At 47.1% G+C, this 69,015-nt stretch overlaps 2 protein-coding genes across 2 annotated transcripts; both read left to right on the top strand.

The window, feature by feature from the left end:
- Positions 1-9,287: 9,287 nt before the first annotated feature.
- gal (galanin/GMAP prepropeptide) lies at positions 9,288-17,752 on the top strand (the record flags this gene model as incomplete). The annotated part of the gene is made up of 6 exons (XM_080505488.1): positions 9,288-9,368; positions 11,756-11,810; positions 12,377-12,448; positions 15,906-15,992; positions 16,081-16,152; positions 17,616-17,752. The coding sequence occupies 6 exons, from the start codon at positions 9,288-9,290 to the stop codon at positions 17,675-17,677; spliced, it is 429 nt and encodes a 142-aa protein (XP_080361614.1). The 3' UTR covers positions 17,678-17,752.
- Positions 17,753-27,944: 10,192 nt separating this feature from the next.
- LOC308136363 (NLR family CARD domain-containing protein 3-like) lies at positions 27,945-46,172 on the top strand. Its single transcript, XM_080504689.1, is given in 8 exon segments — positions 27,945-28,073; positions 36,514-36,592; positions 36,903-37,101; positions 37,473-37,623; positions 37,625-39,277; positions 39,358-39,510; positions 44,740-44,913; positions 45,217-46,172. Coding segments are annotated over 7 exon segments (2,340 nt in total). The 5' UTR covers positions 27,945-28,073; positions 36,514-36,589; the 3' UTR covers positions 45,224-46,172.
- Positions 46,173-69,015: the final 22,843 nt, after the last annotated feature.

Raw genomic sequence — 69,015 nt, 5'->3', positions numbered from 1 at the left:
CGTGGGTCCTCAGCACCCCTCCTCGCTGTGCAGCTCTCCCTGCTGTGCTCTCTGCTCCTCACCCCGTGCCTCCTCAGCACCCCTCCTCGCTGTGCAGCTCTCCGTGCTGTGCTCCTCATGTGCTCTCTGCTCCTCACCCCGTGCCTCGCTCAGCACCCCTCCTCGCTGTGCAGCTCTCCCTGCTGTGCTCTCTGCGTACTGAGTACTCGTGGGTCCTCAGCACCCCTCCTCGCTGTGCAGCTCTCCCTGCTGTGCTCTGCTCTCTGCTCCTCACCCCGTGCCTCCTCAGCACCCCTCCTCGCTGTGCAGCTCTCCCTGCTGTGCTCCTCATGTGCTCTCTGCTCCTCACCCCGTGCCTCCTCAGCACCCCTCCTCACTGTGCAGCTCTCCCTGCTGTGCTCTCTGCTCCTCACCCCGTGGGTCCTCAGCACCCCTCCTCGCTGTGCAGCTCTCCCTGCTGTGCTCTCTGCTCCTCACCCCGTGCCTCCTCAGCACCCCTCCTCGCTGTGCAGCTCTCCCTGCTGTGCTCCTCATGTGCTCTCTGCTCCTCACCCCGTGCCTCCTCAGCACCCCTCCTCGCTGTGCAGCTCTCCCTGCTGTGCTCTCTGCTCCTCACCCTGTGCCTCCTCAGCACCCCTCCTCGCTGTGCAGCTCTCCCTGCTGTGCTCTCTGCTCCTCACCCCGTGGGTCCTCAGCACCCCTCCTCGCTGTGCAGCTCTCCCTGCTGTGCTCCTCATGTGCTCTCTGCTCCTCACCCCGTGCCTCCTCAGCACCCCTCCTCGCTGTGCAGCTCTCCCTGCTGTGCTCCTTGCTCCTCACCCCATGCCTCCTCAGCACCCCTCCTCGCTGTGCAGCTCTCCCTGCTGTGCTCCTCATGTGCTCTCTGCTCCTCACCCCGTGCCTCCTCAGCACCCCTCCTCGCTGTGCAGCTCTCCCTGCTGTGCTCTCTGCTCACCTCACCCCGTGGGTCCTCAGCACCCCTCCTCGCTGTGCAGCTCTCCCTGCTGTGCTCCTCATGTGCTCTCTGCTCCTCACCCCGTGCCTCCTCAGCACCCCTCCTTGCTGTGCAGCTCTCCCTGCTGTGCTCCTCATCTGCTCTCTGCTCCTCACCCCGTGCCTCCTCAGCACCCCTCCTCGCTGTGCAGCTCTCCCTGCTGTGCTCTCTGCTCCTCACCCCATGCCTCCTCAGCACCCCTCCTCGCTGTGCAGCTCTCCCTGCTGTGCTCTCTGCTCCTCACCCCATGCCTCCTCAGCACCCCTCCTCGCTGTGCAGCTCTCCCTGCTGTGCTCCTCATGTGCTCTCTGCTCCTCACCCCGTGCCTCCTCAGCACCCCTCCTCGCTGTGCAGCTCTCCCTGCTGTGCTCTCTGCTCCTCACCCCATGCCTCCTCAGCACCCCTCCTCGCTGTGCAGCTCTCCCTGCTGTGCTCCTCATGTGCTCTCTGCTCCTCACCCCGTGCCTCCTCAGCACCCCTCCTCGCTGTGCAGCTCTCCCTGCTGTGCTCTCTGCTCCTCACCCCATGCCTCCTCAGCACCCCTCCTCGCTGTGCAGCTCTCCCTGCTGTGCTCCTCATGTGCTCTCTGCTCCTCACCCCGTGGGTCCTCAGCACCCCTCCTCGCTGTGCAGCTCTCCCTGCTGTGCTCTCTGCTCCTCACCCCATGCCTCCTCAGCACCCCTCCTCGCTGTGCAGCTCTCCCTGCTGTGCTCCTCATGTGCTCTCTGCTCCTCACCCCGTGGGTCCTCAGCACCCCTCCTCGCTGTGCAGCTCTCCCTGCTGTGCTCTCTGCTCCTCACCCCGTGCCTCCTCAGCACCCCTCCTCGCTGTGCAGCCCTCCCTGCTGTGCTCCTCATGTGCTCTCTGCTCCTCACCCCGTGCCTCCTCAGCACCCCTCCTCGCTGTGCAGCTCTCCCTGCTGTGCTCCTCATGTGCTCTCTGCTCCTCACCCCGTGCCTCCTCAGCACCCCTCCTCGCTGTGCAGCTCTCCCTGCTGTGCTCCTCATGTGCTCTCTGCTCCTCACCCCGTGCCTCCTCAGCACCCCTCCTCGCTGTGCAGCTCTCCCTGCTGTGCTCCTCATGTGCTCTCTGCTCCTCACCCCGTGCCTCCTCAGCACCCCTCCTCGCTGTGCAGCTCTCCCTGCTGTGCTCTCTGCTCCTCACCCCGTGGGTCCTCAGCACCCCTCCTCGCTGTGCAGCTCTCCCTGCTGTGCTCCTCATGTGCTCTCTGCTCCTCACCCCGTGCCTCCTCAGCACCCCTCCTCGCTGTGCAGCTCTCCCTGCTGTGCTCCTTGCTCCTCACCCCATGCCTCCTCAGCACCCCTCCTCGCTGTGCAGCTCTCCCTGCTGTGCTCCTCATGTGCTCTCTGCTCCTCACCCCGTGCCTCCTCAGCACCCCTCCTCGCTGTGCAGCTCTCCCTGCTGTGCTCTCTGCTCCTCACCCCATGCCTCCTCAGCACCCCTCCTCGTTGTGCAGCTCTCCCTGCTGTGCTCCTCATGTGCTCTCTGCTCCTCACCCCGTGGGTCCTCAGCACCCCTCCTCGCTGTGCAGCTCTCCCTGCTGTGCTCCTCATGTGCTCTCTGCTCCTCACCCCGTGCCTCCTCAGCACCCCTCCTCGCTGTGCAGCTCTCCCTGCTGTGCTCCTTGCTCCTCACCCCATGCCTCCTCAGCACCCCTCCTCGCTGTGCAGCTCTCCCTGCTGTGCTCCTCATGTGCTCTCTGCTCCTCACCCCGTGCCTCCTCAGCACCCCTCCTCGCTGTGCAGCTCTCCCTGCTGTGCTCTCTGCTCCTCACCCCATGCCTCCTCAGCACCCCTCCTCGCTGTGCAGCTCTCCCTGCTGTGCTCCTCATGTGCTCTCTGCTCCTCACCCCGTGCCTCCTCAGCACCCCTCCTCGCTGTGCAGCTCTCCCTGCTGTGCTCCTTGCTCCTCACCCCATGCCTCCTCAGCACCCCTCCTCGCTGTGCAGCTCTCCCTGCTGTGCTCCTCATGTGCTCTCTGCTCCTCACCCCGTGCCTCCTCAGCACCCCTCCTCGCTGTGCAGCTCTCCCTGCTGTGCTCTCTGCTCCTCACCCCATGCCTCCTCAGCACCCCTCCTCGCTGTGCAGCTCTCCCTGCTGTGCTCCTCATGTGCTCTCTGCTCCTCACCCCGTGGGTCCTCAGCACCCCTCCTCGCTGTGCAGCTCTCCCTGCTGTGCTCCTCATGTGCTCTCTGCTCCTCACCCCGTGCCTCCTCAGCACCCCTCCTCGCTGTGCAGCTCTCCCTGCTGTGCTCTCTGCTCCTCACCCCGTGCCTCCTCAGCACCCCTCCTCGCTGTGCAGCTCTCCCTGCTGTGCTCTCTGCTCCTCACCCCGTGGGTCCTCAGCACCCCTCCTCGCTGTGCAGCTCTCCCTGCTGTGCTCTCTGCTCATCACCCCGTGGGTCCTCAGCACCCCTCCTCGCTGTGCAGCTCTCCCTGCTGCGGTCCTCTCGCCTGCACACTCTACATCCCAGAGTCTCCATTCCCTCGTCTTCTAGGTCTTGCAATCTCAGTAAAATCATTGCTAATTGCACCTGCTCTGCTTCCTGATCTGCGTCTGGGTTTCAGAACTCCACACACCGGCTCTCAGCTGTAACACTGTCATTGTCAACATCTACATGAATATTAAAGTGTCCCACTATGATGACTTTATCTGAGCTCAGTACTAAAGTAGAGAGAAAGTCAGGGTTCAGACAGAAATTCAGAGTTTGGTCCAGGAGGACGTCCACTATGACAAGTAGAACTGGCTGCTGGGTTTTTCAGTCACAATGCAGAAGATTTAGAGTGAGACGTTAAAGATTCCTGGTTGGTTTTAGGTCTGGGATGGATAAGAAGACTAGAGCTATAAATAGATGCTCCTCCTCCTCGTCCAGTTTCTCCAGGAAGATGGTGATGAACATGATGGGAGGAGTTTCTTCATTGAGGCTGAGATATTCATCTCTTTTTAACCAGGTTTCAGTGAGGGGCAATAAATCACATGTGTGATCTGTTATTAAATCACTGACAAGTAAAGATTTAGACGATAGTGAAGGAATATTTAACAGTTCACATTTGGTTGTTGTGGGATTTTGTATTGATTTTTATCAGATTTTTTAACTCCTCTCCTGTGGGATTCCTCTTGTCTTTGGTAAAATTGTTGTGGAACAGAAACAGTCTTCACATGAAATATTTGGATATTAGAGGGTGAGGAGACGGCAGGAAGAGAGTTAAGTTTTGTATTTATTGCATTCATCCATTTTTAGCTATATTTTTTTATAGTGGCTCTTCATTGAATTTTCTTATTTTGGTTTATGTTAGTGACTGCTTTTTATAAGGTTTTATTAAGTTTTTGTATTGTACTTTCTCTTCTATCTTTTATCTTATCTTAATTATTAATTCTATTCAATTCAACTTTATTTATATAGCACCAAATACAACACAGTCATTCCAAGGTGTTTTTAACAGAGAAAATAGAAAAGCCCAACATCCACATGAGCAGCAGGTGAGTTTGTGACTGTGGAAATAAAAACTCCTCTAACAGGGAGAAACTTTGTAGAAACCAGAGTCAGAGGTGGAGGAGAGGAGATGAGAGGAGAGGAGAGGAGAGGAGAGGAGAGGAGAGGATAGAGGAGAGGAGAGGAGAGGAGAGGAGAGGAGAGGAGAGGATAGAGGAGAGGAGAGGAGTGGAGAGGAGAGGAGAGGAGAGGAGAGGAGAGGAGAGGAGAGGAGAGGAGAGGAGAGGAGAGGAGAGGAGTGGAGAGGAGAGGAGAGGAGAGGGAGAGGAGATGAGAGGAGAGGAGAGGATAGAGGAGAGGAGAGGAGTGGAGAGGAGAGGAGAGGAGAGGAGAGGAGAGGAGAGGATAGAGGAGAGGAGTGGAGAGGAGAGGAGAGGAGAGGAGAGGAGAGGAGAGGAGAGGAGAGGAGAGGAGAGGAGAGGAGAGGAGAGGAGAGGAGAGGATAGAGGAGAGGAGAGGAGAGGAGAGGAGAGGAGAGGATAGAGGAAAGGAGAGGAGTGGAGAGGAGAGGAGAGGAGAGGAGAGGAGAGGAGTGGAGAGGAGAGGAGAGGAGATGAGAGGAGAGGAGAGGATAGAGGAGAGAGTGGAGAGGAGAGGAGAGGAGAGGAGATGAGAGGAGAGGAGAGGAGAGGAGAGGATAGAGGAGAGGAGAGGAGAGGAGAGGAGAGGAGAGGAGAGGATAGAGGAGAGGAGAGGAGTGGAGAGGAGAGGAGAGGAGAGGAGAGGAGAGGAGAGGAGAGGAGTGGAGAGGAGAGGAGAGGAGAGGAGAGGAGAGGAGAGGAGAGGAGAGGATAGAGGAGAGGAGTGGAGAGGAGAGGAGAGGAGAGCAGAGGAGAGGAGAGGAGAGGAGAGGAGAGGAGAGCAGAGGAGAGGAGAGGAGAGGAGAGGAGAGGAGAGCAGAGGAGAGGAGAGGAGAGGAGAGGAGAGGAGAGAAGAGGAGAGGAGAGGAAAGACAGAGATAGACTTGGTGGGGAGAAACATACAATACCCTTGTTAGTGCTACATACATTTAAAAAAAAATGCAGTTATCACACTGATCCAAATATTTTCCAACTGCCATGAGATTAAACAAGCCTGAGCAGTTCTATCTAGACAGTAACATGATTTTCTAGATTAAACAAGCCCGAGCAGTTCTATCTAGACAGTAACATGATTTTCTAGATTAAACAAGCCCGAGCAGTTCTATCTAGACAGGAACATGATTTTCTAGATTAAACAAGCCCGAGCAGTTCTATCTAGACAGTAACATGATTTTCTAGATTAAACCAGCCCGAGCAGTTCTATCTAGACAGTAACATGATTTTCTAGATTAAACAAGCCCGAGCAGTTCTATCTAGACAGTAACATGATTTTCTAGATTAAACAAGCCTGAGCAGTTCCATCTAGACAGTAACATGATTTTCTAGATTAAACAAGCCTGAGCAGTTCTATCTAGACAGTAACATGATTTTCTAGATTAAACAAGCCTGAGCGGCTCTATCTAGACAGAAACATGATTTTCTAGATTAAACAAGCCTGAGCAGTTCTATCTAGACAGAAACATGATTTTCTAGATTAAACAAGCCTGAGCAGTTCTATCTAGACAGTAACATGATTTTCTAGATTAAACCAGCCTGAGCAGCTCTATCTAGACAGTAACATGATTTTCTAGATTAAACCAGCCTGAGCAGCTCTATCTAGACAGTAACATGATTTTCTCGCAAGAGTATAAATTAGCAGGTAGGAAAAAAAACAAAAAGCAAAAACAACAACAATAATAACAAAAGCAAAAACAAAACGACACAAAACAAAGAACAAAAACAACAACAATGATAATAAAAGCAAAAACAAAACGACACAAAACAAACAATAGACAAGAACAAAAACATGATTTTGATCATTGAAAGAATAGCAGACAACAAGAAAACAACAACAAATCTAATCGAAGAGGAGTGGAAGTGTGTGTGTGTGTGTGTGTGGTTGGAACTGTTGTGGGGGGCCTGCAGTACCACCCCGGGGCCCGAGGCCACCAGGACCAGATGCCGCACTCCGGGACCCGGTGCCCCTGGACCTGGGGAGGCCCCGACAAACCACCTCAGAGAGCCACGCCCCAATCCGGAAGGCACCGGATGGAGAGTGTGGAGAGGACAGGGAGCCCCCCCGATCCCATCAGCAAAGCCCACCACATCCCCAGGGGCCGGCCCCCACACCACCACCCTCCCAGCCCGGCCGGACAGAGAAGGCCCCAGCCGCCGAGCCCCGGACCAGCCCCCCCCCCCCCCCCGGACCAGGAAGAGTGAAGGCCCAGCCGGGCCTGACTGGAGGACAGCCACCCTCCAACCCTCAGGAGCCCCAATAACCCCCAGGATGCCCCCCACCCCCCAGGCCACCACCCAGGCCCCCACCAGGCCATGACAAGATCTCATCCTCCACCAATCCAACTGTGACTAGGGAGGGAGAACCATTACCCAGCCCCCCCGGGAGTGCCACACCTGAGCTAGCGTGCCCCCCGCAGTCCAGTCGCACTCACCCTGGAAAACGGTGGGGCCACTGTGGGAGGTGCTGGGGGGAGCCCCCACCCCCACCCTGTGGGGTGTTGGATGCATGTAGAGGTGTGTATTAGTGTTTTGAAGAGGTGGTGTAATGTGTGTGTCTAAGGTGCGGTTTAAAGTTGAGGGGTAGTGGGGGGGGTTCTACCACTGCCAAGCGGTGGAACCTCGAAAGCCAGCTGATCCCCTCAAGACCTGTGTGACTCAGTGTAGTTAACACTGTGGGCGGTGCAACAAACTCACCTCCTGCCTGTTCGGGCAAAGGCTCTGCACCCCAAGTCCGATACAACGAGTCCAGAGAATCAGATCAATCCAGAAAAATCTGATGAATCCAGAAAAAATACACTCTTGTCTGTTTCTAAGATAAATTTGCAATGAGAAGATTTTTGTGTAAGAAAGATCAACGCAAAGAAAACCGCATTTGTTTGCTGCTGCTCTGCTGTCCGTTGACAAACCGGAACCGGAACTGGAGATCCGATCAGGTAGAACATTGAGCTCTTGACCACTCGACCAATTGTTATTATTAGTATCATCTGTTTGCTTGGTTTATTGTGTGTCTTTATTTGTTATGACGTGCCAAGCAATCACAGAACCTGTGAAACAAGTTTACCTACAGGTACTAATAAAGTAACCTTGAACCACTGATGAAAATGTCAAAATATTAACAAAAAACCCCACATATACTACTGAAAAAGACTCCAGTCTCAATATTAAGTCGATTTTAATGAAACCTTCTGATGTAAAATGCAATGCATATGTTGCTAAAACTTCTATAGCTGTTGCATTATGGGTGTTTTTACAAACTCACTCTGACAGCATGGATTTGAGGCTAATGCTAGTTTGCTATTTTTCATGGCAGCATCACTGACATCTCTGCTCGGGTCTCAGTGTTTTGTTTTTTCCACAAGAATTTGTTCAAAAATCCATATTTTCTTTCAGATGTTGACTATTTGCATGGTGATTTGGCTGATTGGAGCCTCTTGCAGGCCACTTTTGGCCCATGGGCCTTGTGTTTGACCCCCCTGCTATCAATAAACATACTTAAAGGAAAAAAAAGAGATTCGTTTTAAACTAGAAGTTGTGAAATGCAAAGTAATTCTGAGCAGTTTTACACTTTCCAACATAGTTTTATAGTATATTAACATGCCAAGTTTTCTTTATCAGACTGCCTTTGTAAAGTCAAACATAATCCCAGCAACACCTAAAGGTGGAATCAACCATTTCTATATATTTTAATCACTGTCTTCACAGTAAAACATGTCATACAAAAAGTTTATTTCTAACAATTTGTTGTTGCAACAAAAAGTGAAAAACAAGTGAAAACCAAAAGCTCCAACAGTAATTCTTTATTTTGAACAAGAAAAAGGCTTCCACTTCATATCTCATTTTTTGTTAACACCGAATGGAAGAATGATAAAATTGGTTTATTTCCTCTGGTTGCTTTTAATTAAAACTCTAAAGTTTTAACTCGATTAGTGGCTGACATTAGAAGTTACATTTTGTTTGATACTGGATCATATCATGAACAGAATAAACTATAGCCTTGAAATGACCAAGAAAGTCTCAGAGTGGAGCAGCTTTCACAGCAACCTCATGACTTCTTTGTGTAAAATCGCTTGGACTCTTCCTGGTCAGCTGAAGGACACAGGTCCAGTCAGACCATCAGCAGAGGATGGGATGAGGAAACCACTGGCCCCAAGTCCTTTTAGTGTACATCCTCCTCAGATATTCTTTAAAATCAGCACTAAACGCAACAAGGAGAAGAAATGAAGGTTATGATCACAAATCATGCGAAATGAAATTGGTGATCATTGGCATTTAGGATGTACTATCGACATGAGGTCCTTCAGAGACGCATGCCATAATCATGTTACAGTCACATATCAGATTAGGACCTAGAAGCTATTTTTCTTCTTTTTAAATTCAATCCCAGGTCTCCAAGGGTGACAAAGAAAAATGTGATGACGGCACTATGTGATATTATTGAGTTTCTTTCTGGCTGTGCTGGGGATGTGGCCGTCGTGTCTGCAGGAGGGGCTGCTGACGCCAGCTGCCAGCAGCAGGGTCGGCCGCAGGGGCAATAAAAGCTGGATGGAGTCCTGGATTCATCCCATCGTTGCTGCAGACCCAGAGCGCACAGGACGCACGCCACAGAGCCAAGGTGAGTCCCGCTCCGAGGAAACACCACAATATGCAACCCACACTTCATAGAGATAAGAAACACATTCTCCTTGATGTGGCTTGTTTTCAGATGCACCGGTGCTTTGGGATTTTTTGCGTGTCGCTCATCATTTGCGCAACTCTGTCGGAGAGCATCGGGCTGGTGATTGCGGTAAGGAGAGTTAAAGGAGTGTAACAGGGAGAAACGGCTTCTCTTTATGGAACATGCAATTAGTGGAACTGCTCAATGAAAAAAGTACATCAGTGTCTATATGAATTCATTAATAATATATGTCTGATTTATATCAACTGATTTCACTTTACGATTAATGTTAAGTGATCTTACATGGTCTTTTCAGCATTCTTGTTACCTAAAACTAATAATTATATCTTGATAAAATGACAAAACATGTCATTATGAGGAAAACATTATTGTGCAACATGATAGGAGATTATTAAAACATATTTAAAGACAGACTGATAATTTATTCCAATCTGAGATTTTCTTTATAAGTTGTGATATAGGCTACTTTGTCATTTTGGTTTGTTTAGCAATTTCCCTAAATATGTTCATTAAATTGATTTCGGATAAAATTGTATAAAAAAAACTTCAACATGTTTTTTTATTTGTTAACACTAAATTTCAAAGAAGAATTCTCAATAAATTGATCAAGTTTTGCATTTAACACGTAGACTAAACGTTATTACAGTTTCACCTATATCATGAATGAATGTTGACTGCAGAGATTCTTTTCCAAGTTCAGGCTGATAAATCCTGGTCATCCTTTGCTTGTGGCCCACCAGAGTCTAATCCAGGTTCAGACGAACTGACAAAGAAATCAGTGACTGACCCTTTTTTTTTTTTTATAGCAGAAACATTTCTAATTGCTTTAATGGGTAAAGAAAGCAACTTTCGTTCCTAGAAAGTTGATTACTCAATCATGAAGTTTAACAGCGGGAGAGTGAATTTATAAAACATGCTGAGACCCAATGGAGGACTTTTTTTTTTTTTAAACGTTGTTATATTCTATATGAGGCACATCACATGTGTTATAACAGCACACATTGTCTTTAAAGTCTTTAGAATGTTCAGATTTTGTAAAACGATTTCAAAGTAAATGTAAGCACCCTCATACTATGTTTGTGTGTGGAACATTTGTAGAGGTCTAAAAATCCATTTTCAAAGGTTTTTCTATGAAACAATCTTACTAGTCTGGGTAGTTACAAGTGGCTGTACGTGGAAACCTGAACTTAGAGAACTTTGACTACCATTTCTATATATTTCACAACAAAATATGTTGATATAAAAGTTCATAAAGTCCAGTATTCCACTAAAGATGGACTACTGTGAGTTTACAACACATTCATTTGATGCGTGTTGTTTGGTCTGTTAGTGAAGTCACTGTAATGTTCATGAGAATTGAAGAGATTTAGACATTTAGCCTCTTTCCTTTTGGTTTTAACTTTTATACAGACATATATATCTTATATCTCACGTAACTTTTTGCTCCAATATCCATTTTCTCTCACGTTGATAAATTAATCTTTTAAGGAGAGAGTAGCCTCACGTTGAAAATTTGCTCAAGATTGAAGTTCTGAATTAGAAAAATGCCTGAAAACTATATGGCTCCCACAGCATTTTATAAATTCTGGAATTCGGTTCGTCCACATTTAAAAGAAAAGTTCACTTTGTGTCAAATTTGTGCTCCATTATTTTCAGAGGCATTTCTAATATTCTGCTTCAATGTTAATGATACATCATGGTTCAGAATGAAGGAGTACATAAACACTGTAATGTGTAAAATGAGTGTGTGTATATATTGATTTATTACACGCAGACTTTAAAATCACAGAGTTGAATTATGATGATATGCAATGATTATCAGATGATATTCTCCCACTCAAACCATTAAGTGCGTTGAAGGTGTTCATAGTGTGATGGACTGATGGAAGCACAAACTCAACGCTGCAGCTCTCAGGGACTTTTGACATGATGACAGTGATTGTCTCTGTAAAGCAACATTTTGAACGTGACACTCGCCGCAAATGTAGTGCTTTGTTTGACACATTCATCATTTAGCGGTATATATTGTTATCTGAAAATGTCCCTGGAGCTTTAAATCTGTGGTTTTTTCAGAAGCGGATTGATGATGTTAATGTCCAGCTCGTTTGCTTTGTTTTGGGAAAGTCTCAGGGGAGATAAAACACGTTTGTCTTTTAAAGCTGTAGTAGAGGGAAATAAACTGAATCTATCCGTAATCACAGAATTATGTGACTTTAAATCTGAACTCTATCAATGTACAGTGAACAAGACACACTGATGTGGAAAAGAGATTAAAAAAATGGTCTCATCACATATAATTGTATATCATAAAATGAGAAAAAGCAAAGTGAGATATGTCAACTTTATCCTTACTGAACTCAGCTTGCACTTGTTAAATCTGCTTTAAAAAAAAGAAAGAAAAAAAAAGCTGTGTGCACGTCACGTTAGTCTGAAGCGACTGTGGTGAGGAGAGTTTGTCTGTCGTCAGCGTGACGGTTCTGTTCTGCTTCCTGCAGGCCAAGGAGAAACGAGGCTGGACTCTGAATAGTGCTGGATACCTGCTGGGTCCTCGTAAGTACTGGCAAGGCACACACACACACACACACACACACACACACACACACACACACACACACACACACACGTTGGGACCCAGTCTGCACTTAATGTCTCCTCTGAAGGTAATGAGGCAATTTAGAATTTAGAAAAAGACACGCTAGCGGAAACAGTGGAGATGCTGGAGTGGAACAAAGAAACCCAACAGCAGACTCTCACACGAGATGAGCTCTGTGGCCTGTTTTCTCACACACACTCCATTTTCAGCTAGCATTTATAAAGAAAACTGCTCTTGTGTGTGTGTGTGTGTGCGTGTGTGTGTGTGTGCGTGTGCGTATGCGTGTGTGCGTGTGTGCGCTTGTGCATGCGTGTACGTGTGTGTGTGTGTGTGTGTGTGTTTTCAACAGTTTGTGGGGGTCCAATTTAGTTAGGGAACAGGAAACCAAAAAGTTTTGTCCATCTGTGTTTGTGTGTGTGTGTGTGTGTGTGTGTGTGTGTGTGTGTGTGTGTGTGTGTGTGTGTGTGTGTGTGTGTGTGAGAAGCTCAGGTAAAGGTTGCTCCTGCCTCATCCTGTGTTTCAGGTCGTATTGATCACCTAATTCAGATAAAGGATTCTCCCAGTGCCAGAGGCAGAGACGAGCTGGTCACTCAATGTAAGATAGAAACATCTGGCCGCTGCAGGGCCTTGGCTTCAGGCCAGGAATTGCTCCGTCCCAACGCTATACGTTCGTCTGCTTCTGCCACTCATCATAGGTGGACATCTTTCATCCCGCTGCTCACTGTTCGTCCCGCTGCATTTCTGCCTGAATCTGGAGCCTAGTCATTGGTGTCATTGAGAGAAGCAGGTGTAGGTCAGAGGAACATGACTGGAGATGGAGAGCAGCCACAGTGGGACCAGTAGGCAGCGTGCAGCCACAGTGGGACCAGTAGACAGCGTGCAGCCACAGTGGGACCAGTAGACAGCGTGCAGCCACAGTGGGACCAGTAGGCAGCGTGCAGCCACAGTGGGACCAGTAGACAGCGTGCAGCCACAGTGGGACCAGTAGGCAGCGTGCAGCCACAGTGGGACCAGTAGACAGCGTGCAGCCACAGTGGGACCAGTAGGCAGCGTGCAGCCACAGTGGGACCAGTAGACAGCGTGCAGCCACAGTGGGACCAGTAGACAGCGTGCAGCCACAGTGGGACCAGTAGGCAGCGTGCAGCCACAGACTGAGTGACACCAGAGAGGCTTTCATTGGAAATAACATGAGACTCAATGCTTTCTTGTGTTATGCTGAGCCAGCGTCTGCAACCACTCATTGTCGAGACACATGAACTTCTATGTAGATTTTCACTATATCACACATAAATGTAATAAAACCTGCACTTTTAGTACATGTGGAAACTTTAAAACAAAGGTATTTTCATTTGGGAGGTTAATATTGAGCAAGACAAATCCGATTAATTGAAATAGATGCAAACAATTATTAGTAAAAGTCGCAGACTGTTGTGTAAAGTTCATAATTACCACTACAGGAGACATCTTACAGAAAACCAGTGTTTTCAATAATGCATAAGAAGAGGGCAGAGTTGACTCACTCGAGCACACTTGAGCTAATGGGAAAGCACTTAAGGTTGATCAAACACTTCAGCCACTCCACATTTTTCCATGGAAGTCACCTCTGACATACTGGGAAGACACAGACGCTCTGATAAGGTCAAACACCACAGTAAAACGGTAAATATCTAACTTTAGTAACAAACTGTAAGCTTGAGCCTTTTCTGCAACATTATTGTTAAAATGGTGCCAATGTTAGTTTATCCACTAAATCAAAACTCTGTCCACTTCATAAAGAAACATGTATATTCCCTCTATGGGCCTAATTTACTAACATTTTCCATGATCAATACTGCACTTCACACTCTGTGATGAGCTTACATATATTTAGAAGGATATTTACGAAGAGTAACACACCGAGTGGCATTACACATCAAATAAAAGTAGTCAAAAGAGAGTTTTTAGGCTGTTTGTGTGAAAACAATCTGCTGTAAACTGGATTACTTCCATATTAGTCTGCTGACATCAAAGGTGAAATAGAGGCTATAGAGATGGCCGCTAGAGTTATCAAACGTCTGTATAAGCTAATGTCTTGTCAGAGACTTTCATTTCAAGGATAGAAAGCAGAAAACCTTTGTTGTGTTTTGACTGGCCGTTTACATGACACATTTTGGAAAACTGCTCCCAAGGTAGAACTTTTCTCTGTGGAAACAGATGAAAACACAACTTTTGTGAAACGTTGCTACTGCACATGTGCACCACGGCCATAGTAAATAGTTCTTCTGCTCATGCTCAGATAATAACAATTTCCCCAGTCCAGGTTCTCCTGGGACTCAATAGTTTTATAGAACAATCCAACTTGATCATCTTTCCATACAAATGTCCATGTTCTCGCCTTGGTTTGACACCAGTATTGGGTGTCAGGTCCAGTACTGCATGGAGTCCCCGGGAAAGCTCCCCGATACAACCCAGCAGGTTTTACATGATGTCATGCGTCGTAAATTTGCCTGCAAGCGCACAAGAAAGCACCAGTGACATCAGCAATATTAATGGTCGTCCACAGCCAGGCCAGTGTGTGTGTGTAGACAGTACACGCTGCTCTAATTGTACTAGATTGTACTATATACGTATGTATATGTAGTATACTAGAGCCTTCAAGACTGTTGGAGGTGGTACAAGGCAACGAATGGCCTCCGTTTACAAATGGAGTCTAGATTAGGCTTTAGAACATTTGAATAAGTGCTCACATCAGTTCTCGTATTGGCAGGTCGCTAAAGTTTACTTCTTGTACTTTTACTTGTTATTTAAAAAAGTGGTTTTGGCGCTTTCACTATGAACAGCATGTTGTTCTCTACGTGCTTGCCGGTGTGGTTTCCTCACAGAGACAACCAACCTGCTGCCCTGACACATTTGCTACATCCTTCTCAGTGTTTCTGCCGATTTCGTAGAGATGCAAAGCTTTTCTGGAATGGAAATTCAGAAACAATGTCTTTTCACTTAAAACTCTGTCATGAAAATGTCATAACATCCCCACATAAACATGGTGGGCGGGCCAGCGGAGGAAGTGTCTTCAAGGTTCAAGGTTCAAGGTGTTTTATTTGTCATAAAACACAGCGGAGGAAGTGTCTTTCACCACGACAGCAGCATCTCGGCTGAAAACCTTTTACAATTCCATAAAAACAAACTTTATCATATACAAACCTTTTTTATACATTATATATTACATTAATAGGACATGCCTGATATTCCATATTCATGATGTTAAATGCACTCCATGGATTGTGAATGCTATTTAGTTCATCTGTGAGATTCGATCCTTGTCTCAAACTCAAACTTTTTTCAGTTTTTATGAAGCATTTAGTCGATGAAGCCCAATGAATGCAGCTTAAACATCCACAAACATGAACCTTTCAATGCCTCAGTAACTAGGACAACTTCATTAGCCTGTTTGAAAATCATAATGTTGAACTGCTATTAGCTCGATGAGGGAACAGCCACAGTTCATAGTGACAACTCAAGACTTTTTTTAAAACGATTTCATTTCCCTCCCAGTCAGTGATCACTCACAACAGCTGCTCAAACCACCTCCTCCATTGTTTTCCATTCATTCCTTTCATGACTGTTCATCCTTTTCCTTTTCTCTCTTTGTTAAATATTGCATTCCATCCTTTTCCACTGGAGTTGCCCCCCCCACTGCTGTTCTGCAATTCCACGAGCCAAGCCCTGCAGCTGGTCTGTACAAGTTTGGAGATTGAACCAAACAATGACAAGTGCTGAAATATCCAAATGTCCATTAGCTCTTCTGAAGAGAATTAAGTAGATGTGTGTGCATTGTGTGTGTGTGTGTGTGTGTGTGTGTGTGTGTGTGTGTGTGTGTGTGTGTGTGTGTGTGTGTGTGTGTGTGTGTGTGTGTGTGTGTGTGTCTAAGGTACGATGCAGTGGGATGCCTAATCATGTGTGTTTTGTTTGTTAAATGTAGGACTCGTACTTGCAGTCAGCTGTTGGTAGTGTATTGAGTAAACGTAGCAGTGAAATGACCTGTGTACTGTTTGGGCTCACTCCTGGGTCTCCAGATGGGATAGATGGACACAGGACACTTGGAGACAAGCCAGGTCTGGCTGGGAAGAGGGACATGGGCCAGGAGGAGGACTTCAGAACAGGTCTGTCCACGTCTCATCAAGCTCTCCTTCTGAGAACTCATCTCTTTTAGTGCAAATCAAAGTTTTGAGCTGCGTTGATTCTCCACAGGTTCTCTCAGAATAGCGGATGAAGACGTCATCCACACTGTCATTGACTTCTTGTCTTACCTCAAACTCAAAGGTACTATTACTTTTCTGTCTGTACTGACCTGAAATCGGTTTTCTCAGAGGACAGAGCGCCAACTCACGAGAAACAAATCACATAGTTTCATTAAGGCCATGGGTGTCAAACATAAGGCTTGTGGGTCAAAACTGGCCTGCAAAAGGCTCCAATCCAACCAAACCACCAAGCAAAGTGAACAAAATACAAAGACAACATTGGCTTTTTCTTTGTTTTGTAGCAAATGTCTTTTTTTGTCATTTGCTTTTTATTGGTTTTTATTTAATTTACAAGCAGTGAACATGAAGGCCTCTATGCAAGTGCAAAAACATCAGGGAGGAAAGAAAAACTTACATGTAGAGGCAGTTAAATCCCTCCACTTATGAAAATGAGCAAGAAACAAGAGGAAAGAGTAAACAAATACAAGTAATAACAATATTCCAAACCAAGTTTGATCTGACATTTTCTTTCTCAGTTTTATTTAAATAAATACCTGCTTATTTGTTCTTAGTTTGAAAGTAATTCTTTCCATTGCATGATACTGTGCACAATGCCCGAGCTGAGATGTTGGTGAAGCTGCCAGGAGAGATAGTAAACTCACATTAGGTGAAAAGTTTTGCCGTCAGGGGGAGATTGTAAAAATGCCCACAATGCAACAGCTATTGGACAAGGATTTGGACTTTTTGCTATATTTTCCACCAGCACGTTTCATTAAAATTGTCTTTATGTTGAGATTGTAGTTATTATCATTATTAATTGTTTGATTTTGTGAAAATCTTTTCATCGTGTGTACTCTGTGCAACAACACAGAAAAACTTTAAAGTTTAAATTTAAAGGCCATTATGGCATTATTTTACTGGTCCAGACCACTCGAGATGGAATTGGAGTTGTATTGAATGTGTCGAGTAATACAAGTCCCATTTAACAGTGATCGTAGAGAAAAACAATTTTGTGTGTGTGTTTGACATTCTTTTTATTGAACATTTTCAAAATTCTAGTCCAGCACAGTACATATTCAGATTATATGAAATATGAAGCAACTTCAAAAAACAACCTAATATATGATAAACTTTATTAGGTTTAACACTTCAGGCGGTTAATCTCGGAGTTCCCTGGTACTCTAGCACTTGGCCGAACTTTGCTGTAAAAAGTCCTTTTGACCATTAATACCTAATCTTAGTCTTTTCAGCGAAAAGCAGTCTGACATCAAAGACCTTCACAGACCACCTCTCCTACCCATTTGGTCTGAACAGCCTTCAGACCAAAGATTCACTGACTCCACATTTTTAAAAAACAAGTCCAAACACAATAACTTTTAGCTACTTGCTGATAACGAGTACCGATACGAGTACTTATTACATGTTATAAAGCCTAATTCATACTCTGTATCTCCGCACAGCCTCTGCGTAGATGTTACACACACCTCCAACAGCCTCCAGTGTAAGAAGTGAGGTTCAGTGATGTTTCCATGTTTGTTCTTACAGAGATGGGGGCCTTGGACAGCCTGCCTTCCTCTGTCACATCAGATGAAATGGCCAATCCATAAAGAGATGTTCTTCACTGCCCACCTCCCCCCACTGAGTCTATGTTTCTGCCCTTTTGCCCCGATGTCCCATTGCTCGCTCCAACCACAGGAGGATGGTGGATGAGTCCAGGTACCAAAGATCTGCCTCCAGTACGAACTCCAGATCTTTCTGCTCTCGTTGAAATCAGGATTCCTGTTTGCAAAGCCACTCCACATTGTCATCTTACATGCTGTGTTTTGACCTCAGAGAATGGAGTGAAATAAAGTAACAAATGGCACCACACTCTGGGTACTTTAAGTCATTTCAATTTGTCGACATGACACTTTATGTCAGGGTTTGTGAACTCAATTGCACGGCAGACAAGAAGCTCAGTTCAAAAGTGTTTAATATCAAAACAACGGCAGAAGCAAAGTCAGGCAGTCCAAGTTCAAAACCAGAGCAGCAATGGAGGAGGAAATCCAGGAGGAGAAGTCTGGCAGGCAGAAGGTCAGAACACAAAGGCAACATGAGGAGAAATGGTGGGTATGAATGGTGTGAGAACGCAGACAAACTGGCAACCAGAGCTACAAGAGGGGAACTGAATACACACACTGATGATGATTACCAACAGCTGTGACCAGGAGGAGGAAGCAGGAGAACACAGGGACGGAGCTAAGGGGAACACAGGGGCGGAGCTAAGGGGAACACAAGGGGGAGCTAAGGGGAACACAGGGGGGAGCTAAGGGTGACACGGGGGAGCTAAGGGGAACACAGGGGGGAGCTAAGGGGAACACAGGGGTGGAGCTAAGGGGAACAGGGGGGGAACTAAGGGGAACACAGGGGGGAGCTAAGGGGAACACAGGGGGGGAGCTAAGGGGAACACAGGGGGGGAGCTAAGGGAACACAGGGGCGGAGCTAAGGGGAACACAGGGGGGGAGCTTATGGAACACAGGAGGGGAGGAGAGAAAACTCTCAGAAGGGAGGGGTGAGTGAAAGCAGGATCATGACACCAGGCAGCAGGAAATGAAAGAAATAAAGAATAGAACAAATAAAAGTAAAAAGTTCAGCCATTGATGCTTTTACAATCATTTCTGGTAGATATTCCTGGTCTAAAACTCCCGTCTGTTCTGGAGTGTTTCCTCTTCCAGAAGCGAACAGAGCTGCACGTTTCAGCCACAATGTCTGGGAAACCAAACGTTCACATGTGTGTGAATAGAATGAACATAAAATAGTGTGGAAGTGGTGGAAGCAGACAGACGGCGAGTGGAGTGGAGAGTCTTTATTTCTCCACACAGACTGAAGCTGTCAGGCCAAACATTCCAACAGGTGAAGCTCCACCCCCTCTTACTTCACCACACCTCCTCACTCTGCCTACGTCACCTGGCCCTGCCCCCTTCTAAAGTGAGCCCTTCTTCCCAGTGCGACCGCGACACAATGTTGGTTTCAGTGTAATTCAGTGAAGCTTCAGGGAGCCGCTACAGAGGAGCTGAAGAGCCACATGTTGAACAGCCCTGTAATGAGAGAAAACTCTTCCTCCAAATAAACTTGATATTAAAGCTCCACCTTCACTTTACAGTTCACATTGACGTCATGAAGCAGGTTTCAAACAGGTTTTCTCAGGAATGTCCTGGTCTGGGTGTGTCAGAGGACAAACCGTCACTTTGTGGTTGTCAGACATGAGAGACGGACTGAGAGGAACGAAGAGCAGCTTCTTCTCTCCACAACTTTCCTCACACATGGAAAAGTGTCTGTAAGAAGAAGTGAAGACAGTTCAGGTGGGAATCTGGCAGCTCTTTAGAAGCTTCCACAACGGAGAAAAAGACTTTCTCACTTCTCTTTTCCTCTTTCATTCACACCATCACAAACCACTGACAGCTGCTTTCTTCTTCTTCACCTGTTGGACAAACATTTCAACCTCCATTAACTCCTTTCTTCACCTCTTTTCTTCTCTATGGAAACTCTTTCAACATTCAGCAGTGGGCGGGGCTTCAGCCCTCCTTCACTCTGATTGGCTCAGGTTGGTGTCAGTCTAAAGTGTTCAATCCAACACACACACACACACACACACACACACACACACACACACACACACACACACACACACACACACACACACACACACACACACACACACACACACCGAGTTGATCATCTCATTATTTATCATCCGGACGTTTCATTTCCCCCTGAAACCTCCAACTGACATTATTCATATTACTTGTTCTATTTTCCACGTTTCTATATTTTCTTCTCTCACGTTATTTCCTCTGTTTGTTCATTATTTATTCTTCTTATTGTTTTCCTTTCTCTGTTTTGTCTCGGCTGTCGCTCTCTGATCTCACTCTACTGAATGATTACACCTCTAACTGGAACTACCAGGATGTGTGTTTATGTTTCCTGTTGTGTGTGTGTGTGTGTGTGTGTGTGTGTGTGTGTGTGTGTGTGTGTGTGTGTGTGTGTGTGTGTGTGTGTGTGTGTGTGTGTGTGTGTGTGTGGACCAGGTTGGTGTGTTTCTCTCTGACTCAACATGAGAGACGTGGATGAAGAAGACACACCAGAGTGTGTGGACAGGTAAGAGACGTCACACACTCCTGCAGCCACTCAAAGAGCAAACAGAAGAATCGACACTCAATGTAAACTCCATAGAAATATGAACAGTGTTCAAAGTGGCTCTGCTGTATTGACTCGTCTCAAGGCTCAGTGGTTTCAATGATCCAAAGTGAGCTGAAGTGATTCCAACAGGCAGCAGAAAAACAGCTGCAGTAAAGAAGACGAGGTGCAGAGACATTCCACCGTCACCATGATCAGTCCCAATGTGATCATGAAAGACACAAGGACAAGCAGTGGACAGAACCAACACTAGAACATCATGTGTTGTCTTTCAGGGCAGAGTTTAGAACTCCAGGTCAGAGCAGTGTCACCTTCCCAACAGGGCTTTAAAGGAACTGGAAGTCTCCAGATGACCCTGAAGTCAAAACATCCCACATCACTAACTTACACTTTGCTCCACAAAATTAGTCCAGAGACACAGTTCTTCTCATGTTGTCTTGTATATGACCACAATAAATAGAAATTAAACTCTCCAGATGGAGGTGAAGTTCAGGCTTCAGCTTTCATTCAGTGGCTTCAAGTCAAACATCACATAACAATGTGAGCAACTAAAGTATTTTTAAACACAATCCCTTCATGTCAGGGGCTCAAAAGTCATTGAACAAATGAAATAAGAGAAAATCCAACATTCATCTCTCACACTTGTTGAAAAGCCTTTGGAGGCAATGACGGTGTGAAAGTGTGAAGTCATGACGTCACCAGGCGCTCGCTGGGTTTCCTCTATTTCAATGCTCTTCAGGCTTCACTGCAGCTCCTTTCACTGGATGTTGGTTTGTGGGCCTTTCTAACCCACGTTTCATGTGGAACAGGTGAAATTCAGGCTCTGTTGGATTGAGATCTGGTGACTGACTGGGCCTTTCAGGAACATTCCTCTTCTTTATTCTAGATGAAACTCCTGGCTTGATGTGGCTGCTTGTCCTCCTCACATTAGAAGAGAGTAAGGGGACGGTGTTTTGTGACGGATGGGGGCAGTGTGAGGTGACGGGTTGGGAAGAAATTAGAAAGTGACGGATCATCGCTGGTTGAAATGTTTGACATGTGAACTGTTGATGTGTTTGAAGTTTTAAGAGAATCCACTTGACTCCTCTTCACTGTGTGTGTGTGTGTGTGTGTGTGTGTGTGTGTGTGTGTGTGTGTGTGTGTGTGTGTGTGTGTGTGTGTGTGTGTGTGTGTGTGTGTGTGTGTGTGTGTGTGTGTGTGTGTGTGTAGAGGTCAGAAGCTCAGACACACAGCAGGGTCTTCAGTATCCAGCAGGTTGTCTATGAAGAGTGACCGGTCCAAAGATGTTTCACTAGTCTTCAGAGGTGAACCTGGACCTTCAGACACAAAGTAAGAAACTCTTTGTTTCCCTTCATTTCCTCAAAACCAGAGTGAGAGAAGTTGTGCTCACTCTAACATTCACTTCCAGTATTTTAGTACAAGAGTACAAATTGCAAACATAGTAGCAAAGTGTGATCTTGCACTCTTTCAAAAGTCCTATTTTCATCATGAATATGCTTGGACCTGAATCATATGAGGAGAACATCTTTATCACTGCTGAGTTTGATCAATTTGAAGAAGAACCAGGATTTGATGTCCTGTAGATCGTCACTGATGGAGGTGGGTGGACGGTGGAGTTGGTTTGGTGGAGACATAGAGCTGAGTGTCGTCTGCATAGCAAAGAAACTTCATGATTTATTTGTGAGAAATATGGACAAGTGGAGGAGATGGACAATGAAGAAGGTGGGACCAAGTACAGAGCCCTGAGGAACACCAAAGGAGAGGGGGATGGGTGGATGTCAAAGATTTCAACTGAATGAACTTCATACAACTGAAGACAAATGTGAATGTTGCTCTCTGTCTCTGTCCTCTCATTCATTCTCTTTCTTTCCTCGACCTCCAACCAGAAGAACAGAAAATCTCCTCCTCTGAGTCTAAATCTGCAGTTTTCTTCCTGTTCAAATAGTTTTTCTTTCCACTGTTGCTTTTACTTGCTCTGGTGGAACAGTTGAGTTTTTCTCTGCAAAAGTACCTTGAGATTATTTTGGTGCTATATGAATTGAATCAAATCAAGTCTACCTCAGTCTACCTCCTGACAGGACCAAAGGGCCACAGTGGAGGACCAAAGAGCCACAGTGGAGGACCAAAGAGCCACAGTGGAGGACCAAAGAGCCACAGTGGAGGGACCAAAGAGCCACAGTGGAGGACCAAAGAGCCACAGTGGAGGACCAAAGAGCCACAGTGGAGGACCAAAGAGCCACAGTGGAGGACCAAAGAGCCACAGTGGAGGGACCAAAGAGCCACAGTGGAGGACCAAAGAGCCACAGTGGAGGACCAAAGAGCCACAGTGGAGGACCAAAGAGCCACAGTGGAGGACCAAAGAGCCACAGTGGAGGACCAAAGGGCCACAGTGGAGGACCAAAGGGCCACAGTGGAGGACCAAAGAGTCACAGTGGAGGACCAAAGAGCCACAGTGGAGGACCAAAGAGCCACAGTGGAGGACCAAAGAGCCACAGTGGAGGACCAAAGAGCCACAGTGGAGGGACCAAAGAGCCACAGTGGAGGACCAAAGAGCCACAGTGGAGGACCAAAGAGCCACAGTGGAGGACTAAAGAGCCACAGTGGAGGACTAGAGAGCGACAGTGGAGGGACCAAACAGCCACAGTGGAGGACCAAAGAGCCACAGTGGAGGGACCAAAGAGCCACAGTGGAGGACCAAAGGGCCACAGTGGAGGACCAAAGAGCCACAGTGTAGGGACCAAAGAGCCACAGTGGAGGACCAAAGAGCCACAGTGGAGAACCAAAGAGCTGCAGTGGGGGACCAAAGAGCCTCAGTGGAGGACCAAAGAGCCGCAGTGAAGGACCAAAGAGCCACAGTGGAGGACCAAAGAGCCGCAGTGAAGGACCAAAGAGCCACAGTGGAGGGACCAAAGAGCCACAGTGGAGGACCAAGGAGCCACAGTGGAGGACCAAAGAGCTGCAGTGGAGGACCAAAGAGCCACAGTGGAGGACCAAAGAGCCGCAGTGGAAGACCAAAGAGCCACAGTGGAGGACCAAAGAGCCACAGTGGAGGACCAAAGAGCCGCAGTGGAGGACCAAAGAGCCACAGTGGAGGACCAAAGAGCCACAGTGGAGGACCAAAGAGCCACAGTGGAGGACCAAAGAGCTGCAGTGGAGGACCAAAGATGCACTGTGGAGGACCAAAGAGCCACAGTGGAGGACCAAAGAGCCACAGTGGAGGACCATAGAGCCACAGTGGAGGACCAAAGAGCCACAGTGGAGGACCATAGAGCCACAGTGGAGGACCAAAGAGCCACAGTGGAGGACCATAGAGCCACAGTGGAGGACCAAAGAGGCGCCTCTTTGGTCCTCCACTGTGGCTCTTTGAGCCTCTGTACCACTGCAGTTCATCCCGGAGGGACGTAAGGAGGCAAAGCCACCCAGAGAGGGACATAAGGAGGCAAAGCCACCCAGAGAGGGACGTAAGGAGGCAAAGCCACCCAGAGAGGGACGTAAGGAGGCAAGGCCACCCAGAGAGGGACGTAAGGAGGCAAAGCCACCCAGAGAGGGACGTAAGGAGGCAAGGCCACCCAGAGAGGGACGTAAGGAGGCAAGGCCACCCAGAGAGGGACGTAAGGAGGCAAGGCCACCCAGAGAGGGACGTAAGGAGGCAAAGCCACCCAGAGCTCAGTCCCACTACAAAGAGTGGTAAAATGTAGGGTCGTGAACGACGCAGCGATGTAACGTCATTACAACAATAAAGGATGAAGAAGGTAGAATTGCGGCTGCAGGTCATGACAGCAGCTCAACTGGTGTCTGAAGCTGGGAGCTTCCTGTACCTTTCACAGTAAAACCGCTGCGCTGCGGAGCGCCGACAGTTCCAGGAGGTTCATTACAGACTTGAGAGTGACGGAACATTCTAGTGAATTACAGGGGACTGTCAAAATAAAAGACTGATGTGTAGTGTCGTCCTGGCATGGTCTGCCTGGGGGACTGTCAAAATAAAATGTGTGTGGCTCTCTGGGTGTTGTGTTCAGTGGGAAACGGGACCAAATGGCTCTTTGAGCATTAAAGGTTGCCGACCCCTGGTCTAGAGTTAGCTGCAGTCAGGTGGTTGATGGTGATTCTGATAAGAGTTTGTGTTTCTGAGCTTCATTGAGGGAAACCAGACTGGAACTGTTCAGACACATTATTGTGGGAAAAGTCATTCAAGTTCAGATGCTACTACTTTTCCAGGAACTTTGAAACACATGGTAGATTGGAAACTGCATCAAGGTTTTTGAAGTTATTTTAGAAAACATATTTCTGTGTTTAAATCCGGAAAACTTTTCCATAAAAAAAGAACCCATTAAAGTTATTTTGTTGAAAACAGGAAATAAAATGAAAAAATCATGTGTGATCTGTTGATCTAACAGAACATTTTGATTCTGCGTGTGTGTGTGTGTGTGTGTGTGTGTGTGTGTGTGTGTGTGTGTGTGTGTGTGTGTGTGTGTGTGTGTGTGTGTGTGTGTGTGTGTGTGTGTGTGTGTGTGTGTGTGTGTGTGTGTAGAGGTCAGAAGCTCAGACACACAGCAGGGTCTTCAGTATCCAGCAGGTTGTCTATGAAGAGTGACTGGTCCAAAGATCATCCACCACACTTCAGTGAACCTGGACCTTCAGACACAAAGTAAGAAACTCTTTGAAACCTAGAGCTGAGTGTTATCTACATAGCAAAGAAACTTCATGATGTATTTATCAGAGATATGGACACGTGGAGGAGATGGACAATGAAGAAGGTGGGACCAAGTACAGAGCCCTGAGGAACACCAAAGGAGAGGGGGATGGGTGGATGTCAAAGAGTTCAACTGAATGAACTTCAACTTTAAAGTTCCTCGACCAGAATCCACATGGAAAAATATCCAGTTTCAGTTGTTGATGTTCATCTCACATATGTTGTAAATATATTTCTGGATATAATTCATCATGAAACTCACACAAACAATAATTCCAGTATATACATTTCAAAGAACTTACCAGTTTGTCGACCGCTTGCTGATTATCCATCAGTTTCACAACATTTAAGAATTTTCTCCTGGCTTGAATTCTCTTTCTCTGAGAAAGTCTGTCCTTTTATTTTGGGCTGAATCAGTCCAATGTTGATCATTTTGCTGGAGCTTCTGCGACATCATCTTTGATATCCCAGAAACCCATGAGGCAGATTTCCCCAGATGACATCAGTTAGGAAACATAAACTCAGTTTCATGGACACAAATGCTGGTTTGTTTGTAAACATCAACGTTGGTGTGATCGATTTGGGAAACTGCAGGTTGGAAAAGAGTGCAAATGAGTGTTGATGGTCTTGTTTTGGTGTTTTTTGGTTGATTCTCTCTGCAGAAGGGATGTTTTATGAGAAGTAGAGTTTAAAGATGTTTTCAGGACTTCCGGTTTGAGCGGAGCCATGTGAAGACGCACGTTTTTGAGCTCCTCGCTGATGCCGTGAATTCTGTTTTATTAGCAACCTCCTATCAACACCCTATTGTTTATTTGTGTAGTTCTGACCGTTCTTTATTCAACCGTCTATCTGCCGCTAAGAAATGATGTCTACCCATCGGAGAAAAGGTGCCCCTACCACGGACCCGAAGGCTAAAGCTAGCTGCTCGGCTAAAGACAGTGAGGCGGAGCTCCCTCCGGCTAGTACAGCGGGAGACGGAGACTCTGTAATCCTGCAGGCCATCCACTCGCTGAGGGACGACCTGGTGAAGAAGATCGACGGTAACGCCGACACACATTCAAGGGAAATTGGCCAGCTGAGAGACGAATTGAAGACATCTATTGAACAAGTTGGTGGCCGTATTAAGGCCCTCGAGCACCGAGTGGGGACCCGCATGTAGCCGCTAATGAACACTGACAGGATCACTAATCTGGAGCATGATATGCAACTGCTAAAGAGGGAGATGAAAACTATATCCGACAAGAACGAGGACCGAGAGGCGAGGTCGAGGAGACGTAATCTGCGGATCACCGGGATAAAGGAGAAACGGGAGATGGGGAAGAATCCATCTGACTTCATGGCTAAGCTGCTTCAGCAGACGCTAGGTCTGGAGTCGCCCCCCCTGCTTGATCGATCCCACCGTGTTCTCCGTGAGCGGCCCCAGGAGGACCAGCCACCCCACACCTTTGTGGTGAGATGTCACTATAATCGGGAGAAGGAGGCTATTCTCCGCAATGCAGCTACATCTGGCGAACTGGTGACACCGCAAGGGGACAATATCAGGATTTTCCCCGACTACACGCAGGCCATTGTGAAGCGGAGAACGGCTTTCAGGGATGTGAAAAACATGCTTAAGAACTGTGAAGGGGTCAAATACGGACTATGGTACCCCGCGGTCCTTAGAATTACAACCGCTGACGGTGTGCGACACAGCTTCTCGGATCCGAACGAGGCCAAAGACTTCGTGAAGAAGACCACTGCGGGGGTTCCATGAAACAACCTGAGGTATTCGGTGGGCCAGCTAATAGGCTATATCCTGCGTGCTTATGTTTATGCTAGCTTGAGTTAGCGGCTAAATGTTTCGACCGAGTAAATGTACGTTTTCTTTTTTGTATCTATAAGGTGGGTATATATCTTAAGAGATGAGGTTACAGTGTGGCCCACTGTGATGTGATTTACTCGGCACATAATCATGAGACTGCCTGACGATGTTGGCGCTAACGTGTACTACGGCCTATTTAGCTGGCTAATGAGCCGCTACTATTTAGCACAATAGCCGCCTCCCACACACGAGGTGGGTTGGCAGGCATGCTTTGGTTCTATATTACTCATGTTCCTTGTCCGCTTAAACGAAGCGGCGGATGCTCACTTTTCTTTACTTTGGGTGTTTGGTTTTAATAACATTGAATATGGCTTTTTATTTTTGGAGGTTAGCTAATGTTCTTGATAATAATTAGGATAGTGGATTATGTTAAAGGGCACCGGCGAGTCTCAGTCTCAGTCTCGCGAGGTAAGCTGTTTGTTGTAGTGTGTAAGTGTTGTCGGGGGCGGGGTGCAGTCTCTCATTTGGGGAGGGACCGGCGTGTTTTTTTGAATGCTGTTTGGAATGTTTTTTCCATAATGTTTTTTGTGCTGCAGTGTATTTTGAGTTTCTGTCATGTATGTTTTTGTTTAATGTTTAAACTCTTGTTTTGGATGGTTTATTTCTGGTTTGTTTCTAGTTCCCCTTCCCTCCCTCTCCCTCCCTCTCCCTCCCTATCTACATGCAGGGCTCTTGGAATGTCTGACCTATACTGTCACAGGCAACAGGGATGCAGAGTACAGCTAGAGCTGCAACCGCCTTTGTGAGCTGGAACGTCAGGGGTCTCAACCACCCGGTAAAACGTAGAAAGGTTTTCTCCACTTTATGTAAATTGAAATCAGACATCGTCTATTTACAGGAAACGCATCTCAGCTTAGCGGACCACTCTAGACTTCGGCGAGGTGGGTTTTCCCAAGTTTTTCACTCTAAATTACAGACCAAGCATAGGGGGACAGCCATTCTAATCCAGAGACATGTGCAGTTTGTAGAGTCCACCGTCATTGCAGACAAAAATGGTCGATATGTTATTGTCAAGCACTCACTGTATAACCTACCAGTCGTATTGGCTAATATTTATGCCCCTAACTGGGATAACTCAGTTTTCTTTAGTAATGTGTTTGCCCTACTTCCAGATCTGGATTGACACTGTCTCATCCTAGGGGCAGATTTTAACTGTGTCCTCCACCCCAGCTTGGATCGCTCTGCGGTGTCAGCTAGACCTCTGTCTAACTCGGCCCGTGTGGTTAACTCCTTTGCCGAGGGTAACCCTGATCCCTGGCGCTTTAAAAATCCCACGGTAAACAATTTTCCTTTTTTTCTGCGGCCCAACAGTCATATTCAAGGATAGACTACTTCCTGTTAGACAAAAAGCTGATTTCTCTTCTCCATTCTACTGAACACGGGAATATCGTGGTTTCGGATCACAGCCCAGTGGTGTTGCAGCTCTGTTTTCCTGGTCACATGCGCCCACAGAGAACGTGGCGGCTTAACCCGCGCTTATTATCGGACGATGATTTTATTGCCTTTATTTCCAGTCACATTGATATTTTTCTGGAAACTAATTGACGACCAGAGACAAGCGTGGGCACTATGTGGGAAGCTATGAAGGCGTATCTCTGCGGCCAAATTATTTCCTATACTATCAGCACGAACAGGTGGAGGACAAAACGTATGACAGAGCTAATGGACTTAATCGGCGACGTTGACAGAAGACATTCATCTATGCCGACTGCCAACCTGTATAAAGAACGCATGTCTCTGCAGACAGAATATGACAAGTGATTATATCTCTCCTTCTTAAGAAGGGAAAGGACCCGACGAGATGTGACTCTTACAGACCGGTGAGTCTGCTGTGCTGCGATAATAAAATACTCTCTAAAGCTATACCTGTTGTGTTTAACTAAAGAACCCCAAAGCAGAGACAGGAGCAGGAGGCAAGTTGTACAGTTTATTTCACAAACTGAGGGTGGCAGGCAGTGGAGGCAGGGAGCTGGCCGACGAGGAGCAGGTCACCAGGAACGAGACTCCAGGAGAACCTGGACAGATGAGGAAACTGCATGTAAGCATTATCCCGGTAAGTAAAACACAAAGGGCTTCCAAAACAAGAAGCTCTGTAACACTACCGAACAGGACGGAATTATCTGGCAGTGTGGTGCTGAGACATCCAGGCCTTCATACTGTGGTTGATTAGGTAACGAAGTGCAGGTGTCTAGTCTGCAGCACCAGGAGGAGTCAGCCACACCCCCTGCCACACACTGCTCTGCTGCAAAAAGAACACAAAAAGGGGGGAGGGGGACAGCACACAAACCAAATCATAACAGTACCCTCCCCTCAAAGGGCGCCACCTGGCGACCCACCAGGTCTATCCGGGTGAAGAACATAAAAATCCCTAATGAGATCAGGGTCCAAAATGAAAGAGCGTGGAACCCACGAGCGCTCCTCGGGCCCATACCCCTCCCAGTCCACCAAGAATTGCAGCCCGCGACCCCGACGCCGGACATCCAACAGGCGGCGAACAGAAAAGGCCGGGTGGTCATCGACAACCCGGGGGGGTGGAGGGGGCTCGGCCGGAGGGCAAAGATCACTGGAGGAGACAGGCTTCAGGAGGGAGACATGGAAAGAAGGATGAATGTTCAAAGAGGAAGGCAATTTCAAATGGACGACCGTGGGACGCGCTCAATCTCAAACGGCCCAATGAATCTGGGAGATAGCTTTCTGGACTCGCACCGCAGAGGAATGTCACGTGTGGACAACCAGACTCTCTGACCAGGGCTGTAGTCAGGAGCTGGGACGCGGCGCCGATCCGCCAGCATCTGGTTACGAGCCCTCGTTCGCAAAAGAGCAGCCCGGGCCTCCCTCCACACGCGTCGAGCCCTCCGCAGGTGTCCCTGAATGGAAGGCACTGACACAGCCCTCTCCTGTGTTGGGAAGAGTGGAGGCTGATAGCCGTTAGACGCCATGAATGGAGACATACCTGTGGCCGAGGAGATCTGGGTATTGTGCGAGTATTCGATCCAGGGGAGATGAACGGACCAAGAGGCAGGGTGGCTGGCCGTGACACAACGTAAGGCAGCCTCCAGATCTTGGTTGGCCCACTCAGTCTGGCCATTGGTTTGTGGGTGATAGCCTGAAGATAAGCTCACAGTGGCTCCGATGGCACGGCAAAAGGCACGCCATACTCGTGAAACGAACTGGGGACCCCTGTCCGAAACTATGTCCTGAGGGAGTCCATGGAGCCTGAACACATGCTCAACCATGAGATTAGCTGTCTCAAAGGCAGACGGGAGCTTGGGAAGAGGAACAAAGTGGGCTGACTTGGAAAAACGATCAACAATTGTTAAAACAACGGAGTTACCTTCTGACGGGGGAAGGCCGGTCACAAAATCAACTGCTATGTGGGACCAAGGGCGATGAGGTATGGGAAGTGGCCGCAGTAAACCAGCAGGGGGACGATGAGATGCCTTGTTGCGGGCACAGACGGAACAGGCTGAGACAAATTCCCGTGTGTCGGCTGTCATAGATTGCCACCAAAAACGTTGTTGAAGCAGGGTCAGGGTGCGGTGGATACCGGGATGGCATGCGACCTTGGAGCCGTGTCCCCACTGAAGCACCGCAGGCCGGGCAGTAGGTGGCACAAACAGAAGCCCTGGTGGACACTCAGCAGGGGTGGGAAGGTCTCCCTGCGCCTCCTGAACTGTCTTTTCCACTTCCCAAGTGGCAGCTCCGACTATGCATGAGGAGGGTAGGATGGTGTCCTCTGGTGGATCTGCAGAGATGGCAGGAGTGAACAGGCGTGACAAGGCATCGGGCTTCACATTTCTGGACCCCGGACGGTAGGTGAGTGTGAAGTTAAAGCGGCCCAGGAAGAGGGCCCACCGAGCCTGGCGGGAATTCAGCCTGCGGGCAGAGCGAAGGTGGGACAAGTTTTTATGATCAGACCATACCAGGAAAGGTTGAGAAGCCCCCTCCAGCCAGTGTCTCCACTCCTTGAGAGCCATGACGACGGCCAAAAGCTCACGATTGCCCACATCATAGTTCCTCTCTGCTGGAGTGAGTTGCCGAGAGAAAAAGGCACAGGGGTGCATCTTCTGATCGGTGCCTGACCGCTGAGAGAGAACAGCACCAACTCCAGACTCCGAGGCATCTACCTCCACCACAAACTGAGCAGAAGGATCAGCATGACAAAAAACCGGAGCAGAACAAAACAGGTGCTTTAACCTTACAAAAGCGGCATCCGCTTCGGGAGACCAGGAAAAAGGTGCCTTAACAGAGGTAAGCTTGGTGAGAGGAGACGCAACTCTACTATAGTTGCGTATAAACCGTCTGTAAAAGTTCGCAAAGCCCAGAAATCTTTGGAGTTGTTTTCTGGTCGTAGGTGTGGGCCACTCATTCACCGCTGTCACCTTGGCTGGGTCTGTCTTGATTTGCCCCTTCTCCACCACAAATCCAAGAAAACTGACAGAGGACACATGAAAATCGCATTTCTCAGCTTTCACAAAAAGTCTATTTTCAAGGAGTCGCTGCAAAACCAATCTGACATGCTGAACATGCTCCTTAAGGTTACTTGAAAAAATCAAAATGTCATCAATATAAACAAACACAAATCTGTTCAGCATGTCACGCAAAACATCATTAATAAGGCACTGAAAGACAGCAGGTGCATTTGTTAATCCAAACGGCATGACTGAATATTCAAAATGTCCAAGGGGGGTGATGAATGCCGTTTTCCACTCATCCCCCTCCTTGATTCTGATCAAATGATAAGCATTCCGAAGATCCAGCTTGGTGAATACTGTGGCCTGATTAAGGGAGTTGAAGGCGGAATCAATGAGTGGAAGGGGGTACTTGTTCTTAACAGTTATGTTGTTTAGGCCCCTATAGTCTATGCATGGTCGTAGGGACTTGTCTTTCTTATCCACAAAAAAGAAACCTGCTCCTACAGGAGAAGAGGATGGGCGAATAAGTCCTGCAGCCAAACTCTCAGTAATATAAGTCTCCATTGACTCCCTTTCTGGTTTGGAGAGATTATACAACTTACTAGTAGGTAATGGAGCACCAGGTATCAGATCTATTTGACAGTCATAAGGTCTGTGAGGAGGCAGAGATGACGCTCGGTCCTTAGAGAAAACCTCCTTGAGGTCATGATACATAGACGGAACTACTGACAGGTCAATGGGCTTAGGAGTAGAAGGCGTGTGGAAACTAGTGGGTGGAACAGCCGCATGTAAGCAATGGGAGTGGCAGAACAAGCTCCAATTAACAATGGATTGGGTGGACCAGTCTATGTGTGGGTTATGGAGTTTAAGCCAGGGAAGGCCCAATATAAGTGGAGCTGACGGAGAGGGTACTATGTAGAGAGATATTAACTCACAATGGTTACCGGAAACCAACAGGGACACTGGGACTGTACGGTGAGTTACACTGGCTAGCACTCTTCCATCGAGAGCGTATACAGTCTTGGCCTCCGAGAGAGGTTCAGTAGGAACGTTGGCCTGGGAGACAAATTCAGAGTCTATGAAGTTCTCATCTGCACCAGAGTCCACTAAAGCTTGAACTGTGAGAGACATGGTGTTGAAAGACACAGTACCCCTGAGTTGAATGCGCTTGGCGGAGGGATCCATTGGAGTGTGGCTCACCAGCGCCCCTCCCGAGGCTGATGAGCCTGGTCTTTTGGCCGAGCGGAACAGTTGAGCAGGATGTGGCCGGCCTGGCCACAATAGAAGCAGAGTCCTTCCCGAAAACGGCGCTGACGCTCCTCCTGGGTGAGTCCCATTCTCCCGAGCTGCATGGGCTCCTCTGTGGTGTTAGCGTACCCTTGGGTAGGAGGGGCTGGTAGTTCCAGCGGGTGAGGGGTCCTGGACTGGAAGGTAGGGACAGAGTGTCTGGACCTGACCCTTCTATCCCTGTGTCTCTCACGAAGGCGGTTATCCAGTCTAATAGCAAGCGAAATTAAGTCCTCTAGGTTAGCGGTCTCATCTCTGGCCGCCAGCTCGTCCTTCACCTCCTCACTAAGACCGCGGAAAAAAATGCCTTGTAGTGCCTTATCCTCCCATCCACACTCTGTAGCTAAAATGCGGAAGTCAATGGAATAAGCCGAAACTGAACCAGAGCCCTGATGCAAAGAGAGCAAACGACTACTAGCCTCCTTACCCTGCAGTGGCTGGTCAAACACTCTTTGCATTTCAGATGTAAATGACTTGAGTGTGTAACAAACTGGAGAGTCACTGTTAGATAATGCTACCGCCCAAGCGGATGCCTTCCCAGAAAGTAGACTCATTACAAAAGCTACTCTAGACCTATCAGAGGAGTAGGTGAGTGGCTGCTGATCAAACACTAACTGGCATTGATGTAGGAACTGCTTACACATCCCTATCTCTCCTGAGTACCTGCTAGGTGTGGGTATGAAAGGCTCACGAGGCTGAGATGTCAAGGGACCGGTGGGAGCTGGGATCTGGAGATTTGAATCCGCCGCTTGGTCAGGATCTGGAGATTGCGCCTGGTTGAGAGGTTGAAGCGAGGAAAGTTGAGCAGCAACTTCGTTCAGACGACCACCGAGCTGATGCATTCCCGTAGTGAGTTCCTGTAGAGTGGACATAACTTCCTGAAGGGCGACGCCCTGCTGTCCGACAAGCACTCCTTGTGAAACAACAGCTCGTTGGAATCTTTCAGTCTCAGCGAGGACCTGCTTGATCTTCTCTATCTCTGCGGGGTTCATGGTGGCCAGATAATTCTGTTGTGTTTAACTAAAGAACCCCAAAGCAGAGACAGGAGCAGGAGGCAAGTTGTACAGTTTATTTCACAAACTGAGGGTGGCAGGCAGTGGAGGCAGGGAGCTGGCCGACGAGGAGCAGGTCACCAGGAACGAGACTCCAGGAGAATCTGGGCAGATGAGGAAACTGCATGTAAGCATTATCCCGGTAAGTAAAACACAAAGTGCTTCCAAAACAAGAAGCTCTGTAACACTACCGAACAGGACGGAATTATCTGGCAGTGTGGTGCTGAGACATCCAGGCCTTCATACTGTGGTTGATTAGGTAACGAAGTGCAGGTGTCTAGTCTGCAGCACCAGGAGGAGTCAGCCACACCCCCTGCCACACTGCTCTGCTGCAAAAAGAACACAAAAAGGGGGGAGGGGGACAGCACACAAACCAAATCATAACAATAGCGTTGCGTTTGGAGACAGTTTTACATAAGGTTATTCACCCGGACCAGACTGGGTTTATGAAGGGTAGGCAGTCTTTTGGTAACCTCAGACGCCTCTACAATATAGTAAACTCTCGTCCTAGCACCACTGCGTCCTTATCTCACTTGATGCGCATAAAGCGTTCGATCGCATTGAATTTGAGTACTTGTTTACAGCGCTTGAACGATTTGGGTTCAGTCCAGGCTTTGTATCCTGGATAAAGCTTTTGTATTCTGCACCTCAAGCTGCGGTTCGCACTAACAATGTTGTCTCAGGGTATTTTTCCCTCCGGAGGGGCACGCGTCAGGGCTGCCCATTATCACCTCTCCTATTCAACTTAGCAATAGAGCCTCTGGCCGTTGCCCTTAGAGCCCGGTCCGACTTTGCTGGTATTGTGAGGGGAGGTCATACGCACAAACTGGCCCTGTATGCGGATGATTTGCTGCTGTTTTGTGCGGACCCTCTCAGGTCAATCCCGACCGCACTTGATGTTATCGCCCTGTTTGGGTCGGCATCTGGTTACAAAATTAACCTCACCAAAAGCCTACTGTTCCCAATCAATTCCCATGCGTCTGAACTTTCCTACACTGATATTCCTTTTAAAGTGGTTTCTGACTCGTTTACATACCTGGGGGTGCATGTGACACGGAAATTCAGGGACCTGTCTAAGGAGAATTTTCAACCGGCACTTGAAAGGGTTAAAGAGGACCTAAAACGCTGGGCGTCTCTTCCCATATCTCTGGCTGGGAGAGTAAATGCTGTGAAAATGGTTGTGCTGCCAAGGTTGTTATATTACTTTCAGCAGATTCCTATATTTCTTCCAAAATCCTTCTTTAAAGAGCTAGACAAGCACGTCTCTACATTTATCTGGGACAAGAAACTCCCGCGTCTTCGCAAGACGTTTTTGGAGAAATGTAAATCAGAGGGAGGTCTTTCACTCCCCAATTTCCTGCACTACTACTGGGCTGCGAATCTTCACAAACTAGTTTTTTGGGTGTCCCACTTTAGGGAGGGGTCGGGTCCGATCTGGTCCAGCATGGAAGTGTTCTCTTGTAAACTGATGGATCCGGCCTCCTTATTGTGCGCTCCCCTGCCGCTTAGTAAAAAATATCACTCTAACAACCCAGTGGTTAGTAGCTCTCTTAGGATTTGGTCGCAGTTTCGGCTACATTTTGGACTAACTCAGATGATTCCGGTTACTCCTATAGTTCGTAACCCAATTTTTAAACCTGCTTTACTCGACTCGGCTTTTCAACTTTGGTTCTCTAAGGGCCTGAAGAGTGTGGCTGATCTCTTTGAGAAGGGGGTTTTTCTATCTTTTGAGGATCTGGTTGGAGGATATGGCGTGCCTAGGACTCACTATTTCAGGTATTTACAGGCTCGTGACTTTGTCCGGAAGCATGTCCCCCCTTTCCGTCGGCCCCGCCAAGGGGGTGGCTGGAGGACTGTCTTGACCTTAACCCCTTTCTGGGGGGATGTGTCTCTAGATTGTATAACATAATCCAGGGCATCTCTAGTCCACCCCTTAAGCATCTTAGGGACTCTTGGGAGAAGGAATTGGGGTTGAAACTGTCTGATGAGACCTGGCAGTCCTCTATTGAGAGAATACATAAATCCTCCTTATGTGTAAGACATGGGGTACTTCAATTCAAGGTGTTCCATAGGCTGCATCTTTGTAGAAGCAGGCTTGCAAAGCTGTATCCGAGTACCGACCCCACCTGCCAGAGGTGTCATTTGGCCCCTACCACCCTCTCCCATTGGTTTTTCACCTGCCGATCCATTGCCCCATTCTGGTCCTCTGTGTTTGATACTCTCTCTTTTATGTATTCGCGCAAGATGCAAGCTGACCCTGTCACAGCTATATTTGGCTTGGCTCCCAGGGGGAGGTCCCTTTCAAGCTGTCAATCAAACTCTCTTGCCTTTGCCTCTCTCCTGGCCCGTCGACTCATTCTTCTCAAGTGGAAGGACCGTTCGCCACCCTCGCATGCTCGGTGGGTCAGATAGGTAATAGCGCATTTCAAATTAGAGGAGTTACGATATCGTAGTCAGGGCTCTGCAAAAAAGTACCAGGAAACATGGCAGCCCTTCCTGGATTACTTTAATAACCTGCCAAGTGCAAATGTGACTGACTGAGGCCCTCTTGTAGCCCCCCCCTTTCCTTCTCAGTTGTATTTTGTAATCTACTTTGAATTTTATTTTATTTATTTTTGTTTCATTTATATTCGTTTCTTTATTTTTTTGGTTTCTTGTTTTGTTAAGGGGGAATTGTCCCCCATTAAGCACATTGCACTACGTTCTTATACGCCCTATGCTGGATGCCTGTGTTCTGTTATGGCCACATAAATGTCTATAATGTGCAATGTGCTGTGTGTGACGTATATAATGGATGCAAAATCAATAAAAAACAGTTGAAATATATAAAGATGTTTTCAGGTAGAGTAACTTTAAATGTGCAGCAGGAAGTGCTGATGAGGGCTGAGAATCAGTGTTTGTGTCAGGATTCATCATCACACCACACAGCAGCTTTAACTAACATGTCAACATGTTTCTGCAGCGTGAGCCAGCAGAGCTCCCAGGTTTTCCGTGGTGGCTCCGCACCTCAGCAGCAAACACATCTGGACTCCATATTTATGGTGAGAACAAGTGTCCATTCAACACTTTACTGTCACATCATGAGACAGAAGAAGCTGTTGTGACTTCCAGCTGAAACATGAAACAGACACTCAGCTTATTAGATCCATTCAGGTCCAAAGTGAAACAGTCCAACCTTCATCCAGCTTCCAGTCTTCACTGATGCTTGAAGCTGTTCCTGCTGGATCCCACATGAAGTGTGATTTGGCTTCACATGTTGTCCATCCTGCTCTCTGCACTGGATTTAAACTCACATCTCAATCTGGCTTCAGTTTCAGCTCAAAGTCAACTCCACATGTTTCTCTGTTCCAGCTGCTGGAGGACAACATGGTGAAGAAGGAGCTGAAGAAGATGCAGAAGCTCCTGAGTCCAGATTACCCAGCATGCTCAGGGAGTGAGAGGGAGGATGAGGATGAAGAGCAGAGGAGCAGCAGAGAGTCATTTCTGAGGATCACACTGGACTTCCTGAGGAGGATGAAGCAGGAGGAGCTGGCTCAGCGTCTGTGGAGCAGTAAGAGGATTTGATCTCATTTCACAGGATGGAGATGAAACCTGAAATGTTCTCAGCTGGAGCAGAAAGCAGTCAGAAACAGAGTCCGTCCAGAGAACAGAGGTCATTTCCAGGTCAGACACAGAAAGTGTGAAACAGGCAGGAAGTCCAAAACAAGCAGCAGAGTCCAAAAGCAGAGACGAGGAGACACAAAGAGAGTTCCTGAACTCTGCTGTTCATGTGATGCAAACATGTGCATCAGACCAGAGGCTGTTTGGTCTCCACTGAGGAGCTGATGGAGCTGATGGAGGAGAAACATCTCCACTAACACACTGTCATCTTCACATTCAATGTCAAACACACTCAACTCATTCATGGTTTCTTCTTTTCAGGAACTGCTACTGGAGTCTGCCAACAGAAGGTGAAATGTGCCCTGAAGAAGAGGTTCCAGGTGGTGTTTGAGGGGGTCTCTAAAGCAGGAGAGTCCACCCTCCTGAAGCAGATCTACACAGAGCTCCACATCACAGAGGGGGGGGACTGCAGAGGTCAATGAGGAACATGAGGTCAGACAGATTGAAGCAGCATCCAGGAGAGCAGACAGAGCAGAAACTAGCATCAGACCAGGAGACCTCTTTAAAGCCTCACCTGGAAGATCTCCACCAATCAGAACAGTGCTGACAAAGGGAGTGGCTGGCATTGGGAAAACAGTCCTGACACACAAGTTCACTGTGGACTGGGCTGAAGACCAAAGCAACCAGGACGTCCACTTCACATTCCCATTCACCTTCAGAGAGCTGAATGTGCTGAAGGACAGGAAGTTCAGCTTGGTGGGACTTGTTCATCACTTCTTCACTCAAACCAAAGAAGCAGGACTCTGCAGCTTTGAAGACCTCCAGGTGGTCTTCATCTTTGACGGTCTGGATGAGTGTCGCCTCCCTCTGGACTTCCAGCACACTGAGACCCTGACTGATGTGACAGAGTCCACCTCAGTGGATGTGCTGCTGACAAACCTCATCAGGGGGAAACTGCTTCCCTCTGCTCGCCTCTGGATCACCACACGGCCTGCAGCAGCCAATCACATCCCTCCTGACTGTGTCGACATGGTGACGGAGGTGCGAGGGTTCACCGAGCCACAGAAGGAGGAGTACTTCAGGAGGAGGTTCAGAGAGGAGCAGCAGGCCAGCAGGATCATCTCCCACATCAAGACCTCACGAAGCCTCCACATCATGTGCCACATCCCAGTCTTCTGCTGGATCACTGCTACAGTTCTGGAGGAGGTGTTGAAGAGCAGAGAGGGAGGAGAGCTGCCCAAGACCATTACCCAGATGTACATCCACCACCTGGTGGTCCAGGCCAAAGTCAAGAAGGTCAAGTATGATGGAGGAGCTGCCACAGATCCACACTGGAGTCCAGAGAGCAGGGAGATGATGGAGTCTCTGGGAAAACTGGCTTTTGAGGAGCTGCAGAAAGGAAACCTGATCTTCTATGAACCCGACCTGACAGAGTGTGGCATCGATCTCAGAGCAGCCTCAGTGTACTCAGGAATGTTCACACAGGTCTTTAGGGAGGAGCAAGGCCTGTGCCAGGACAAGGTCTTCTGCTTCATCCATCTGAGCCTTCAGGAGTTTCTGGCTGCTCTTCATGTCCATCAGACCTTCATCAAGTCTGGAATCAACCTGCTGGAGAAGAAACAACAAACCTCCCGGTGGTCAAAAGGGTTGAAGAAGAAAGTTAATCTCCAGCATCTCCATCAGAGAGCAGTGGACGAGGCCTTGAAGAGTCCAAATGGACACCTGGACTTGTTCCTCCGCTTCCTCCTGGGTCTTTCACTGCAGACCAATCAGAGTCTCCTCCGAGGTCTGCTGACACAGACAGGAAGTAGCTCACAGACCAATCAGGAAACAGTCCAGTACATCAAGGAGAAGCTGAGTGAGAGTGTGTCTACAGAGAGAAGCATCAATTTGTTCCACTGTCTGAATGAACTGAACGATGGTTCTCTGGTGGAGGAGATCCAACAGTCCCTGAGATCAGGATGTCTGTCCACTGATGGACTGTCTCCTGCTCAGTGGTCAGCTCTGGTCTTCATCTTACTGTTATCAGAAGAAGATCTGAAGGAGTTTAACCTGAGGAAATACTGTGCTTCAGAGGAGGCTCTTCTGAAGCTGCTGCCAGTGGTCAAAGTCTCCAACAAAGCTGTGTACGTGGTTCAGGAACCAAGATGTAGAACTGAGTCCATGACAAACATTGAACTGGTTCTCATTGTTGGTTCTTCTTCAGGTTGAGAAGCTGTGGTCTGTCAGAGAGAAGCTGTGGAGCTCAGTCCTCCAGTCTGACACATCTGGACCTGAGTTTCAACGACCTGCAGGATTCAGGAGTGAAGCAGCTGTGTGCTGGCCTGGAGAGTCCTCACTGTAAACTGGAAGATCTCAGGTTCTGACATCATTGATCATTAATATCCACCACTCTCTGTTCTCCTGCTCACATCTCTAGAACATCAGTAGAGCATGTCAGTAGAACACTGCAGCCTCTAGATAGTTTCTCCTCTATTAATCAGGAAGTGAAACAACAAGTCAAGTTTCCAGGGTAAGTCCAGGTGTAGAGCAGCAGCCTTACTTCCTCCACTCACTGTGTTTGTGATGCTCCATGTCACAGAGTTCTGCCTCAGACTCTCACACGACACGACTGCCACACCACTCCTTTAAAAAGTAATGTAGTTACTTTACTGATTACCTTTAAGTGATTGTAATAGTAACTCAGTTAGATTACAAGTCACTTTTTAGTTACTTTCCTCCACCGTCTCAAAATAAAAAGGACAACTGTTTTTCTAAAAACTCAGTTCTGATCACTGCCTGCCCATATTTAACCTTTGACCTTCATTCTCTGTTCTATTTATATCTGACTCACGCTTTTATTATCACATTTTACTATTACTACTATTTATTTACCCCGTGATGCACTTGTCGTCTGTTGCACTATTTATCTATTTATATATTTGCACTATTTGACCTTTTAATTATTCCCGTCGCGGACAAATAAATGGTAAATGGTCTAGATTTATCTAGCGCCTTCTAACCACACTGAGTGCAGTCCCAAAGCGCTTTACATATCAGTCATTCACCCATTCACGCTCACATTCACACACCAATGGGACAGAGCTGCCATGCAAGGCGCTAGTCGACCACTGGGAGCAATTTAGGGTTCAGTGTCTTGCCCAAGGACTCTTCGACACATAGACCGGTGTAGACTGGGATCGAACCTCCGACCTCTCACTCCGAAAGACGACCACTCTACCACCTGAGCCACGGTCGCCCGTTTGATTGAATGAATCTTTCATTGATTGATTGAAAAAGAAAAAAAGAGTTCAACATCTCTGCAGGTCTGTTATTGTTGAAATAATATAATTTAGTGTTGACATTTCCAATTTTAGTGTTACAAGCAAACTCTCCCAGTGTTAACTTTTAACATCAGTGTTGATGAAAACCCAGTAAATCAGTGTAAAGTGTTGACTCACTAGATACTGATGGAGCGACTGATCAACACTGCCCAACTGGTTGAGTCACACTTCATGGTGTAAATCCTCCACTTGACCAGGGGTCATCATAACACTGAGACAGTGTGCAAGGCCCTCTGAAACGAACACATTTCAAAGAGAGGATTTTGTCAGCCCAACACTGGACCCACATTGAGAAACACTCCAGGTAGAGCTTTACCTTTATGCCAACTGAACAGCAGAGGCTTTTATTTTGACATGCACAAATCAACAGGAACACCATGGCAGGACGACCCTCTCCGCTCTTTTTTTTTTTTTTTGATTAGGACAATGTATTTTCATCAACATGTCAGCATAGAGCAACAACATAAATAAGCCAGAGTGAGCACAATAGCTCACGTTCCTCCATTGAAGGCAGGTTGGTACAGCAGACATTCAACGGGGCACTTGGTTGTTCAGGCACAACTAATGAACCAAACTAAACTAGAGGAATTCATTAATGACACACATTAAGGAAGAAAAACACAACACAACCACACACACACTACAAACCCAATATAACTCCAAAATAATAACATAGAAGCACAATCAACAATAACTCCCATGTCCCATGATGCACTGCAGCGATCGGCTCCGTGATGGCCACACAGCCTGGCTGCTGCCGAACTGAGCGACCAGGACTGTCAGGAGTCACCCCAGGTGAAGAGTTGGTTGGTCTGGGCTCTGGGTGTGGGGCACCCCCCCCCCCCCCCCCACCCTCAGTGGCAGATGAGGCAAGGGGATGGTAGGGAAAATGGCTCCCTTCAAAACTCCACTTGAATGCCCAGATGTTCAAACTAACACTCATAGAGTTAAATGCTTTTAACTCTGCAATGTAACACTTTAAGTTTAAAGTCCAGCATAGAGGTGTTTCTACTAAAACCGTCACCAGAGCGTCAACACTTTAATATGGCTCAACACTGAAATGTAACAGTGGTGATTTTGCTGTGCAGGACGAGGTGGAGCGAGGGCAAGGTGGAGGCCATGAAGCCTCCAGGTAATCGATGCAGGTGCAGGACAGGGGAGCAGACAGGTTCTGAAGCGTGGCAGTAGGAGGAACTCAGTATTGAGATGAGTAACTGATGACAGGAATCAACTGTTGGACTGTGGATATCAAATACATGGATCGACGTGTCCAAAGGAAAAAGTGCTGATTGGACCTGATGACTGTCCCCTGAATGTGTTCTGAACAAGTTCCCTGTCCTCACCAGAGCAGCACCTTCAATAGGTGAAGGTGAGTAAGGCTGAGTAGGGTAGCAGCACCTTCAATAGGTGAAGGTGAGTAAGGCTGAGTAGGGTAGCAGCACCTTCAATAGGTGAAGGTGAGTAAGGCTGAGTAGGGTAGCAGCACCTTCAATAGGTGAAGGTGAGTAAGGCTGAGTAGGGTAGCAGCACCTTCAATAGGTGAAGGTGAGTAAGGCTGAGTAGGGTAGCAGCACCTTCAATAGGTGAAGGTGAGTAAGGCTGAGTAGGGTAGCAGCACCTTCAATAGGTGAAGGTGAGTAAGGCTGAGTAGGGTAGCAGCACCTTCAATAGGTGAAGGTGAGTAAGGCTGAGTAGGGTAGCAGCACCTTCAATAGGTGAAGGTGAGTAAGGCTGAGTAGGGTAGCAGCACCTTCAATAGGTGAAGGTGAGTAAGGCTGAGTAGGGTAGCAGCACCTTCAATAGGTGAAGGTGAGTAAGGCTGAGTAGGGTAGCAGCACCTTCAATAGGTGAAGGTGAGTAAGGCTGAGTAGGGTAGCAGCACCTTCAATAGGTGAAGGTGAGTAAGGCTGAGTAGGGTAGCAGCACCTTCAATAGGTGAAGGTGAGTAAGGCTGAGTAGGGTAGCAGCACCTTCAATAGGTGAAGGTGAGTAAGGCTGAGTAGGGTAGCAGCACCTTCAATAGGTGAAGGTGAGTAAGGCTGAGTAGGGTAGCAGCACCTTCAATAGGTGAAGGTGAGTAAGGCTGAGTAGGGTAGCAGCACCTTCAATAGGTGAAGGTGAGTAAGGCTGAGTAGGGTAGCAGCACCTTCAATAGGTGAAGGTGAGTAAGGCTGAGTAGGGTAGCAGCACCTTCAATAGGTGAAGGTGAGTAAGGCTGAGTAGGGTAGAAGCACCTTCAATAGGTGAAGGTGCTTCTACCCTACTCAGCCTCACTCCACTTGACTCCACTCACTTTTCATGCTTGTCCACTACGTTCGTCCCGGTACCAGTACCAGGTACTTTCCTGGTAGACCGTAGATAATGAGGGTCCAGCTGAGCTCAGACCAGTAGATAATGTGACGACGGCAGGCTTCTCATTCACCCGCCATTTTTTAAACCTTCTCAGCCTGACCACAATCTGCAGCTGTCCTGGTGAACGATGTTTCACCACATTTCTATTCAAGTTGAAAGTATCCCAGCATCTCCTGGTCTAATTTTAACATCAGCTGCTGCTAACGGCTTGTGGCAGAAGTCACCAGTTAACTGGGGCACCAGTGGAACTGAAACACCGGACAGTGAAGCATCACATCAGGGTGATTACTTGTGCATGACGGAGAAAGCTCTGATGACTCCGCCCACGCCTCAGTCGTACGATTGTAATTGAAAACAACCGAGGCTGAGTCGAGTAGAGGCAAGGCGAGTAAGGCTGAGTAGGAACTAGTGGAAACGCAGCATTTATGATAAGTAACTGGGAATCAGAATATTTAGACAACAATGTCAATAAATCTGTAAGAAATGGAGAATTAGTAAGAAATGTTTAACTATTAATGAAAAAACACAATAAAAAGATCAATTGATCAAAGAAGAATTAAATAAATTCTGACAAAAAGAAAAATACAAGATACAGAGAATCGATAAAACAAAAAACTCAAGAAGTTGCAAATAAAGATAATTTTTTAAAATAAATGAGGAAAATAAATACAGTGAAATATAAGAAAACAAGAACAATCCCATTAAACACACATGGATATATTAAAGAGTGTAACGATAACCACACAGAGACGTATCATTAGTAAGAAGAAATCCTAGAAATTAATAATAAATGTAAAACCAAAACTCTTTTGCCTTTATGATAAACTCACTCACTCACACACACTCACTCACTCACTCACTCACTCACTCACTCACTCACTCACTCACTCACTCACTCACTCACTCACTCACTCACTCACTCACTCACTCACTCACTCACTCACTCACTCACTCACTCACTCACTCACTCACTCACTCACACACACACACACACACACACACACACACACACACACACACACACACACACACACACACACACACACACACACAGCTGTATACAGGTAGTTAGAATCTGTGTTTTATTTGTTTTCATTGTTAATAAATATAATTTTTGGAATCATACTTGCTGTTTTATTAATGAGCACAAAGGAGAATGAAATGTCGACCTCTTCTGTGTCAAGAACTCCAAAATCCTTCAACCTTTACTGTTAATTCTGGTAATTGTAATTAATTTAACTATTAATTCAACACACACACAGAGGTTAGTGTCAAGGTCCTGAAGAGAAAACATAAATCCACAGAAAATCAAAAGTAGAAAAGGAGAGAGAGAGAGAGAGAGAGAGAGAGAGAGAGAGAGAGAGAGAGAGAGAGAGAGAGAGAGAGAGAGAGAGAGAGAGAGAGAGAGAGAGAGAGAGAGAGAGAGAGAGAGAGAGAGAGAGAGAGAGAGAGAGAGAGAGAGAGAGAGAGAGAGAGAGAGCTTCTGTCTGACTGCACAGAGGAAGAATCTGAACAAGAGCAGAGAGGAACTGAGCACACAATAGATTTGTCATTAGTCCTGCACTCAAAGTTTCTCATTGCTCACTCAGAATTCAGGCACCAATAGAACCATGTTAATCCTCCAACTCTCCTCTCTGTGGCCTGCAGGTGCACAGCATTAACCCCGCCCCCTTTGTCTTCAGTCTGACCAATCACAACACTGTGTGTGTGTGTGTGTTTGTGTGTGTGTGTGTCCTGATCCAGATGTTCTGTAGAGATGCTCTGCAGCATGTTGATGAGACTCTTCTCCTCCTGGTCCTTCAGCTGTTTGGACTTTACTTTTCTAAACTCTTCCAGTCTGAACCTTCTTCACTCTCAATGACTTCAACATCACACTTTGTCCTCTAATCTCACTTCTTTCTCTCTTTATTCAGGTTGTTTAACTGCAGGTTGTCAAAGATCAGCTGTTCTTCTGTGGCCTCAGCTCTGAAGTCCAACCCCTCCCTCCTGAAGAAGCTCGACCTGGGTTCCAACAACCTTCAGGATCCAGATGTGAAGCAGCTGGTTGGTCTTCAGGAGAGTCCAGACTGCAGCCTACAGACTCTCAGGTCAGTAGATGTTGGAGTGAGTCCCTGCTGCTTCCAGCAGGTTTCTACTAAACACAGTTAGTGTGAGAACAAAGATCCAGTGTTTGGACGTCTCAGTGAGGTTGTGAGAGGACAACGCTGAGCAGCTTCAGGATTGGACAGCAGAGGACACAGTCAGCCAATCAGAGGAGCCACAGGCTGGTTGTGTTGGTCTGACAGTGGTGGTCCTTCATGAGCTCTGAGCTGCTGCTGTGGACAGGACTGAAGTCCTGGCTGCTCCTCAGAGACTGTCCTCATGTCCTCTGACCTGTCTTCTCTCTGCAGGTACTGAGAGCAGAGAGGACGCTGTGTGTCCTGAAGGTCCACTGAGGACAGCAGAGAGGACGCTGTGTGTCCTGAAGGTCCACTGAGGATAGCAGAGCTTCATCCAGCAGTGAGCGACAGAGGAACCACAAGAAGATCTGCTGAGTGTCGGTGGTTCAGTGTGAAGAGCTGAGAGGGTCCAGCATCGAACCAGGGTTCCTCTGCATGTGACGCAGAACCATCATTGTGTGAACTGAACCTCCTCTACCTCCTCCTCCTCCAAATATATTGCAACTTATATCACACACACGCACACGCACACACACACACTTTTCTGAGTGGGTGAAATAAAAACTGTCTGCAGTTTTCTTGGATGAGGGTAATTATAGTCTGTGCAAGACTTTCATCCAATGACATGAAGGCAAGGTGAATGGCGGTTCAATTACTTGGCTTTTTCAATGTTGAACAAGAAGGCCGTTGCTGGGCGAATCCCCCGCCGGAGGGCTTTATATTTTCTCACAAAGCCAGCTCTAAGGCAGCACACTTGGTACACTAGAGGGTGTTCCATGGGTCCTAGTAGATCATTATGTAGAATCTGAGAGGTCTTCTTCATAAGCTATGTCAAAATACGTCTCCAGAGCCCAAAAGGTGTTTTTATGCACTTAGTGACCCTGTGACCTGATATGCAAATTAGGTCATGGTCACCATGGTGCCCCTTCTCCCCAGGTGGAGTGTCCATGTGTGAAGTTTGGTGACTGTGGGCCCAGGAACTGCTGAGAAATGAGGAGAAATGTTTATATGAAAATACATGTATTGTGCAACCATGACGAGCAAACTTCAGACCCTACCAATCTTCAAGGTCAAGGTCAGGTCACTTGGTGTACTGGAGGTTATCCCTGGAGTGTGTATCACGTGTGTATAAAATTTCAGAGCCCTAGCTCAAAAACCTAGGCCTCCAGAGCCCAAAATGTGTTTTTAAGCGCTTCGTGACCCTGTGACCTACTTAATATGCAAATTAGGTCAAGGTCACCATAGTATCCCTTCCCCCTCTGAGATGTATCCACATGTGAAGTTTGGTCACTGTGGGCCCAGGGGTTGCCGAGATATAGGTAGAAACGTTCGGACGGACGGACGTACGGACGTATGGAGACTGTTTCAAGATCCCCCTTCGGGGCCAATCGGCTACGGCGGGGGATAATAAACAAAATGGGAATAACCTGTTTGTCTTATGTTCTGCGGTCGGGTTATACGTTCTCATGAGCTGTACTGATCTGCAGCCACGTCCCGACGCACCATCTTACAGCACCTGCATTCAGTTCAGCACCACGGACAGCACCAACCCCCGATTGGACTGTCCCAGACAACAAGGCCATGTATAATGGGACCAGTCCAACAATGTCTCAGAATCCACAGAAAGCTGTGCCAGGGCAGGAATGAAAACAACAGAGATGTACATTTTTAATCCACACTATTCTGCAACCCGGGGATGAGGAGCAAATGCACACTTATGGTAGTACAGAGTCACAAACACACATAGCACTGGTTCCAACTCAACGTTTATTTTTATGAAAGAAAAAACAACAACAAAAACAAAATTGAGTGTCCGGTCCTTGGGCCTCGTTTCACCACTCAGTTGGTTTCTGGATTAGAAATCAAGACAGTGACGTTATTTAGATTTCACTCATTCCTCTCAATCAACATTCAGGGTTCAGGGCACCAACCTGTTGAGTGCGACGGCGAGCCTCCCGGAACAATGGCGTGTCCAACAACTTTCATAACATTCTGAAAGGAAGCAAAGATGGAAAGGAAAAAAGCTAACGTATACATGTCCTCATTTATCTGTAATTGCATTGCTTCACTCGGTTTAACATGTCTCTCAAAACGTCATTAACAAGGGCTTGAAAAGCCGCAGGAGCATTGGTTAACCCGAAAGGCATCACTGAATATTCGAAATGTCCCAGCGGGGTGTTGAAAGCGGTTTTCCATTCATCTCCCTCTTTGATTCGAACAAAGTTCTTTTCCACAAAAAAGAAACCAGCGCCTACCGGAGATGAAGATGGCCGTATGAGTCCCGCTGCCAAAGAGTCAGTTATGTAAGCCTCCATGGCCTCCTTCTCTGGTTTAGCGAGGTTATACAGTTTAGTAGTGGGCAACGGAGCACCTGGGATTAGGTCGATACCGCAGTCATAGGGTCGATGAGGAGGCAAGGATAACGCTCAGTCTTTAGAAAAAACCTCCTTGAGGTCGTGGTACTCACAAGGTACTCCAGAGAGATCTATGGGCTTGGGAGGTTCCTGTGTACGGGGAATGGCAGAATGAAGGCAGTGTGTATGGCAAAAAAGGCTCCAATTAATTATGGCTAATGAAGACCAGTCTATGTGTGGGTTGTGTGACCTTAACCAGGGAAGGCCCAACACTAAGGGTGACGAAGGTGCAGGGATTACATAGAGTGAAATTCTTTCATGATGATTCCCTGACAGCAGTAACGAAACTGGGGCAGTACGATGGGTCACTTTGGCCAGTGACTTACCATCTAGAGCAAAGACTGTCTTGGGTTTAGGAAGGGATTCAATGGGGATGTTACACTGGGAAACAAAGTCACAGTCAATGAAGTTGTTGTCGGCCCCTGAGTCTACCAAGGCAGAAACGGCAAATGAATCTTGATTACATGTTATGGTTCCTGGAAGTTGAATACGTTGGGTGGAGGGGTCAGAAGGAGAATGGCTCACCAGTGCCCCTCCCGTGGCTGATGAGCTCGCTCTTTTGGGCACGACGGACAGTTGGACACGATGTGGCCAGCCTGACCACAATACATACAGAGCCTTTGGTTTATGCGCCTTTGTCTCTCCTCCGGAGAGCGTTTCATTCTTCCCAGCTGCATGGGCTCCTCGGTAAAGGGTGGTGAGGCTGAGCCTGAAGCTGGGGCAGGAGGAGCAGCAGTCCATGACTGTTCGGCAGGACGGAGTGCAGACGAGGCTGGTAGGAGGGATGGTTTGGAAGATGAAGAGGAGCTACGTCTAACTGATCTCTCCCTACGTCTCTCCCTTAAACGATCATCCAAACAAATTGCCAAAGAAATCAATTCCTCAAGAGAGCTTGCCTCATCACGTGCAGCCAGTTCGTCCTTAATTTCCTCACTTAAACCCTGAAAAAACACCCCCTGTAGGGCCTTCTGATCCCAACCACATTCTGCAGCTAGGATACGAAAATCAATGGAGTAGGACGACACTGTACCACCACCCTGATGCAAAGAGAGTAGTCTGTTACTTGCTTCCTTTCCTTGTAGTGGGTGGTCAAAAACCTTGCGCATTTCAGCTGTAAAAGCCACTAAGGTATTACAATAAGGTGAATTACTGTTGGCTAAAGCAACCGCCCAAGCTGAGGCCTTGCCGGCAAGTAAACTCATAATGAAAGCCACCTTAGCTTTATCATTAGAATATGTTAATGGTTGCTGATCAAAAACAAGTTTACATTGATGGAGAAACTGACTACATGTCCCTGCTTCCCCTGAATACCTGGACGGTGTAGGAATGAATGGTTCTCGGGGTTGGGCTGGTTGGTTGCCTGGTTGAGCTGGAGATGGAGCTTGATCTTGAGAGGCAGCAACGGCAGGAGGATCCGGTGAGGTAATTGAAGTCAGGTGGGAAGCCATTTGCTCCAAACGAGAACAAAGCTGAATCACATCAGCAGATAGCTGGGCTAGGGAACCCATAGCTTCTTTTAAAGCTGTTTCATGTTGTCCAACTCGGGTTCCTTGTAAGGCTAGTGCCTGTTTCAATCTCTCAGCTTCTGCGGGGTCCATGCTTGGTCAGATTATTCTGTTAGGGCTTGAAGTTAGAACCCCAAAGCAGAGCCCAGAGACTGATCAAACAGAGTTCAAAAATGTATTTTCCAAACGGCAGACAGGACAGGCAGTGGAGACAGGGGGGGCTGGCAGGCTGGCAACGACACTCCAGGAGAGGCACAAAAAACCTGAGTACAGGAACAAGTATTAACATCCAAAAAATGGCAGAGAACTAGACTAGAATCCAAACAGGGCACTACCAAGTAGACGGAATAATCTGGCAGAGGTGTGGAGTGAGAACCAGGGATTTGAAGACTGTAATTAGTGTGGAGTAGATTCAGGTGTGCCTCACTCTCCTGGAGCCACGCCCCCTGTCACACACACCCTGCACAGAAACAGAAAAAGGGAGGGGGAACAGACAACAACAAAAACAGATCCCTAACACATTCAGCGCTCACACAGACCCGCTCACACACACCCAGATGAGTGAGTAAGTGAGGACATTAGTGTAGTAGGTAAAAAAAAGTAAAAAGGAAACAAACTGAAAATAAGTTACATAAAATACAAAACTAGCTACTTGAGGTACCTTGGCTGAATGAGTATGTGCGGTTTGAGCACAAGGTACATGTTAATGCACAGAATATAGTATATTGCACACAGTCTGAGGTAGGTAGTTCTTGTCTGAGGTAGGTAGTTCTTAAGTGTTCAGTGCAGTGATGGCTTGAGGAAAGAAGCTGTCCCTTAGTCTATTGGTCCTGGTCCTGATGGACCGGTACCGCCGGCCTGAGGGCAGCCATTCAAACAGGTGGTGTGCGGGGTGGGGGTCGTCAGCTGTGATCGCCTCAGCTCTTCTGAGGCGCCGTGACATGTAAATGTTGCTCTCTCGGTGCAATGCCTTCTAGCATATCATGTAAAAAGTCAGGTGGAAAGCCTTGGCATGCATCAAAACCTGTCAATATGTTAAGAGGACATTCTCATTTCACACCATCAACTGACAAAAGTTCACTCTGTGTTAACACATTTACAGCTTCATTGTACAACTCGGGTGTTCAGAAAACAAAGTTGCCACTTCTGACATCACAAGTCTAGATTTCTTCACGTTTACAGAGACAAAACCTACAAAACATCGGGGGAGCTACGTCAGAATGCTCTTCATAGACTACAGCTCAGCGTTCAATACCATCATCCCTGACCTGCTGGTCAGGAAGCTGTCGGACCTGGGTCTCCCCGCACAAACCTGCGCTTGGATTGAGGACTCCAACAGACCCCAGACTGTCAGACTCGGCCCTCACCGGTCCTCCTCCAGATCCCTGAGCACGGGTTCCCCACAGGGCTGTGTGCTGAGCCCGATGCTTTATTCACTGTACACAACTGACTGCAGACCTGCGCACCCCAGCAACACCATGGTGAAGTTTGCCGACGACACTACAGCAGTGGGACTGATCAACAACGGTGATGAGTCGGCATACAGGGACGAGGTCCTGAACTGTCCGCCTGGTGCTCCACAAACAACCTGATCCTGAACACCGCCAAGACCAAGGAGGTCGTACTGGACTTCAGGAGGAGTCGCACGTCGGACCCACCCCCCCTTCACATCAACGGCGAGCTCGTGGAAAGGGTCCACAGCTTGACTTTCCTGGGTACCGTGATCTGGGCTGACCTCTCGTGGTCTGGGAACACCTCGGCCCAGCAGCGGCTGCACTTCCTGAGGGTGCTGCTGGTGACCTTCTACCGATCGACCATGGAGAGCATCCTGACCTACTGCAGCCCCGTGTGGTTCTCCCACTGCACCGAGACAGACCGCAGGAGGTCCAGAGGGTCGTAAAGGCTGCCCCCTCCCCACACTAAAAGACATCTACATGACACGGCGCCTCAGAAGAGCCGAGGCCATCATAGCTGACCACACCCACCCTGCACACCACTTGTTTGAACTGCTGCCCTCAGGACGGCGGTACCGGTCCATCAGGACCAGGACCAACAGACTGAGGGACGGCGGTACCGGTCCATCAGGACCAGGACCAACAGACTGAGGGACAGTTTCTTCCCTCAAGCCATCACGGCACTGAACACTTAAAAACTACTACCTCAGACTATCTACCTCATCCTGTGTGCAATACACCATACTCCATGTTACTCTGTGCAATAACCAGTACCTTGTGCTCAACCGCACATACTTATTAGCCAAGGTACCTCAGGCAGCTAAATTAGTATTTTCTGTAACTTATCGGTTGTTTCCTTTAACTTTTTACATTACTGCACTATGTCCTGGGGTGTGTGTGAGCGGGACTGTGTGAGAGCTGAATGTGTGTGTGAATGTTTAGGTAATTCTGTATATATGGTGTGTCTGCTGAGACGAATGCAATGCTGAATGTGAGAATAGCTGCCGGTGTTTATTGTATGTCTACTGTGTGTTTTAGCTACACCTCAATTTCGTTGTGCAATTTTATTGTACAATGACAATAAAAGCTTCTAAGCTTCTAATAAAACCTTTCCACATTAAAGGAATCTTGGAATTCACCTAGGGCGTGTGCTAAGTTGTCTGCAGCCACATACAAAATAGTCCCCTTTTGGTTGCAAGCAAGTTTCTCAACAAACACACCAACTGTTTCTAGATACTGAATGTACTTTATCAGGGGCTCCAAAACACAGTCCATCCATCCATCCATTGGCTACCGCTTTATCCGGGGCCGGGTCGCGGAGGCAGCAGTCTGAGCAGAGTTGCCCAGACTTCCCTCGCCCCAGACACTTCCTCCAGCTCCTCCGGTGGCACCCCAAGGCGTTCCCAGGCCAGCCGAGAGACATAGTCCCTCCAGCGTGTCCTGGGTCTTCCCCGAGGCCTCCTACCGGAGGGACATGCCCGGAACACCTCCCTCGGGAGGCGTCCGGGGGCCATCCGAAATAGATGCCCGAGCCACCTCAGCTGGCTCCTCTCGATGTGGAGGAGCAGCGGCTCTACTCCGAGCTCCTCCCTGGTGACTGAGCTCCTCACCCTATCTCTAAGGGTACGCCCAGCCACCCTACGGAGGAAGCTCATTTCAGCCGCTTGTATCCGGGATCTCGTTCTTTTGGTCATGACCCATAGTTCATGACCATAGGTGAGGGTAGGAACGAAGATCGACCGGTAAATCGAGAGCTTCGCTTTTTGGCTCAGCTCCTTCTTCACCACGACGGACCGATACAACGTCCGCATAACTGCAGACGCTGCACCGATCCGCCTGTCGATCTCACGCTCCATCTTTCCCCCACTCGTGAACAAGACCCCAAGATACTTAAACTCCTCCACTTGGGACAAGGGCACTCCACCGACCTGGAGGGGGCAAGCCACCTTTTTCCGGTCGAGAACCATGGCCTTGGATTTCGAGGTGCTGATCTTCATCCCAGCTGCTTCACACTTGGCTGCGAACCGCGTCAGTGCACGCTGGAGATCCAGGCTTGATGGGGCCAACAGAACCACATCATCCGCAAATAGCAGAGATGAGATTCTGTGGTCCCCAAACCGGACCCCCTCCGGCCCCCAGCTGTGCCTAGAAATTCTGTCCATATATATGATGAACAGAACCAGTGATAAAGGACAACCCTGCCGGAGGCCAACGTGCACAGGGAACAGGTCCGACTTACTGCCGGCAATGCAAACCAGACTCCTGCTCCGGGAATACAAGGACCGAACAGCCCTCAACAAGGGACCCCGGACTCCGTACTCCCGGAGCACCCCCCACAGGACATCTCGGGGGACGCGGTCGAACGCCTTCTCCAGATCCACAAAACACATGTGGACTGGTTGGGCGAACTCCCACGAACCCTCAAGCACCTGGTGGAGGGTATAGAGCTGGTCCAGTGTTCCACTACCAGGACGAAAACCGCATTGTTCCTCTTGGATCCGAGGTTCGACTAACGGCCGGACCCTCCTCTCCAGTACCCTGGAATAGACTTTCCCGGGGAGGCTGAGGAGTGTGATCCCTCTGTAGTTGGAACACACCCTCCGATCCCCCTTCTTGAAGAGAGGGACCACCACCCCGGTCTGCCAGTCCAGAGGTACTGTCCCCGCCCGCCACGCGATGTTGCAGAGACGAGTCAGCCACGACAGTCCCTGCACATCCAGAGACTTAAGGAACTCTGGGCGAATCTCATCCACTCCCGGTGCCTTGCCACCGAGGAGCTTCACAACAACCTCGGTGACTTCAGCTTGGGAAATGGACGAGTCCACCTCTGAGAACCCAGTCTCTGCTTCCTCAATGGAAGACGTGGTGGTGGGATTGAGGAGGTCCTCGAAGTATTCCTTCCACCACCCGACGACATCCCCAGTTGAGGTCAACAACTCCCCACGTCCACTGTAAACAGTGTTGGTGGAGAACTGCTTCCCCCGCCTGAGGCGCCAGACGGTTTGCCAGAATTTCCTCGAGGCCGACCGAAAGTCCTCCTCCATGGCCTCTCCGAACTCCTCCCAGACCCGAGTTTTTGCCTCCACCACAGCCCGGGCTGCAGCTCGCTTGGCCTGCCGGTACCTGTCGATTGCCTCGGGAGTCCTATGAGCTAACAGTGCCCGGTAGGACTCCTTCTTCAGCTTGACGGCATCCCTTACTTCCGGTTTCCACCACCGGGTTCGGGGATTGCCGCCACGACAGGCGCCAGAGACCCTGCGGCCACAGCTCCGAGCAGCAGCTTCGACAATGGAAGTGGAGAACATGGTCCACTCGGACTCAATGTCTCCAACCTCCCTCGGGATCTGTGAGAAGCTCTCCCGGAGGTGGGAGTTGAAGGCTGCGTGGACAGAGGGCTCGGCCAGATGTTCCCAGCAGACCCTCACAACACGTTTGGGCCTGCCGAGTCTATCCGGCCTCCTCCCGGTCCAGCGCATCCAACTCACCACCAGGTGGTGATCAGTTGACAGCTCTGCCCCTCTCTTTACCCGAGTGTCAAAGACACGCGGCCAGAGATCAGATGACACGACCACAAAGTCTATCATTGACCTCCGGCCTAGGGTGTCCTGGTGCCATGTGCACTTATGGACACCCCTGTGCTCGAACATGGTGTTCGTTATCGTCAAACTGTGACTAGCACAGAAGTCCAATAACAGAACACCACTCGGGTTCAGATCGGGGAGGCCGTTCCTCCCAATCACCCCCTTCCAAGTCTCGCTGTCATTGCCCACGTGGGCGTTGAAGTCCCCCAGGAGAACAATGGAGTCCCCAGTTGGGGCACTATCCAGCACCCCTCCCAGGGACTCCAAGAAGGTTGGGTACTCTGAGCTGCTGTTCGGTGCATAGGCCGAGACAACAGTCAGAGACCTGTCCCCTACTTGTAGGCGTAGGGACGCAACCCTCTCGTTCACCGGGGTGAACTCCAACACATGGCGGCTGAGCTGTGGGGCAATAAGCAAGCCCACTCCAGCCCGCCGCCTTACACCGCGGGCAACTCCAGAGAAGTGGAGTATCCAGCCCCTGTCGAGGAGCTGGGTTCCAGAGTCCAAGCTGTGAGTGGAGGTGAGCCCGACTATATCTAGCCGGTGTCTCTCAACCTCCCTCACAAGCTCGGGCTCCTTACCCCCCAGCGAGGTCACATTCCATGTCCCCAAAGCCAGAGTCTGTGTCCGGGGATCGGGTCGTCGAGGCCCCTGCCGTCGACCGCCACCCAATCCACACTGCACCCAACCCCTACGGCAGCCTCTGTGGGTGGTGGGTCCACAGGAGGATGAGGAGGAGGGGCCCGCGTCGTCCCTTCGGGCTGAGCCCGGCCGAGTCCCGCGGGCAAGAACGCGGCCACCAGGCGCTCGCGTGCAAGCCTCCACCCCGGGCCTGGCTCCAGGGTGTGGCCCCGGCTGCGCCAAACCGGGCGACGTCACCTTGCTCCTCGTGATTGTGTCCATGGGGTCTGTGAACTGCTTTTAGTCTGACCCGTCGCCTCGGACCTGTTTGCCTTGGGAGACCCTACTGGGGGGGCAACCCCCCCGGCAACATAGCTCCGAGGGTCATTCGGGTGCTCAAACTCCCCCACCACGATAAGGTTGCAGTTCAAGGGGGACTAGACACAAAACATATATAATGAACATATAACTGTGTCCAAAACACAGTTATATCCATAAATCTTGACATGTTCAGCCTTGCACAGTAAAGCTAGATAGATTGATAACAGTGATGACTTGTATCTTCTTTGCAAATTGGCAAGTACCCAATACACATCACAGACTTTGTGTTTTTTTCTGGATGTGCCCAAAGGATTACACATTTCAAAATCCTCGATATACAAAGTTATGCAAATACTGCCATCTTCATGTGAGAGAATTTTATGTCCCTTAAAATAGTCACCATCCAGACAATACCTGTAGTATGTAGATTGTTCAACTGATCTGTTCACTCCGAATTCATTGAGTACCTCTTCTCTTTTGAGAACTTCAGAGAGTACTTTTAGAATAGGGACATAGACAACAATATGAGACCTCTGTAGTCTACTCAAAACATATTGTACAGGTTCAATGACAGCAAAGTTCTGTCTGTAATATGTCTGCCTGTTAAATTCTGTTCCTGGAGGCCCTTCTCTTGAAAGCAAAGTGAGTGGGTTTGCACTCTGTAATGTTTCACTTAACGATGTTGTTAATTCCTCTGATGTACAATTATGCTCCTTCAAAATATTTTCTATTGTCCGCCTAGAGACTTGCCCAGCACATTTACCAACATCAAATAAGTCATCGACAATTTCTTGAATTGCTGACTGTGACACATGAAGGACTGCTTGTAAGCGGAACAAAAGCAATGCAATCCGCCGCTGAATAGAAACACTCACTGGCTGGAATTCAGAATGAGGCAAGGATTCATTCGATGACTCTGAATTGTCCAACACTTTCTCTTCATCATTTCCAATGATTGAAACTTCTTTATGTTTCTTGATATATTTTGCTAAACCAACATGAGATTGGAGCCAAACTCGACAATTTGGGTAAATGCAGGTTCAGCCCCATCTTCCACGTCCATGACTGTCCTTGTAATGACGCACAATTGTTCTTTCAATGTAAGTGGAAAAACTGCAAAATGTACAACTCCACTTCATCCACAGTCAGAGCCAACTTTAGTTAACAACCTTCTGCACCTAAAACAGAGAGAATATATTATTATATGATTGTATTAAAGCTTTATCATGACGAGAAACATCACAGACATATAATACAGGTTATGGTTGAAAAATAGTTGCGCAGCTCATTTGCATCCTGCCATTTTTATGCTACTGAGGCACAGGGCTGAGCTCCGGCATCGCGAAACTTTAGTAAAACGTCCACATTAGCTTAGGTGGAACCAAAATGAGGGCATATTCAGCAACTGCATAGCTTGTATCTCGTCTAAAATGCTTCCAGAAATACTTTTCAGTGAACTGTTTTTTGTAATAAAAGAGAAAGTTTGTGACCGAGCGGCCATCTTGGCTCAGTTTGCGCTCCAGGAGTGTGGAGGTGCACGGAGGTTCAATCAGGTGCAGCACGTTACTTGTAGCGATGCCACATGCTACATGCTAAACAGTGTCGGGCCTCATGCTGCGATGCTAGACATGATTGAATATGACTGACACACTCCTGAATGCTCATCTGGGGCACACGTGTCAAACTCTGGTCCTCGAGCGCCACAGACCTGCACGATTCGCATGTCTCCCTGCTGAGACATGGTTCTGCACACAGCTGATTGCAATGAGCAGCTCGTTATCTGGCTTTGTGCTGAACATGGTGATGAAGCATCAGGACATTCAGTGGAGGGAGACGTGGAAAACACCTCCTTACGCTGACAAAAAGTAGTCCTCCGCAGCTCTCTTCTTACAGTCCTAAATTGTTTTGTTTGTGTTCCTCTTCTGCAATTGCAATTGGATGAACTACTTGCTCAAGTTTTAAAATCTTACATCATAATTGTTATTCCTTTATCAAATTATGACCAAATGTCCAGCACTATTTGTACCAGGCATTGATATTGTAGAGTCACTAGGGGTGATGGTCCATTTTTAAGAGATCCGGTTATTCTTTTATAACTGACATGGACAAGTTATATTGACATATTGAAATTCCCACCTCATTAAACTGGCTTACAGCTTTCAGTTACACTACCAATAACTCATATGATCAAATTCAAATCCAATAACTCATTATGGAAAGTGAAAGTAACTAATACAAAAAAGTTAGGTTAACTTATTGGCCATATCACTTATTACAGTGTGGGAGGAGTTTAGGCTCACTAAAGTTCATCCATCCAACCTTTGTTTTAAGTTTTAAAGGCTTCAAGTAAGTTAATGAAATAAGACTGAGGACACAGTGCAGGGATGCTAAATGCTCATAGCATCTAGATCAGTGGGTGGAGCAAAGTACTGCATGTTTGATCATAATCTGACGTGGTTGTTAGAGGTGGAGATTAAAAAGCCTACGAGTGGTTCCTGAAACACCAAAATTGTTATTATTATTATTATTATTATTATAAATTAGCAGGAACATTGTTGCTCTTCGTTTTTCAAGTGGAAACACACACACACACACACACACACACACACACACACACACACACACACACACACACACACACACACACACACACACACACACACACACACACATTAGAATTAGTTTCTTTAACTTGACTTCCTTCCTGTGGCTGTTTGTAGGTCCATCCTGAGTGTACTACAGATTAATTGCATTGAGGGTATTACAGATTGATACAGATTGTGGTTCAGGTTAGTTCTTCGATAACATTACATGCCAGGCATGTGCAGAGACGTTTGGCAAGGGTGTGGTTTTCCTCCTACTCTTCTCTTCCTCTGTCTGCTCTCCAGGTGTCATCAGCACAATCGCCTCCACCTGTGGCTGCTGCCTCCTTCCACACTGACCAATCGCCTCCACCTGTGGCTGCTGCCTCCTTCCACACTGACCAATCACCTCCACCTGTGGCTGCTGCCTCCTTCCACACTGACCAATCGCCTCCACCTGTGGCTGCTGCCTCCTTCCACACTGACCAATCGCCTCCACCTGTGGCTGCTGCCTCCTTCCACACTGACCAATCGCCTCCACCTGTGGCTGCTGCCTCCTTCCACACTGACCAATCACCTCCACCTGTGGCTGCTGCCTCCTTCCACACTGACCAATCGCCTCCACCTGTGGCTGCTGCCTCCTTCCACACTGACCAATCGCCTCCACCTGTGGCTGCTGCCTCCTTCCACACTGACCAATCACCTCCACCTGTGGCTGCTGCCTCCTTCCACACTGACCAATCACCTCCACCTGTGGCTGCTGCCTCCTTCCACACTGGCCAATCACCTCCACCTGTGGCTGCTGCCTCCTTCCACACTGACCAATCGCCTCCACCTGTGGCTGCTGCCTCCTTCCACACTGACCAATCGCCTCCACCTGTGGCTGCTGCCTCCTTCCACACTGACCAATCACCTCCACCTGTGGCTGCTGCCTCCTTCCACACTGACCAATCGCCTCCACCTGTGGCTGCTGCCTCCTTCCACACTGACCAATCGCCTCCACCTGTGGCTGCTGCCTCCTTCCACACTGGCCAATCACCTCCACCTGTGGCTGCTGCCTCCTTCCACACTGACCAATCGCCTCCACCTGTGGCTGCTGCCTCCTTCCACACTGACCAATCGCCTCCACCTGTGGCTGCTGCCTCCTTCCACACTGGCCAATCACATCCAGCAGTGGTGCTCATGAGAGGACCTGCAGGGATCAGGATGTTTCCCCCTGTGCTAGATGGCCCCAAACGTTTGTGGAGTGTGTCGCAGGTCATTTAACCACAGACAAAGGTTTGTAGTGTGTCTCAGGTCATTCAGGTAATTTAACCAGACAAAGGTTTGTAGTGTGTCTCAGGTCATTAACGTAATTAACCGCAGATGGGTTTGTAGTGTTTTTCAAGTAATTAACCACCAGTGAAGGTTTGCAGTGTCAGGTAATTTAACCACAGACAAATGTGAGTTGTAGGAAGTCTGATGTAAAAGGGTGGTGAAAGGAAGTCTTCAGGAAGAGGGGCAGAGTCTATAAAAAGGAGAGGTTGGCTCACCTGATCCGTTCTTCCTGCACTGAGACACACCTGAGTGAGAGCAGCTGAGGCAGCATTTGTTTGGTGTCTTAATTGGTGAGTTAAATTGCAAAACATCTAAAAATGGTTCAGAGTCTGATTTTATAATGTATGATCTGAAGTGGTTCAGCTTAGTTTTTGATTTAATAAATATTTAAAATGTATAATTTGTTGACTTTTCAGATTCCAAACACCTGCATGTCTCCAAGTGAGGGAGAGACGGTTCCAGTCTGGCAAGGCAGATTTTTGCCAGGTGAGTGTTTCTACTGGATATATATTTCATCTGTAAATTTAATTTCAGCTGGCTCCACATCGAGAGGAGCCAGCTGAGGAGGCTCGGGCTCCTGTTTCAGATGCCCCCCGGACGCCTCCCTAGAGAGGTGTTCCGGGCATGTCCCTCCATGAGGAGGCCTCAGGGCAGACCCAGGACACCTGGAGGGACTATGTCTCTCTATGGCCTGGGAACGCCTTGGGGTGCCACCAGAAGAGCTGGAGGAAGAGTCTGGGGTGAGCGAAGTCTGGACAACTCTGCTCAGACTGCTGCCTCTACGACCCGGCCTGGATAAGAGGCAGAAAATGGATGGACTAATTTGACCTTAAACCTTTTGTTCTCCAGGTGACGTCAGCCGAGTGGCCAGTGATTTGGAGCCGGGTGAGTCTTTCTACCACAAGTGTATTTCAATGGTCACAGCACGTTTTACATCTTTCACTTCTCCTATGCTTGGCTTTGGAGTTGGGAGTGTGGAGCCGTGTTGAACTGGAAAATCACTGCATGCACGGTGCCCAACGCAATGAGGTAAAATTGCATGTAGCGTCACACAATACATATCCAAATAAAAATCATATGCACTTTTGAAGGATAATTGTTTATCCAATGCATTGGTTGCTGTAGCAAGTCGCAGATCTTTTTGACACAGAACTCTTACTTCTGGGTACCATGGACACATGCAGCGCTATGATTGGTGTCCCCATTGACTCTGGTGTCTGCTGCTGATTGCAGTGATGGTGTGGGAATAAACACTGAAAAAACACATGATTCAACTGACTGCTGAAGGTTTGTGGCTAAATGTGAAGGGCTGAAAACTGTCCAAGGCTAACCCTAACCTAGCAGCCAGCATAGGGGATGGCATCCAAGGTTTCATGTCAAACAACAAATGGTGACGGAGCTGGTTCGGTTGTACAATGATGCCACATGCGTATGTGAAGGTTTTTTGGGTTTCGTTTCCCCTGATTAAAAAGGGAGAACCTGAAAGTTGTTTGAAAGCAACGGTGTTCAACAAGAAATATTTCTGAGGTGCAACTGGGTTTCAATGGAGGTGATGCACATAATCATGGTGTTTCAAGTGGTGTTGACCAATCAATGGGTAAAAGTGTTAAATGAAGCACCTTCAGTTGCATTAAGAGCAGATGCAGAAAAGGCTGCAGGCATTGCTCGTGCTGCTTTTTTTTTTTTAAAGGAAAGGCATGCTTTGGAGGAGCAGGAAGAATAACTGAGGAAGAGCTGCTTGACTTGGAAGTAAAGATTGCTGCAACAACTGCAAAATGGTCTGTCAAATGCCATATACTGGATGTTCTCAAGCCTCTTAAAGTAACCAGCTATAATGTGAAGAAGTAAAATGACATCTGTCAGAGCCTTAAATCCAGCAACTCAACCTTGGAAATATTATTATATTATTATAATTCCTGGACATGGAGGATGCAAACTATCGCACAAACCGGAGGATGTGAGAATGAAGGAAAATGTCCAATGGAGTGAATCTCAACATCCAGTCATGGCCTCATGGAGGAAAAGGGAAGCAGGCATGTGGACATAAAGGAGTTGGAGGACTGGTGTATCCCATCCATTCTTCCATGAGAGTGAAAACAACTTGGAAGTGTCATGATGGGAACTTTTGCCTTCTCTGACTCGGGAAGCTTGTCCACATTTTGCTCTGGTCATCAAATGCAGAAGGTGAACATCACTGGAGTGAAATCTTCCTTTTAACCATGGGGTAGGAGGCAGTCATTCCAGGCTGCTCAACTGGTTTGCAGATGGCTGGTTTGGGCAGCAATAACTTCTGTCCTGTTCAAGAGGTTCTGAAATGGGAGAATATGCAGGTTATCATTGAAAGCACGGTGACGCCAGATGGGCTGGCAAAATGGCCAAATATAACCAAGATTCAAATCCCATGTATCAAGGCAGGTGTTGTCCTGCTGAGTGGTGCAGAGATGCCTAAGGCATTGGAACCGTAGGTCATCAGGTGCGAGTGAATCTCCTGGATGTGTATTTTGATGACTGTAGGAACTCTATCCTGCAATGCCTTTTTGCTAATGTCACTTGTGGCTTGACTGGAAGGTTTTATTTTATCCTATGTGGTAGAGGAGAAAGGAGGTGAATTGGGGCTGCATATTTTTGAACGTATTGTATATCCATTGTTAAAATTGACCAAACCCAGCCTGGGCTGACTTGTCATAAATATCTAAAGATAAGCCTCGGGGGGGGGTGAAAGGCCGCTGACATGCAATGGGGGTTGAATGCGACTCTTTGTTTGTGTGAAGCTTACTGGTAAGACAACAATCCCCTCAAACAGCCACTGAGTTTTACCCACTGGGAGGGGCAGACTGAGCCGGAAAGACTATGAAAGAGGCAGCATTTCCGGCGTGAGCAGACTCTCTCTCTGACTCGCACTCACTCTCTCACTCTCACTCTCGGCGGACGTGGTTCTGAGCAAGATCCATTCGTGTTGAACTGCTCTAGAACCCGGGAATATTTTTGTTAAGGCCGGTATTTCTTCTATCTTATGTAATAAACTCCTGTGTTAATCCATTCTCAAGGTTTGTAGGTCTTTAACACACTGTTCATTCCTTTCTCCTTGCACCAGGAGCGAGTTGTCCCTCCTTGAGACGTGGTCTCTAAAACGAGACGGACACCATATTTTCATAACTTGAACTTAAGTGACACATTATTTTTAAGTAACTACAGTGACAATATGTCTTTAAAAAAGGCTTCCCTAAGTCTTTAGGTCATCAACCTAATGGCCATGTGGGTGCTTCTCTTAAATCAAGGTCAAGAGGTCTGGAGACAGGTGAGTGTTTCTACTGGATATGTATTTCAGTGATTTTTTTATTTTATTTTTTTTACTTGATTCCTTCTGTTCTCCAGGTGTCATCATCCGAATGGCCTACAATTTCGAGTTGTTGTCGAGCTTAAATGCTTTGAGTCAGGTGAGTGTTTCTACTGGATGTTTATTTCAATGATTATCTATTGACTAAATATTTATTCTGTTCTCTAGGTGACATCAGCCTCATGACAAATGATTTAGAGCCACATGGATGTTTCTCATGGACATCAAGGCCAAACAGTTTGGAGCCAGGTGAGTGTTTCAACTCGGTCAGTATTTCAATGGTGACAGCATGTTGGCTTACATATTTTACTTCTCCTATGCTGGACTTTGTAGTTGGTGTGGAGCAGTGTTAGTGTTCTTGGAGCTGCGTTGGACTTGGAAATCACTGCATGCATGGCGCCCAACGCAAGGAGGTAGATTTCATGTAGCGTCACACAATACATGTCTAAATAAAAATCATATGCACTTGTATTTTGAAGAATAGTTGTTAATCCAATGCATTGGTTGCTGTAGCAAGTTGCAGGACTTTTTGACACTGAACTTTTACTTACTGGTTACCATGGAGACATGCAGCGCTATGCTTGATGTCCCCATTGACTCTGGTGTGTCTGCCGCTGATTGCAGTGATGGTGTGGGAAAAAACACATGATTCAACTGACTGCTGAAGGTTTGTGGCTAAATGTGAAGGGCTGAAAACTGTCAAAGGCTAACCCTAACCTAGCAGCCAGCATAGGGGATGGCATCCAAGGTTTCATGTCAAACAACAAATGGTGACAAAAAAAAATGGTGACGGAGCTGGATCGGTTGTACAATGTCACATGCGTATGAAGTTTCTTTGGTTTAATTTCCCCTGATTTAAAAAGAGAACCTGGAAGTTGTTTGAAAGCAACGGTGTTCAACATGAAATGTATTTCTGAGGTAACTGGGTTGTAAACAATGAAGGTGATGCACATAATTATGGTGGTGGATCAAATGTTGACAAATCAATGGATAAAAGTGTAAAATCCAGCCCCTCTTCTACTGCAGTAAGAGCAGATGCTGAAAAGGCTGCATTTGTAAAGGAAATATATGCTTTGGAGGAGCAGAAAGAATAACGGAGGAAGCACTGCTTGACCTGGAAGCAAACCTTGCTGCAACAACTGCAAAACGATCAGTCAAATGCCAGAGATACTGGATGTTCCCAAGCCTCTTAAAAAGCAGAGCTCTTATTTTGTAAAGTACAATGACGTTCTTTAGAACCTTAATTCCAGCAACTCAACCTTGGAAATGCCTGGACATGGAGGACTCAAACAGGAGGATGTGAGACTGAAGGAAAATATCCAATGGAGTGAATCTTTCTCAACCAACCAGTCATGACCACAAGGAGGAAAAGGAAAGCAGGAAAACCGTTTTTATCCCAGGATCATAAATGCAAAGCTGGACCTACAGCCATCATAAGATCACATCCAAGGTTTCATGCTGAACAACTCAGTGGTACAAAATGGTTTGACAGACCTGGTTCAGGTGTGCAATGATGCCAAATGCATACATGAATGAATAAATACATGAAAGTTTGTTGGGTTTCATGTCGGCCGATTAAACAAAAGACAAACTTGTTTCAAGGTACAAATGGTGTTCAAAAAGAAATGCATTTCTGAGATGCAACTTTGAGTTTCAAACAATGGTGATGCACTTGATATTAATTATGGTGGCGTTTCCAATGTTGTTGGCAAATCAATGGGAAAACGGGTTAAATCCAGCACCTTTTATCTTGTAAAGAAAAAAAACACTGGATCAAATGGAATCTGGATTCACTGGAAACCCTGGATTTAGTAGATTCTCCTAAGAGTTATTTCATATTGGTTGAAATTTTCAATTGAAAGCCGCAATACAATTTGTTTTAATAGTCTTGTTCCTGTATGCCGTCCTGTCTGGGTTTGTCTTGTGTGCCAAATGTGTCTTGTCTCTATTTGAGGCCGGCACCTTGTCATGGTGAGTGGGCTCGAAGGCTAATCTTGACCTAGCAGCAGGTGTAACGGATTGCATCCAAGGTTTCATGGCAAACAACCAATCAAGGGTACAAAATGGGCTGATTTGGGTGTGCAGTGACACTGTTAGTGTTTTTATATATAGTTGCCATATTCGTGCTTAATTATATTCATGCTTAAGTTCAGTCTTATTTCTGCGTTCTTTCTTAGCAGCGCCTCTCAGGCGCTGCTCACTAATCACATGTTCTGAGCAGGTCAACCTGACCGAGGCTGATAAACAAGATGAGCCGCATCTTCCACACAGCTGCCGTCTCGGCGTCTCATGCGCGCGGGATGTCCTGAGATTGTACTGATGGTTGATAAACTGCTAAGCATACAAAATGTTTGTTCCTATGATGTATATCCTGTGAACCCTCCCCTTTGTTAAATGAAATAAAGACGCAGGAGAAATGGTCTGGAGCTCAGAGTGGGTAGGAGGTGAACTTGGGCACACTCCTAGCCATTCTCCTCGCGAGTAACCAAAGCTCATTCGTGTTGTCTTCTTCTTTCTTGCAGATTTAATAAATGTCTGTAGCCTAAACCTGACATTTAACTTGGTCCTTCGAGCCGGATGCCAACAACGCCTGGTGGTTCCGGCACACGCCGTAGTCGCCAGCAAGCCCACGGTGTGGCGGGCCTGACTAGGTGAGACCAGGCACCTTTTCCAGGAACTGACACTACTTCGTATGCTGGGACCCACAGGTTGACGGCATCCAACGGCGAGAGGAAAAGACTCCGAAGGGTGAGCATTGTTTTGGGTTAAAAAGAAAATGTGCGACTGAGGGTTGCAGGATAGTAAAACCCTGTGAATTCTAGACTCTAACAGGTAAACCTAAAAACGCTGAGGTAGTGGACGCCTGAAAATAGTTCACATTAAAAACGGACGTCGGAGTCCACGGTTGCGGCGTTACCGAAAATTCCGTAAATAAAAAGGTGCTGAGGTAGTGAACGCCTGAAAATAGTTCATATTAAAAATGGACGTCGGAGTCCACGGTTACAGCGTCACCGAAAATTCCGTGAGAAAGAAACTAAAAGTGTGCACGTTGAATGAGTGGGTGGACTGTGAACCACTAGGTTACAGCCACCATTTAAAACAGCAGGAAAGTAAGTAGTGGGCTGACGTGGAGGCACAGGCAAGAATTCTCCACCTGAAAGGGTTGAAGTGAGAATTACCACGATCAGTAAAAAATTAACCACTACCCTGTTGACAGGTTGACAAACGGAACCATAGACTACCCCAAGTAGTACGGTCCGTCCAAATTTAAAAACAAAATGGGACAAGAGAACACCAAAAAACCTAAACCGCGCGATAAATTAACTTGTAAAGATTCTAAATATGTAGAACGCTGCAGCGAAGAAAATGTAAAACATTTGGATAATTGGATTACAAAATAAGGCTTCGACGGGAGTCTCAATACACAAAAATAACAGCTTTACAAGATGCGATTAAAGAAAAAACTAAAAAGGATCCTAAAAAGATGCAAAAAGGTTATGACAGCACACAAAAATGGTAAGCGCTATATAAATAAAAACAAAAAGTACTCAAGTGACTGTGACTGACCAAAGGACTGTGTGTATGAAGAGAAATTATTTTCGAAACCCAGATCTTAGAGTCTTATCTGGGGAGTAAAAATAACCTCTTATTGCTGACTCATCAGGTGAAATTGTGGGAGAATCTAAAACGGCTCTTACTCCAGTGATAGAACACCCAGTGGAAGACCGGAGTGAACAACAGGTTTGCCCTAGAAGCTCGTCTTTCAAGGAGGAATTAGTGGGTCCATGAGATCGCACTGGCAACATAAATTAAAAATGGGAAGCTGTTGTACAAAAACTAATTAGTGATGAAGTTGGTGACGCAAAATTTATGGTGGAGGAATGAGAGGCTGTGGAGGCGCTAGATTGGACTACAAACATGGAAACTCTCAACGTAATGACGAACATGCCGTGTCGCGATGTAAAATACACTTCAGCGTGCCAAGGTCGTACCATGAGAACACACACACACACACACACACACACACACACACACACACACACACACACACACACACACACACACACACACACACACACACACACACACACACACACACACACACACACACACACACACACATAGTGGGAGAATGAAGGGATTCAAATACACAGTGTTGAACATTTCAGTAGGAAAAAGTAGATACGAGTTCAAACTTGAGTTTGAGGATCAAAATTAGAATTTGATGTGTGCAATGAAATTTAAGACCTTTTACAGAGGTCCATGAATTAAATGGTTTATAAAATCAACAATAGATTAGTGAAACTAAACTAAACTAACATGGTGACTAAAACTAGACTAAAAACATTTAGATGAAGTTTGGAAAAGAGTCAGCTTACAAAAAAACAAAACCTCAAACAAGAAATTAAAAAAAATAAGAAACTGATCAAATTATTCTCAATTTTTTAAGATAATAGATTGTTACCTTTGCAGAAACCAAATAATCTGGCTAGTATTTGTCTGTGATATTACGTCAAAACAAACTATCTTATCATGCGAGACATGACAGTTTGACTGTTTACCAAAAACGTACATCCTTGACCAGACTTAAAAGGTGTGTCTAACAAAATCAGATTTAACAATATTGGATAAGAAAATAGAATGAAAAATAAATAAATAAATAAAAAATGTAGCACAGCAGAAAGAGAGTATCTATTTCTGACCAAAAGGAAAACCTACTCCCAAAACCACTATATAAATAAGCAGCAATAATGAGCCATGGGCTTCGCCATGCCTCAACAGGAGGGATGGTACACTAATAATATCAATTCTTACTAAATTAAAAAAAATATATTTTTTTTGAGCAGTATGTATAATCTGTATAAAACAGACAAAAAAGGAGGTAAATTTCCAAAACCAGAATAGTGATAATAGATGCATTTTCTAAATGGATAGAACTATTTCCAACATAACATCCAGATACTGTAACATTAGCAAAAGCACTTTGCAAAAATTATAATCCCAACATACGGAATAGCAAAAACAATTTACAGTGATAATGGAAGCCATTTGGTAAACAAATTCACATAGAAGGTATCAGAAAATTTAGGAATAAAATAAAATAAAAAATCGTTGTGCTTTTGTCCAGAAAGAGCTGGTTTAGTGGAAACATATTCAAAATAGCAGAAAGGCAAACTTAGATACATTTATCACATTGTAAAAAGTCATCACTGCTGAGTCTCCGACCCCACCTAGCGAGCAAAAGACTGATAATAGGGTGGATTCAGACGTTTAGAGCCTGGGTAGACCTGAAAGTCAGCAGAAGAACCATTACAAGCCGTGAAGTGACTTAGCGGAAGCCGAACTGAGCAGTAATGACAAAGTCAAACGGTTGTGTGGTCCTCCGGACCCTAACCGTCGTAGCAATCGCAATAATGCTTTTTGCCTTAGTGTGGTTCCTGTGGGAACCGCCTCAACACAGCGAAAGAAACCAAACCAGACCAAACACACTACCAGCCATTATTCTAAAATAGTGTTCTTAACTGATGTAGATTTAATGTAACAAGTAAAATAAATGAAAAGAAACATGGTTAATATAAAATCTAAAAATCAATGAGCTCTTATTTGGGAAAAGTAAAACAGTATCTGTTCGAACCTCAAAAGCAGCAACTCCGCTGTGGAAATACATGGACAGCGAGGTGTGCAATGATGCCAAATGCATACATGAAAGTTGGTTGGGTTTCATGTCACCTGATAAAAAAGAAACCTGAAACTTGTTTCAATGCAACAATGATCAACAAGAAGTGCATTTCTGAGGTGCAACCATGGGTTTCAAACAATGAAGGTGATGCACATAATGGAGGTGTTTCCATTGTTGGCAAATAAATGGGGAAATGTATAAAATCCAGCAACTCAATTTAATTAAAACAAAGCCCTGGATCTCATGGAAAAGTCTTGATTCAATGGAAACATCTGGCTCTCAGTGGAAATATCTCGATCTATTGGACAATTCTGAACGTGACGGATTCTCCTAATTGTCCCATTGTTCTACAAACCATAAAGCCATAAAAATAGTGGCTTCATTGTTTTGTGGTCTCATGTATGTTTTTACAAACCATGAAAATGACGAATGCAAAAAAGTTGTTTGAATTGTGATTGCTTTGTAGTCTTGATGTATGTTGTCCTGTCTGAGTTTGTCTTGTGCGCCAAATGTCTTGTCTTGTGTCCCCACTCGAGGCCTACACCTTGTCGTGGTGAGTGGGCTTTAAACTAAGCTGGGCCACCCATGTTTAAATGTTTGTTACAACTGTGGTACAATTGAGGATGATGCACTGTCACTTTTCACTGTCAGTTTAATGACTTCAAATGTACTTGAGCTGAATAAACTGTTTTAGAAAATTCCAGAAGTTTTAAGATCTTTTGTTCCATGCATCTGTTTGCAGGCTGTTGGGTTTAGACAATCTCAGACTCCATCCCCTAATGTTGACTCGTTGGTTGACATGAGGAACAAATGTCAAATGCATGGTGGTTGAACAGTTTTTTGTTTGAATGGGATTTGTTATTTCTCTATGTAGGGTAAGTCGTTGGGGTTTGTTACAAAAAAGAAAAGCACAGGCACAGTTCGGCTACTGTTGTGAGTCGACGGAAGAGAAGGGAAGGGGAGGTGATAAAAAGGTTTAAAAGCTTTTAGAAATTAACAGACTTTATTAAAAACGTTTTTATAATAATGAAAGTGTTCAATGTCTCGTCCAGGTGATCCGTTGGTCTGTTGAAGGGACCCTGGTTCTCAGTAGTGCGTTGGGGGTTGGGTGTGGTTGGTTCCCCCAGTTGAAGGTCTGCGGGTTGCTCGTCGCCCCGGGTGGGATCATCTGCCGGTGGGAGGTCCGCTGGGTGGTGGTCTCATCCCTCCGGTGGATCC

Source organism: Blennius ocellaris (genome assembly GCF_963422515.1).
Source record: "Blennius ocellaris genome assembly, chromosome: 11".
Taxonomy (NCBI): domain Eukaryota; kingdom Metazoa; phylum Chordata; class Actinopteri; order Blenniiformes; family Blenniidae; genus Blennius; species Blennius ocellaris.
This window is presented reverse-complemented; position numbering and strand designations above follow the sequence as displayed.